Here is a 72089-nt window from a genome sequence, read left to right on the forward strand (position 1 = left end):
TTAACTGATGAGGCAAAACTTGTCTACAGACAATCAGAACAGCACGATTTTTTGTCGGGCTTGATTTAATCAGGCAAAACACAAAAACAGCCCGTGAATTTCATATAATAATAAGCAAATCAACAACATATTAAAATGCTTGAGAAACTCATTTCACTTTTGGTTCATGTTCTTTTGGTTCATTGGTTGCATCTGTTACAGTTTTATTCTCTTGTGTCATTCCCTCAGTGTATTTACGTAAAAACCGCGATCCCCATTCTAATATCAGCGGTTTGTAATTTGTGGACGTCGTGGGATTTGGGCTTGCATTTTGAAACGCATTTTGTCTGTGGGACGGACTGAGCCTGCCGCACTGATCACTCCTCTCCAGATCTTGTTCCTTCCTGTGGGCCTCAGATGGTGAAACAGCAAGAAAGCGCCATGGTGTCAAGGTTTCGACAGAGCTCCACATATGCCCTCGAACCTCCGCCAAGGGATTTTTTAGTAAACTGATTGCTGTGACGCTGCAAACGTATGTTCAGCTTCCCGTTAATTAGCGAACGCTGCATGCTACGCAGCCCGGAAAGCCGGACATCCTGACTATTGCAGTGACTTGTGGCAGGGCAGCCAAAGCATGTACAGGAAAAGGGGCTTAAGAGTGTTAGCGCGCTAGAAAACGCTAGCGTACGTTGGATATTTCATCACGAAAGCAGCCATTAGACATAGACTGTCTCTGTAGTTGAGACCTGGGTCAGATACATATTTGAAATCCTTTGACTCTTTATATCATGGGGATCAGAATCCAGTACTGAATTCTAGATTCTAGATTCTGGATTCTGGATTCAGGATCCAGCACTACAACAGTGCCTGTTGGTTTTTGGTGAATTTCAGCACCAGGGATTCACGTAAGTTTTTGAATGGCTGAGGAAATCCATACACCCTGTTATAAAGGCCGTATTTGGCTGGGGATCGAAAAGCAGCTGCGATGACCTGCAGACACTGCGGCCCACCTGGACTTCAGTCCCACCCCTGGTTTGTCCTGGTAAAGTGTGAAAACAGCCCTGTGGATCCCGAGGGGTTTTTATCATGTCACGAAGTAAAGATTCACAATCGTGTGAAAGAAGAATTTTGCTCTGAATCGTTTGAAAATCACCGTTTCTTCTTAAAATGTTTAATAATCTGCCGGAAGGTGTTTTAACCTGTTTGAAATATTTGTCCCAGGTCTGGTGCACTCACCTCTGATTGGTCTAGAAAACTGTAACATGCATGTCTGGACCAATCAAAGACAAGGATTTATGTGGAAAAAAAACAAATTCAGCCCACCCATAGTGTTACAGGCAATGAATTATGGCTTTCCAAGTTTTATCTGAAAATAATTTAGGATGGGGTTAAATAACATAGACAACAGAATGTGATATGGGAAATATATTATTGAGGTGCAACAAAATTTGACATAATTTCACAAAATAAATTAATAAAATAAATACATAAATTAATAAGCATAAAGTGGTAATACCACTTTTGTAGGTGGGGCTCCAAAAATAATTGGCTTTAGCCCCCATGCGTTAAAGTCATCCATCAGACTCAATGATCTATTTACAGAGTCATTCAGTGACACATATCTGTGAGAGTTCACACTGACATCTGTTGAGCTGACCTGACCTGCCGTCTGATAGGCCCAGTCATGGATCACATGAACACAAACAGGTGCAGATCTGCGCCAGCATGTTCACCTGTTCTCACACCCTGAGGGTTCCCGACCCCTACAGCAGTCTCCCCCACGGCCCAGCGGACCGCGTCCCTCCCTCTCTCTGCACGGCTCAGCCTGGGTTGGTTATCTTCTGTCCTTTCCTTCAGGTTGACCGCGTTGTGGGGGCGGGCCCGACACGGGGAGAGGGTGGATCGCGGGAGGTCAGAGGTCAGAGGGGGCGGAGCCTGTGCGCGCGACCCCGAGTTCGTTGCCGGCGCGTCGCTAGGTCCGCACCCAGCCGACGGGGACCCAGAAGGCCTCCCGGTCCAGACGGCCCAGAATGCACTGCAGCTCCGCGCTCGCGCTGGCTGTATCCCCCTTCACCAGGACTCGGTCCACCAGGTGACCGTACTCTTGGTCGATTTGCAGCGCCGACTGCCGTATCTCTTCCATCTCTTCGTCCTGATTGGCAGAGGCAGAGAAAGAGAGGGAGTCGCCGTGGTTACAGGGTCTCAGGGCTGTTTTCAGTCAGCGGATGGCTGTCAAGTACATGATGGGAGATGAAGTTCAGAGCTTCAGCTTGTATTGTGGAGTGCTTTTAGTGTGCTTGGAGTGCTTTTAGTGTGCCTCTCTTCCTCTAAAACCCAACTTAAAACTTGTTCAGTTCAGTTAAGAATTTAGATCACATATTTGGGTTAATTTACCTTCCACAAAGATTTTCTGTTTTATTCCAAAAGCAGATTTCGTGAAATTGATGGTTGTTGTTTTCATCAGCAGCAATCTGGACTCAACAAACCAGGTGAGGTGAGATAACTGAGCGATCAGCTAGTTCGAGTCCTTTAAGTGCTGGGTTACTCCTGTACTAGATAGAACCTGGTCTCATCAGGTGTGTCCACAGTGTTCACTTTATAACAGACCAACACGCATCACATTTTAAACCTGAGCTGAAGTCTCCGACTTGCCAAAGCATCTTTAAATCACGAAACGGAGGTTAGGTTAGTGGACGGAGTGTAGCACAGTGGGTAAGGAACTGGGCTTGTAACCGAAAGGTCGCAGGTTCGATTCCCGGGTAAAGACACTGCCGTTGTACTCTTGAGCAAGGTACTTAACCGAAATTGCTTCAGTATATATCCAGCTGTCTAAATGGATACAATGTAAAAATGCTATGTAAAAGTTGTGTAAGTCGCTCTGGATAAGAGCGTCTGCTAAATGCCTGTAATGTAATAATGTAGTTTTGAAACGGACAGGAGTCTCACCGTGAGCCGCCCTTGCTCGCCCCCTCCTGGCGAGGCGGCGCCACTGCGGTGCCGTCGGGCTTCGGGGATTCGCGGCCTCACAAAGATCACGTAGGGCTTGAACTCCGCCGTCCGCAGCGTCTTCAACGCCTGAGAGAGGAGGAGAAAGATGGACAGAACCCCTTACTATCTTGGTCAATGTAGGTCAGTGGTGTCAAACTCGTGCCATGGAGGGCCGTGTGTATGCAGGTTTTCATTCCAGCCTCAAATCTTGATTATATAATTAGTTAAATTATTTGCTGAATTAGGGATGCAGGTTTGTGCACAATGGTGACCCGACGTCTATGGTGACCCGCATTGTCTAAATAAAAATTTTCTTATATTCTGTGCTTCAATGCAGTTAAACGCATATGGCTGAATGAGTAATTGGACTCAATTAAGGCAGCATTAATTGGTTGGAATGAAAACCTGCATACACACGGCCCTCCATGGCACGAGTTTGACACCACTGATGTAGGTCAAACCATTAATACATTTGCCTCGGCAACACACTGCCTTTTTCTCCGTTTTGTGTTTCTATGACATGCTTTGTTTCCTTAGAAAGTCCACTCCCCTAGCTTAGTTTGGGCTTACCACTGCAGTAAGGACAACAGAAACCATACCCACCTTCCAATCCAGACTAAAAAAAGTACCTTTTCAGATTCTATCATGGCTCCCCTTTACATATCTTTGTGTTCTTCTCTTTCTTTGAATTACATTTTGGATAATGATAATGTAGGTATGGCCATGTAAAGGGTTTGTGTCTAGTTGTACCTTCTTTTGTTGCAATTGATAGTAAAGTGATTGTACTTTACGGTCTTGATTTATTGGAGAAATCGTTATGCTCCTCACCTCTGGATGCACGTCCACCAGGCATATCTTATTCTTGCTCTGCACAGAGCGGATGGCCTCCACGCTGGTCCCATACTGGTTCTCCTTATACTCTCCATGCTCAATGAACCTGGAGCAAGACAGTACCATTCAGCACAGTTCAACACAGCACTGACCAACACTAGCTTAACCAAACACAGCACTGACCAACATCAGCATAACCCAACAGAGCACTGACCAACATCAGCATAGCCCAACAGAGCACTGACCAACAGCAGAGTAACCCAACACAGTACTGACCAACAGCAGCATAACCCAACACAGCACTGACCAACACTAGCTTAACCAAACACAGCACTGACCAACATCAGCATAACACAACAGAGCACTGACCAACATCAGCATAACACAACAGAGCACTGACCAACATCAGCATAGCCCAACAGAGCACTGACCAACAGCAGAGTAACCCAACAGAGCACTGACCAACAGCAGCATAACCCAACACAGCACTGACCAAAACTCACATAACCCAACATAGCACTGACTAACACCAGCATAACCCAACACAGCACTGACCAACATCAGCATAACCAACACAACACTGACAAACACAGGCATAATCAAACACAGCATGGAATTTTGGCATGTTGACATTTAAGCCAACTGCTATCTCAGCATTAAAATAGTACATAGACAGGAATTCTCCAGCACATGCTGTACATTCAAACCATGTGGTGAAGTACGTATCATATGATCATTTGGGAGGAAATGCCAACATTTTCCAGGAATGAACTGTTGAATTTTGCAGTATTCATTCACACAACGGGTCTGTAAAAGTGTAGAGAGCTCACTTGTTGTTCTGTACGTCTGCATCGAATGCCTGTTTGGAGACGAAGTGGTACTCCACGCCTTCTTTCTCATGGCTCTTCTTGGGCCTGGTGGTGTCTGGTGATAAAACGATTGAGCACAAGCCTTTATCAGCGCCATTAGACTCCATTCAAATCCCTACGTGGAGCTTGCTTGCTTGCAGCTACTGGGCACCCAACAGAGCTAGCCAAATGCACATAGGGCCATCAAGAGAGAAATGAATAATAAACACGTTGGAACAAAGCTTTCAAAATGGCTTAGAATGACTTGCTCCTGATGTCGGCAATTTAAGAGCACAAAAAGACGAGAGCGAAAAGATGACCTGAATGTGCGGCTGATGTCACGCAGCAGGAAGTCGGTCCCCATTGGCTAGATTCCTCCCCTGCAGGTGGGTTAATGAGTGTGCCGGCTCTGTCTAAACGTGAGCGTGCTCATAATGTTCTGATCCAAAGCTATACCGCTCATTTGAGGCACAGCAGGGGGGGGGGGGTGCTCTGAAATGAGGAATGTGGTCTTCAGCGTCGCAGAGCGAGCGCTAGAGTAATGTTCTGAATGAAAGTCCCGCCGCAGGGGATTCTGGGAAACGGTGGAACGGTACTCACGTGGTACCGCCACGCCGTAGCGGTGGGGGTTCTCCGCGATCACCTTCCGCTTGAGCTCGTTGATCCGGGCGCCCAGTGAGCCTGTAGCGCGGAGGACACCCGCAACCAATCACAGAGGGCCACACACAGGAGCCATGACTGAGAGAATCGCTGCTGAATAAAACTAAAGGCCCATCAATCAATGTATCTCAGCTGAGACAGAGACTGGTGGAATACCATGTATATTAATCCATTATACATATATTGTGTGTGTGTGTGAGTCTGTGTGTGTAAGAGCCTCTAAAATACCTAAATTATTTATTCATTTCCTGGGAAATGTATCGCACATACAAGCCATATTCCAGTCTTTTATCTCGTTAACTCATAATGTCTGGCTCACACAAAGCAAACTGCACTAAATGTAGTACATGTAATACTTTGAGCACTTCCTCTAGGGAATTACTGTCACATACACGGAACAGATGTAAAGATATAAAGCTGGTGTCCCTGCGTGGGGTACAAGTACCCCCGACAATTATATACCGTTGAAACGGCACGGCTTTTCGTAAATAAAAAAACTGGCCAATAGGATCACACGAGCTATGCTTTAAGAGAAACCCTTCACGTATAATCACCAAACATTGTGGATCTGCTTCGGTTTAGACATAAAACATGTTGGTAGTTATGTACAGGATGATTGTAGATATGTACAGGGTAGCATGTTGGAAGATATGTTTAAGGTAGTATGTTGGTAGGTATGCAAAAGGAATGTATATGGCAGCATGTTGGTATATTTATACAGGGCAGTATTTCAGTAGAAATGTATTGGGCAGCAAGCTAGTAAATAGTTGAAAGCGGAGGCCAAGCCGTCATACCGATCAGCACCACTAGGCGGGGCCTTTCGCTGGGCCTGTGCTGGTAGTGCGTCACTTCCTCGTACGTCCGGAACTGCGGCTCGCCGGACTCCTGGGGTCGAGGGTCACCCGGGGACCCCTGCCGGGCCTTTCGGCTCAGACGGAAACTTCTCCTGAGGCCAGCTGCACACACACACACACACACACACACACACACACACACACAGATCCACAGACAGACAGACAGATGCACAGACAGACAGACAGACACACACACACACACAGATGCACAGACACAGTCAGACAGACAGACAGATGCACAGACAGACAGACAGACACACACACACACACACGCACACACACACACACAGATGCACAGACAGACAGACAGATGCACAGACAGACAGACAGACACACACACACACACACACACACACACACACACACACAGACAGATTCACAGACACAGTCAGACAGACAGACAGATGCACAGACAGTCAGACAGACAGACAGATGCACAGACAGACAGACAGACACACACACACACACAGATGCACAGACACAGTCAGACAGACAGACAGATGCACAGACAGACAGACAGACAGACACACACACACACACACAGATGCACAGACACAGTCAGACAGACAGACAGATGCACAGACACAGTCAGTCAGACAGACAGACAGACAGACAGACAGACGCACAGACAGAAAAATACAGACTCACAGTAGACGCACAGACAGACACACAGACAGAAAAACACACAGACAGGCAGACACAAGATTGGCAGCTAACAGAGTTTAGTTGAACTAGCAGACTCCCATTCCAAAACAAAACAAAACATTTCCATGGCAGCTGTTGCCTTCGATTTCAGTTTTCCTATGTAGAACATCAGATGTATAAATGTTGTTCATTAACCTAATTTTTACACTAATTGAGATCAAAGCGAAGTGCAGGGTCATGCTTAAAAAAAAAAGACCAAATCCTGCAAGAGTTTAGAGATAAGATGTCATCTAAAAACAGCATTTCACAAAACACTAAACAGTGTTGGACTGCTGAGCGTGGCCTTCTTTATCTGTATGGAATTTCAGCTGCTAGGCCCCAGAAAATATTATTAAAATACTGTAAGTTCAAATAACCATAAATATCAAGCATGCCCAGCTTACATTCCCCAAGGAACCGCAACCCACTTCAGCCATAGCAGCTAAAAAGTATTTTACGTTACAAATATCTTTGTCAGCCACCCTGAGTAAATGAATTTAACTGCTGCTCTAACAGATAAGCATGAATGACTCCTTCAGCCAGGCATGAGCAAAAGGAACGGTTTTAACGTCTGAATCACTTTTTGCATCACCACCATTTTGATTGTAGTTTGCAGATACATTAGGAAGAATGTTGGGTGTTGTAACAAAATTTTAGTGTATCTTTTGCCCAAAATACGCTGACACTAACCACTTCTAAGAAGTTGAAGTCTGCAGTCATTGATGACCAATGGCATGTTCCTCCCTCCCTCCCTCCCTCCCCCCCTTGCCATTTGATCCCTCCAACCCAAGCCCTCCCCCGACCTCACCCCTTTCAGCCAATGGCACCCTCAGCACACCATGACAGCGTACAGTGGCTCTGACGAAGCCCAGCTTTGATTAGAGAGAAAGCTAAAAAAAGGCATGCATGGTCTCACCTATGTACTGTCCACTGATAAAGCCCTCACAGTCACAGTCCTCTGTGGGAAAAGCAAGCAGGGAGAAGGGTGGATAAACAGGGGGCGCGGGACCTGGAGGACACCGCCACGGGGGGGGGGGGGGGGGCGATGCTCAGTGGGCGGAGCCAGGCGGGTGGGAGGGGTCGCGGGAGTTGACTGGCGGCAGGAGAGGGAATTCAGGAAGGCCACAGAGGACGCCCACAGGTCTCTGTGATGCCCATGGTAAAGAACTCAACCCCTAAAGACAACGGGACAACCTGGACACATTCTACTGCATCTATTCTATCACCAATGCCTGGCCGGTCATCGCTATTAGAATGTTTTGAGATGGGGAGGAGGGGACGGGACACATTCCATATGTAGAATCATGAACACTCTTAAAGTTTCCCTGAGAAGTAAATGGACTGCATTTATAGAGCGCTTTTATCCAAAGCGCTTTACAATTGATGCTTCTCATTCACCCATTCACACACCAACGGTGAAAGGCTGCCATGCAAGGTACCAATCAGCTCGTTGGGAGCAAATAGGGGTTAGGTGTCTTGCTCAGGGACACTTCGACACACCCAGGACAGGGGATCGAACCAGCAACCCTCCGACTGCCAGACAACCGCTCTTACCTCCTGAGCTATGTTGCCCTGCCTGAGAAACACAAGATAGATTTGGATGCCACACTTTGCAGTAATATGCACTGCAGTTCAGGCATTTACTTAACTTAGCTGGCATTTGTTCCATAAAACAGATTAAATGTTTTAATAATCACCTTTTAAAACGTATTTGCCTTTTAACGGCTTTTCACAAAATGCTATTTAAATGGTCAGAGACTGAAGAAAGTCTAGGATCAATGGTAAATATTTTTGTCCATGTCTGGAATTCAGAAATGCAAGGGAGTATTCATAAACTAGTTTAAAAAAAGAAATTCTGCCATTCTAGTATGTTCAAATCCATTGCTGACTGTTTGGCCTATGTGGGCAGATATGATAATGCCCTAATTGCTCTAAAATTATAAAATTAGTCAGCCTACCAGTACAAATGTCCAGAATCCAGCACGATGTAATGGAGACGTTTTATAAACAGCCACGGAGGCAGCTCTTCAACTCCTAGTTTTTCAAAATCCCACCGTAAACAGTATCAAAACCGTATAAAGCATCTTTGTGACGGTCCCTGTAAAAAGCACTACTCAAAATAAATTGAAATGAATTGTAAATTATCAATCTGAGGTAAAAGGAGTCACGGTGTGTCTTGCAATGCCAACAGTCGTTGGGACTTCATCACACTGAGGAATGCTACAGTCTAGTCCTGTATTTAGGGACAGTCATCAAGCACAGATTTTTTTTAAAAACTTTGAGAATCTCAAATCTGAGAGAGATTTTAAAGACCGTAGTGAAATACACTGGTTTTCCTGCGCAGCTGGCAGCCCAGAGTCGCTGAAACAAACAGCACAGGACACCCTCCCAAGATAAACAGGACATCAGTGTACTAAGAACAACTCTCTTTCAGTAAACTCGACAGTGGTTTTCTTGTGTTTCATAAATGCTGGTTTTCTCTTCGCATGATCTTGTTAACATATCACGATCTATACAGTTTCGTAAGCTGAAGAGAGTGTCGAGAAGAAGAGGGGAAGAGGGAAGAAGAAAAAGACAGAGGCTGTCCAAACTTTATACTCGTGTTCTATCGAGAGCGCATAGCAGGTGCGGACGTAAAACGGTCACGTGATCAAGTGTGTCCCAAACTCAAGAACGCAACAAGGCAACAATGTTCTTGGGACGACTAAGAAACAAAGTGCACTTTGCAGCAGGCTGTTCCATGCTTTCCCATGCTATGTATTTTTGGGCGAATAAGAACTTTTTACTCTGCCAAGAAAATTGACGACCAAAGGTAGGAGGATTTTGTGTATGTAAGTGTAAGTATATTTTATTTACGGATTTTTGCAGTGTCAATGCGTTTCTTGCGGAGGTTAAAGGTCAGCAGTGACGCCGTCAAAGTAGAAGTTCATTTAAATTTGACGAAATTTTAAGCGTTCTTACGTTCGGCAAGTTTAGCATTGTATGTGTACCTGGAGGCGTGTTCTCACAGGAACAGAACACAAGTATACAAGCATACAGTATGTAGTATACAGTAAACAGTATACAATTTGGAACACAGCCGAGGATAAGGAGGAGAAGTGAGGAGGAAGGTAAAGAGGCAGTGACTGTTGGTTCCTGACAATACCCACCCCACCCCCACCCCCACCCCCTTTTCAAGCCAAACGCCATCCATTATACGCCAATCCCAACCGCCGTCTGGTAAACCGACAGCTGGCGGGATTACGGCTTGGAGCCTAGAGGGGACCCCCCATGGAGACTGATCCGCCCTCGTGAGAGGAACTCGGGCCTCCCTCCCTTCCAGACCGCTCTGCCGTAAAGCCTTCGACATCCAGGCATCGCCCCCCCAAACACACAGAGGGTCGCACGTGCACGTAGCCTAGCCGGCTACGATTTGATTCACTACGGTAAACACCGAAGTGTCGTGTCGCGATGAAATTGAAAAAGAGCTGTTGGGTATTAGGTCGCGTAGCCGCAAGGAAAAATAACTCGGGATTGGCTTGGAGCATATGGGGGCTAAGTGTGCTTAGAGGTATGACATATGGTGCTTCTTAATGCTCCTTCACAGGAATACTGCCAGAGCTAAGAAAAGGGGCGGGCCGAGCAATTGTCCAATGAGAAGCGTGCATTCTGCGTGATGAAGTCACCCACCTTGGTCACAGCCTTGGTCATCTGGTGTTAGCAGTGAGGAGAGAAAGCACACAGATGGGGTTGTGGACATAGGACAAAAAAAAACGAAAAAGAAACTACAGCACGTCTAACACCCTACCCCAAGGGTCTAATTATCCGTTTGCTTAGTTATACCGCACACATATAATGATCACATTTCCTGCGCGCTTCGGTTCGACGTTGCAGAGCACTACATTACCCAAGGGGCAGCGGTACGAATCTGTACACCCTAAACTAAAACGCATTACCAGCAACACACGACAGCCCCACCTTTTTCTCTTGGGTCTGGGAAAGAGGGAGACGTTATGAGCATAAGAAATAACAATGTATTGTAATTGCCCGGTGCCGTGACATCGCGGGGGCCGGGTTCAAGCTGTGGAAGAAGGCCGGCGTTCGACAGAAGGAGGGGATTACCCGCGGGCTGCAGGGCCGCATGGCATCAGCAGGCTGGCTGACATACCGCTAAACCCTTTTTTGTCTCCGTCCGTTCGGCTCAGCGTAATCGGATCACGTCCAGATTAAGCGCGATAGAGCGCCACCGCAGCATTAAATACTCGCCCAACCTTTTCGCCAGCATGGCGTCCATTAAAAAAAAAAAAAAACATTCAAAAGCCAGCTGGCTTTACTGTGTCTTTGTAGACCTGGGCCTCATTTTAACCAATCCCAGTTTTTCATTTTTGTGTTACATGCTTTGCCTTACTGACCATACAAATGACAGGTGAAAAAAGTAGATTTCTTTCTGTGCCCCTCCCCCCCCTTTTAAAAAAAATATAGCAACAAAGTTTGGCAATTCTAATGCCGCCAGTTTACTAATGAGAAAATACTGGAGTAAGGAGGTCACAGGAGTAAATAGTTGAATAGTGCAAGTCAAAACTCAGGACCAATTATTAAAGCAGGAATATTCAAAAATAGTACTAAACCATACTATTAACATCAACATTTCTCTCCTTCATAAAACCAATAAACCAAATATTTATGCCATTAAGATAGATGATACGATACTGCTCAAATAAAAACAGAAAAAAATGGCTTTATAATTCCAAATACAGAAATATAAACTTACAAAAGTGTTTTTTGGGGGACTTGGGAGGTTGAAGTGTTCCCATTTTCATCCTGTGGGCCAACCGTCTGTGAAAACAAGCACGTATCAGCCACCAGCTTATATAAACTAATTAAAAGACATTAAAATCCAGGCAATAACTCTATGAGCGATCGTAATTGTGACATTGGTTGCATAGCAGCGATAGCTCCACCCACGTTAAGGAAAGTGAGGCCTGGCTCTCCCATCCCTGACCGAATCTTTACCATAAAGTCAGAAAGCAGTGTTTCCATGGTTACTTGCTATAATATAATTGCATTAAATTGCATTCATTTATCTGTGAGATTCCAGAGCACATCACAATGTAAGCGACCAGAACGAGCAGCCACGCAACATCGCTAACGTGCTAACGTTGGTACTACCAGGACCACAGCAATGATGCAGGCGGGCCTACCTTTCCTGGAACTGTTTGGAGGGCACCAGCCCCGCCCGCAGGTTACTGTCCCCCACCCTCTTGGCCTGCCACCAGGTGGGGTCGTCCTGACTCACCACCTGCAGGACGTCGCCACGGGCGAAAGGAAGCCCCGCCTCCTGGCAGGGCGTGGCCTTGTCCTCCGTGGGCACGTAGTCGAACAGGGCTCTCATGTACACCTGGAGAGAGAGGTCTGTCAAAGTGCGTATTCACGCTTACGTAGTGCTATAGGATGTTCACATTGCCGACATCACACTCACACACACACGCACAAACACACACACAGACACACACATGGAGACGCACATATATGCACATTTACAAACATATAGACACACACATACATACACACACACACACACACACACACACAAATACACGCACAGACACATGCATGAACACACATACGTATGCACATTTACAAACATATGCATGCATACACACACACACACACAAATGCATACACAAGCACACATACACACACACGCATGTATACAGATGCATGTGCCCAGTCATAAACACACACGTGCGGGCACACACACACACACACACACACGCATGCACGCATGCACGCACGCACACGCGCACGCGCACGTGCACGCTCACGCACACGCACACGCATACGCACACACACACACGCACAAAACACTCTGTTTCCCACCTTGCTTTCCCTCAGGCTGTCCTCTTCTTTGATTGCTGGGATGATCTTGAGAGAAATAGAACCCTGAGACTGTGACTAGAACATAAAGAAGAGGCAGTGGATGTAGCTACATACATTATTACATATTGCATTCAGACCCTTAACATTACACCAGTTCATTATTTATTTACTATCCTCATGGTCCCAGATGGAAGAAATATCTATCTAAGTTCACCTTTATATCGAATCCATCATGAATGTCACTCAGTGATAAAAAAAACAGTGATAGTGGATGGTAGAATTGAATGTTAAAATGTTCCAATGTGAACATGTTTCATATTTTCATAACAATTAAGAACTGCTTTGGGGGCTGCTGGGTAATTCCTCCTGTTTTAGTGCATGCATGCGCCCCATAGTCTGGTCTGGAATCTGGAGTGTGCCATTGCCGACTGTGGCCGGCAGTCCTAGCTGGTGCTAACACAGGAATGGGATGATTTCAGTCATGACAGCATCTCAGCGCGCGCTAGCGACCCCTGCTGGTCCGTCAGGCACCTGCAGTCTGCCTGTTGAGCTCTGACTCACGGCTGCGCACGCCCGAGCTGCAGACTGCAGTGTGATAAGCAGCGGCAGCCGCCATCGCATGCTTGAGAGGAGAGCACTCGCTTATCTGCCCCCTCTCCTGAATCGATAGCGGAGGTCGCTGCAGTGAATGCTGATAATGAATGCAACAGGGCGTTCCAGGCAGGAAGATCAGTGAAAGCCATTAAAGAAACGGCTTAAGATACGAATCGTCAAGATGAAATTTCCCCGTGCTTATTCATTCTTATCAGAACTACTCTATGGTACGCTAATGTGGAAAACATCCAGAACTTGTATATAGAAGAGGTATGTCTGAATTATACGCACACACCCAGCTTATGAACAGTGATTTCTCAGCTCTAATAACAAGCTTGTTCTTCATACCAAAAGCTGGCTGATTTCGTCCGGTCTCTTGTGGACGACGGAGATGCCGTTGACTTCGCGGAGTTCGTCACCCACGTGCACCAGACCTGGGGGGGGGGGGGGCCGGGAGGGGTAGAGGGAATGTGACCTTGATTGTTATTTTTTCCAACATGTGATAATTACACATGCAAATTATAAAAATAATCGCACCAATAAGATGATAGGGCAAAAAGGCAACCCATTCGTTTCAAATCACATTTTGTTTTCATGTAAAAATTGTAGTTCGTGTGAAAAAGACAATCACATGCAAATTTGCACGTGAAATTTCACATGGCTTCATGGATCTGTCTGCTTTTCAAATGTAAAAATTTTCATTCACATGTGAAAAAAAACAATCCCATGGGGAAATGTCCAGTTCACATGTGATAATTTTAATTCATATATGAATATGTTAAATTCACATGTGAAATTGTGATTTTCACATGTGAAAGAGCAAAATTCACATGTGAGTTCTTTCACAAGGGCCGTGTCGCTCTTGTATCCTGCTGGGTGACTAAACAGGGGGCGTGGCTAAACGGGGGCGGGGGCTAAACGAGAGCGCTACCTTGTTCTCGCTAGCGCTGAGGCTTAGCCTGGTCACCTGACCTCTCCTAACCACCCGTGGCCTCCCTGACCCAGAGGTTCATCCCCGGGCTGGCCGGGTCACCTAATCACTGCTGAGATTAGGGCTCCGGGCTCTCCTGGTTAAAGCGATCCTTTCTGGATGTGTCGGACTGCGCGGACCTGGATGTGTTGGACTGCGCGGACCTGGATGTGTGGGACTGGGCGGACCTGGATGTGCGTCAGTCAGGGTGGGAGTGGTCAGGCATGGACCTGGATGTGTTATTCTGGGTGAGCGTAGTCAGTACATAGAGGTGGTTGCCTGGGCTAGATCTGGCAGTTAGTACAGCTGGATGTGTTAGTTTGGGCTGGAGTGGTCAGTACAGCTGGATGTGTTAGTTTGGGCTGGAGTGGTCAGTACAGCTGGATGTGTTAGTTTGGGCTGGAGTGGTCAGTACAGCTGGATGTGTTAGTTTGGGCTGGAGTGGTCAGTACAGCTGGATGTGTTAGTTTGGGCTGGAGTGGTCAGTACAGCTGGATGTGTTAGTTTGGGCTGGAGTGGTCAGTACAGCTGAATGTGTTAGTCTGAATGTGTTGGTCTGGGCTGGAGTGGTCAGTACAGCTGGATGTGTTAGTCTGGGCTGGAGTGGTCAGTACAGCTGGTTGTGTTAGTTTGGGCTGGAGTGGTCAGTACAGCTGGATGTGTTAGTTTGGGCTGGAGTGGTCAGTACAGCTGGATGTGTTAGTTTGGGCTGGAGTGGTCAGTACAGCTGGATGTGTTAGACTGTGCTGGAGTGGTCAGTACAGCTGGATGTGTTAGTTTGGGCTGGAGTGGTCAGTACAGCTGGATGTGTTAGACTGTGCTGGAGTGGTCAGTACAGCTGGATGTGTTAGTCTGGATGTGTTGGTCTGGGCTGAAGTGGTCAGTACAGCTATGTGCCTGTAACTGTGATACAATATATACTGCAGATAGTGCATGAGTATTACTTTCCATGCAGTGTACACAACAGTAAAAACAGCCTGAAGTCATTGGAAAATCAATATATCATATGATCTAATCCCTTTTAATATTACTGTAGTGGAGAGGAGCAAGGAACCTGGTGTGGGCAAATCTTTACACAATACATACACACACACACACACACACACGCAATGCCCATTCCCTGTGCATAGGCAGTATTTCCATGGCAACAGCCAGCCTGTCACTCTCGTCTCTGTAATGGAATCACTGTGGAATATGATGAAATCCCTCAATACTGCTGTTCTGTTGGCAGGTATATGCTTTTTGTACAGAGTTACATTAAAGCAATTTGGCAAAAGAACTCATGGTATATCATGAATATTGGTACAAATAGCGGGTGTTGTTTGGCAAACCTCCTCATGTTCCCAATATTCATGATATACCACGGGTTCGAGTGCCATATCTCTGTTTCATCAAAGTGCAGTCTACTGCTCATTTTCAGCAAGCCAATGGATGCGTTAACATTAATGATATTAAAACGAGGTTCAAACACACTATTAACCCATGGTTAATTGGGGATCATTGCCATGGCTGGAATGCTAATTGACCAAAAGGAAGATCAGACTGGATCTACCCTTTTTAAAATCGGATATTACTCATGTTGAACTTCATATTCTAAATGTAAATTAGTCATTCGAAACTTGAGGTCAATGGGCTAGCTATGGAATGGGATTGAGCTCCCAGACTGGCCTACTCCCACTGAGACCCAGTTGCCTGCGTCAGACCTTATATTTCGCTCTGATTGGCTCTGATCCACACCGTTTCCTGGGCGACTCACCGCTCCGGTCGGCAGCCCCACCCCTCATGATGCGGGCCACGATCACAGCGCCCGTGGCCTCGTCCCGGCGGATGGTCGCCCCCTAGTGGAGACGTACGAGGAATGAGTGATTGAGACTCCTACTCATCATGTCTACGTACTACACTGCCTCTCATTACATTACATTACATTATAGGCATTTAGCTGACGCTCTTATCCAGAGCGACTTACAACAGTGTAACCAAACTCAGGATCAAGTCCACTTAAGTCCATTGAATAAAATGTAGATAAAAAGCCTTTACTATAGTAGCATACAGTAAGGAGAAACAAGATAGTCTGAACCAAAAAATTTTTTTTTTTTTTTTTTTTTTTTAATAGTTATGGGAGAGGGTTTAGGGAAGAGGAGAGAGGTATACAGAGAAGAGGTGCGTCTTGAGTTTCCGTTTGAAGGTGCTCAGACACTCTGCTGTTCTGACCTCCACTGGAAGATCGTTCCACCATCGTGGGGCCAGAACTGCAAAGAGTCGAGACCTTGTTGCTGCTCGTGTAGGGGGAGGAATCAGCCGCCCTGTAGTAGCCGATCGGAGCGATCTGGCCGGCTTGTAGGGTCTGATCATCTTCTGCAGATAACCAGGAGCTGACCCCTTGACTGCTTGGAAAGCAAGCACCAGTGTCTTAAACCGGATGCGAGCTTGCACTGGTAGCCAGTGGAGGGAGATGAGGAGGGGAGTGACGTGGGAGTCACGAGGGAGGTTGTAAACCAGACGTGCTGCTGCATTCTGGATGAGCATATATGAGCCCGCCATATCCCTGTAGTATGCTGTTGTTGTATCCCTGTACGGCACTGTTATTCACCATACCCCAGTACAACACTGTCACTCCCTGCATCCCTATACAACATTGTTTTGCAATATACCCCAGTACAACACTGTCACTCACTGCATCCCTATACAACATTGTTATGCAATATACCCCAGTACAACATTGTCACTCACTGCATCCCTATACAACATTGTTATGCAATATACCCCAGTACAACACTGTCACTCACTGCATCCCTATACAACATTGTTATGCAATATACCCCAGTACAACACTGTCACTCACTGCATCCCTATACAACATTGTTATGCAATATACCCCAGTACTACACTGTTAGTCACCATATCCCTGTAGTAGACTGTTACTACATGCCTGTACTAATAACTACTACAGTTTGTATAGAGTTGTGGTGAGTGTTACTCACCATATCTCTATATACACGGTTACTGACCATACTGCTGTATTATACTGTTCCAAAGCTGTTACTCACCAGGGGCTCCTTGTTCTTCACCAGTCTCACGATCTTCACAGACTCCTCCTCCAGGTCATCCTCCAGGTCATCTGGCAGCGGAGGCAAGGTGGGGTCAAAGTTCTTCTGAGCCACTGTGTCGTGCACGCTGAAGACAGCCTGGCAGGACGGAGAGAGGGAGAGAGGGAGAAAGGGAGAGAGAGAGAGAGAGAGACTCAAAGTCATTTTTCTGTAAGTAAGTCTTGGAATAAAACATATTTCAGAGCTCATGAAATTCCATTGTTCTTGTGGCACAGGGCCCACGGGCTAGTGATCACACTGGGACAAACCAATTAAAGTGGGATTCGCTTCATTTAATGGCATCACAGTCAAATTAATTTCTACAACTCAGCAGGATGTTACAGAACAAAAACAAAGCTTTGAGGAAATTAAAATGCAGATTGACATTGCAGGATTACGGAGTGATTTAGAATAATATTAACCCAGACTTCTGGCCCATCCTTTTATTGCCCAGAACCATGTTTCTCTGAGTATCTGAAAGGAGGTATGTGTGGAAGAATGTGTGTGAATATGTTTGATGCATGCATGTGTATGTGTGTGTATGTATCGTGCTTTTGTACATGTGTATGCATGCACGTGTGTACATATATGTGTGTGTGTATAAGCACACGCATGTGTGCAGGTCCGTATGTTTGCTCATCATTACCTTTACATGAGGTGATGTCAGCAGTTGCAGAAGTTCCTTCTCCTCGCTGCTCATTGGTCCGTTCTGCAGCTCCTCTGCCACCTGTCAATCAAAGCACTGTCAGAGGAGGTGGAACTAGGAACAGACGCCCCTTTTGCATATTCACACCATCGAAAAGAACGGAATAATTCCCTAACCCGTCATAAGCTCAGTGAGGCGGTCGCAGTCCAGAGTGCTGAAGGCCTCCCGGACAGCAGGTGGCAGCAGAGCATGCAGTTAAAAAGGGCTGCTCCTCCACCTCACTATTTGGCAGTATATACGCAAGCTCTAGACCCCGTTTCACAAAGCAGGATTACTGAGCTTGCTGATAACCACACTCAGTAAAACCCAGAACCCTGCAGATCTGGAACACGGACTGAAGTAAAAAGAGCTGTTCCGGGTTTTACTCAGTGCAGTTATCCAGCTGACTCAGCAATCCTGCTACTGTGTTCTGAGGAAGTGCATACCAAGACTCTGCAATTAAAGACTGTATGAATATTTAATGGGGCTTTGGCTGCACAGAATAGGTGTGGGGTGAACAAAGACACAAAGCAAATCCATGTAAGGTTTTCACTCCAACCCTAACAAAGCACACATCATTCAACAGCAAGAGATGACACTGCGCTGCTAGTAAGCAGAATCAGGTGTACCAAATTAGGGTTGTAGTGAAAACCTACAGGATGGTAGAGCCCCAGGATCAAGGTTGGGGAGCCCTGCTCTAGATTGACAATCCTAGTCCACCAGCAGCCATTTAACATAGAGCTAGATGGAGGTGGTATGAAAGTTGGAAAATACAGTCACGACAGAAAATAAATGACTCAGAAAATAACTTTTCTCCAAGCGTGAATATGGCAAACCGGAACAGGGAGATCAATTACAAAGCTTCTCTTGAAATTTATGCTAATAGAAAAAAAAGTAATTGTTCTTGCGCAGGGTGACTCCTGAAAACTGCCTATGATGCAGACAGTCTGCCATAGAGATGAAGAAAGAATGTGGCTCCAGTGCATTTTTTCCCCTCAATAATTTAGGATGTAGCTCAGGATGAATGAAGTAGCATACAGAGCAGTTCCTTGAATGCTAGGATGGTACACTGTCTTCCATAATCCCTGGGTCAGCAGAATATGTGTATGTGTGTGTGTGACATTATGGAATGCACCCGTGTGTGAAACTAGCTGCTTTATCTCCAGAGTGACTCTGTCCCTGCTCCCGGAGGCTGTCCCTCGCGTCGGCGCTCTGATCTGCCCTCCGCTGACATCGCCGGAGGGGCGTGTCCTGTCTCACGACTCACGACTCAGACAGACCCAGGGCGGAGTCAAAAATAAAATATTCACCATTCTGCCTCCAAGCAACTCCACAGACCTGTCTAACTGTGCAGATGCAACCCCCTTTTACCCACAGTTCCACTGGCTTTAGATTACATAAGCCTGTAGGGATGGGCTAAAACACCTCAAAATACAAAATACCTCCCAAATAAATGTATCTTAAATCAAAATGATAGAGGCCTAGTCTGCGTTGTAACTGGCATAGCTGAGTGATTCCAGCCTCATTATTTGTCATTATTTACTGTGGCCCTGTTGCCTAATTTTAGCCCCTATTTATGACTTCAGGCCTTTATGAGATCAAAGCTGCAGACGGCCAAGGCGCTGTACTAACATCCTCCGCCAGAGAGGAGGCGCTGTGCAGGATGGGCGATGGGCTCTGTCGCTCATACTGTCGCAGCTTTTCATGGATCTGTAACACACAGGTAAGTACAAAATAAGTCAGTGCCCTCTACAGGAAAGGAGAATCACCACATATCCGGCAAAAAGAGCTCTGAGGAAGACCAGAGACTATCTTCAGAGCCAATAAAGGACGGGCGTCCAATCAGAATGCTGACCCCAGCATTCTCTGCACAGGTACTGCGGAGAACTCCTCTGACTCAAATGCTAACCAAGATTAGAAATTCTTTCGACGCCAGAAAATGCTTTTCACAAATCCTTCAAAATTTTCAAAGAAACATTATTCCCAAGATGTACTGTAGAATGGAAAAATAATTTTGAAACCATTTGAAATAAATTAAATGCTTTAGATACCAGTAAAACTCCAGCAGATTGCTTATATTTTAATGACGATATGACCCAGGTGTGGTGAAGTGTCCTACCTTCATCAGGTAGCCCAGGCTCTTCTCGCTGAAGACCTCCTTCAGGAAGACCATGTCCTCCCTGTGGTTGGCATCAGGGTGGAGCTGTGATGTCAGGAGGGCTAGCGTTTCGTGCAGACCTGTGGGCCACAGATGATAGCTCAACGCTAGCTGTGTCGTCATCTTAGCGTTAAAGGCCAGATCAACAAGCCATCGGTTTACAAGATGTTCTTTAAAACATTTTCAGAAGAAAAGTTTCGGCAGAGGTTTTATCATTTCCGCTGATGGCTATATTCCAGAGTTAAAGCCAAGATGGATCTCCTCAGCTGCCTCATAATGTTGTGTAATTTTATTTTATTTGTGTAACTCTCATTTTAATGTGGAATGTGTTGTCTAATAAGTATGCCATAAAATTCTCACCAGAATCTCATTACCACTATGGTTTTGGTCTGAGGTGACTACTTGGCAGAGCTGACAGACTTTATGTGTTTGCTTTTGAATACATCCACTTTGCTTTGTTTATATGAAGCAATACAACTGCTACTCATAAGCATTTATTTATTGTTATTTTTCATATTGATATTTGTAGGCATTCTGCTCATAGACCTACAGATGGTATGAGGTCAGGGTGGCACAAAAAGACACATTTCATTAATTGAACCCGAAGTAAGCACCCACAAGCCATTACTCATTTCCAGAGATTCCTGGATCACCTTCATGTGCTACGCTAGCGCAGCTATGTGAAAAATAGCTTGCATTTTGGCACCATAAGCCTATGCATATGGCACCATGCAGACCGTGCCAGCACTCGGGTGACAGTGCTGTAATGGAGGGCGCCGAGCTGAAGAATGACTGTAGCAGATGTTCAGAATATCTTGAGAATTCAAATTTGAAGCATGGTAGGTGAGTCAGGGAAAACAGCAACGCGTCACATCCACCTCTGAGGTGTCTGTCAGTGCTGACAGCAGCCGCTGTTCTAGGCTGGCACCCTCCCTGCAGGCGCATCCGAATGACCAATCGCAGCCATGGCCACGTCCTGGCCCACATTACCTACGGTGTCATCAGTGATGTCAGAGATCTCACCTGCACCTGCGGAGAGGACCGGCATGGCTTCTTTCCTCAATTACCCGGGAGAGGCTACCTAGAAAACAAACCAGACACAGAAAGGAAAATAAGAAAAATGTATAAACACTTATACACCCCTTGTCTTATCTCTCTTACGCACAAACACACACTCACATACACAGTCTCTCTCTCTCACATGCACACACACCCACACACACACACACTTATACACAAACTCACATACACACACAAACACACACTCACACTCTCACATACACACACACACACAAACACACACACGCACACGCACCTGGCACCACACGCATGCACGCACACAGAGATTCAGCTGTTGCTAGCGGTGAGCTAACACACTGGCCCTCATCTACACTGTAATGACCCTCACAGTGGGCCTGGCAGATCATCTGGGGACTGGGAGTGATACACAGCCTTCATTAGAGGGGTCCGGCGTACAGCAGTGTAAGAATAATTGCCCGATAAAGCCTTTTATTGCCCCTTTGATTGGGAGTGTGTGGGCGGGCATTGTGAATGCTGCCTCGCTGCAGGCCTAATTTATGACCAGCATCTAACCCAGTCCAAGCCCTGGCAGAGAGGTAGCCCTGCAGAATAGTGCCTGTCCTCCATCAGCACACAGTGAGCAACAACGAAGTGCTACATCAGGCCTGCTGCTTTTCTCTCGGCCTGCAGAGAGGACATGCAGGGCTTCTTCAAAAACTAACCCAGCATGCCAGAGACACTGGCGAAGAAGAAGAAGAAGAAGAAGAAGAACAGCAACAACAACAACAACAACAACAATTATAGGGCACCAAAATGCTAAGTAGTAGCAGTGTATTGTTTCAATTGAACTGAAAAGACAGAACCTCAGCAAGGCCAGTAGGTTGTAAGGCAGAGACGGTTCGATACAGAGAGTGTTTTCAGATACAGCGCAATAACATGCAGCACACATGAGCCAATCAGATCGGTTCGGGTTGTGAAAACAGAAATGCCCTGGTAACCTGCAGGAACAGGGAAAGGTTAATATAAGAGACATGGGGGGCATGGGGGTCTGCTAAGGGCCTCAGCCCAGAAGATTAACGTAACAGAACAGTGTGGGTCAATTGCAGCGTGCTTACCTCAGGTTTAACCCTCTGTACCACAGACCTGTATTACACCTGGAACAGCTAATCCTCATTTCAGAGATTTGGATAGCTACTCCAGTTGTAATGCAGTTCTGTGGTCTAGGGGTCTAAACTCCATCTAAGCATGCTGCAATTAACCCAGTGTGTTTGACCAGGCCTCTGGTGCAATCTAATATACGGAATTAGCGGTGGAAGAACCCAGCAAGCAAGCTAGCTCTTATTATACTGCTGCAGTTAGCAGCTGCCAGCCCACCAGCGCTTAGCATCAGCGCTGCCCTGGCCTGATATCCGTGGGACCGTTAGTCGTTTTGCAGTCGTTTATTAGCCCTCTCTTATCTCCCCCTCACATTTTCTCCCCACTAGCGGACCTCGATGGCGGTAAATCGCAGAACGCTGGCAGGGCCACAGCTGTGCTGACGACAGGGCACTTTTACGCCCTGCGTATCCGCCGACTGACCGGAATTGCGGTCTCGAAACCGAAATGACTAGAATCCACTAAATAAACTGATTGTCTGAGAAGAGTCTTGGCACTGTGATTATCGTGGGCTCGACCGTCGCCGTTTCATTTGGCTCAAAATAACCCCTGTGTGTGAGGAAATGGGTGAGTAGTGAGGAATAATGAGAAGTGGGACAGGATCAGTCTTTGAGGAACTTCAACTATAGGCTTGACTTAAAAAAATGGAATAGGGAAAATACATAACGAAAGCTGATTGGTTGCTTGCTAATGTGTAATCATGACATGGGGCTATAATCAAGTTTGTGTGGTGTTTCATAAGTCACAGGAGTGCCTTTGATCTTGCCACAGTTGCAACACACCAAAAATAACCAGCGACAATATGGATAAATGACCAATCATGAAGATGAATCAGTTCTTCTGTAAATTTAGAGTCTTTAGCTTGAGACATAATCACCCCTAAGATTCCAAAAATATTATCCAAGTAGGTAGGTGCATCTAGGCAGATCAGTCCAGAACTGGTAAATTTTGAAATTTTAATTAATAGTGTTCTCCGGGAAACGCTTCACGTACTGTACACCACGTAAGTGTACTCCAGTTTAAAATGCACTATACAGAGAAGGTCCCTTTGTTAATTCTGACATGGAGACTGCAGGGTTTTCCCCACGGGTCTGGGGGTAGGCGACCCTCGGAGCGTGTTTGGGATCAGCAGTGGGATTAGGGCTAGCCGTGAATACAGACGGTTCATGAATAATTCAGAAGGGCAGGCTAGGCATCCCCGCCCCAAGCAGCTGTTTTTAAGGGCAGCAAGGAGACAAAACCGAGCTCTTCTTTATTCTCACGTTTAACCTGGGGTCAGTCAGACCAGGCAGGCGGCCGTGACGGTAATAATGGCACTTCGCGGTTAGAGCCCGACTGAACCACGCAGCGGTGTTAAGCGGCACAGTGAGTCCGGTGGTCTGAACTCAGAGCCTCCCATTCCTGAGCGCCACCCAGTGTGCTTTATTTTACACCTGGGTTTGACACTACACTGCTACTGCAGTACGCCACTGACACTTTACACCAGGGCTGCCAAACCCTGTTCGCGGAGATCCGCCAACCCGCAGGCTTTCACTCCGATCCTTGCAAAACACACCTCATCTGAAAGGTCCTCCTCTGACTCCACACTATGCAACCGTAGCCTGCAGTATGGAAAGAAGTGGGCTGGCAGCACCACGTTTCAGAGGTCAACCGCAGCGCGCTTAGCTAGAATTTAAACCTGTGGTCTAGGTCTAAACCCCTAGACCATAAAACTGTATTACAACTGAAACAGCTAATCCTTATTTCAGAAATTTCGGATTTGACCTTTGATGTCTACACACTCCCGAATCAGTAGTGGGGCTCACGCATGAACGCAGCTGTGGTTGCAGTCGCAGATAATTGGACATTCCAAATTATGGACCGTCGTATTGGATATGTAAAGCCTCGTGTTGGGCACCAAAAGCTTCACATCTAGAAGGATGTCTGCTATCTACATTCTGTCTCGAGCAGGGGTGTCACAATCTAGTCCCAAGGGCCTTAATGCAACATGGCCACAGTTCAGAATGCATCCACAGATCGCCTTATACAGCTCCAACTGCAGGCTCACTGAAGACCAGCCAACAGAACACTCTGTGGACACTATCAGAAGCAGACAAAACAAACTGTAAAGAAGGAGAGTAGGGAAAGGTCATCCAATGTTTGGGCTCATCATAAACCTAGAGATGAAACTAAGAATTATGAAGATTATTTTTTTATCTCTACTGATAAAATATATTAATTCCGTATTTTCATCAGCTTCTAAAATTATAGTCAATCTCAAAAGATAAAACATTTTAAAAATACTTTTAATTAATAAGAAAGAAACACATTCCACGGGACATGATTTTTAAATGCAATCTTCACTTGTTCACGTGTCGTTATTTTATTTCATTTCACCCACTGTGTCCCTTCTAAATCATTGATCTATTTAATTTGAAATCTTTGCAAATTAATAATGATTAATTTTTTTGAAACACAAAGGTTTACCACAAAGGACATAGATCGCAAACTACTAGCTCACATGGAAAGAAAAAATGATCATTTAATTTCATATGAACAATTTAATGTAGTCTATTCAATTTAAATGACATTTGATTGGGTAATTCTGTTTATTTTCTAGCATGATATCATTGTCGCTAATAGCATTGTACACCAGCAGTGTTTGGTGCGGTTTATACGTTGCCATCCGAACATCATGTCCCGGGCTCATGGTGGTAACCTCACGGTAACCTTAAAATTGGCTCCACCTCAGGGCACATTGCAATCCTCCATATGCTGTGCATTCACAGCCTTTTAAACAGAACTGAGGGCAGAACATAATATTAGTGCCAGCAATGATTCTCTCCAAAAAGAAACTGTGATCAAGCAAGGACCAATCAGCTCTTCTTGGCTCAGAAATCAGAACTGCCTTCCCTGCACACTGATCCTCAATATAAGACAACCAGACATGAATGCATGCATGATTTACAGGATTTACAGTACCACCAATCTGATGTGTGCGTCTGTCAAATAACTATTTCCTGAAATGATGATATGGACATCCAGGTTGAGGTATCAGAGCTTCCTTGTTTCCTTTTGGTAAACATTTTCCTCACCCCTTTCAACTTCCTGTCATTCGATGAATTATCTGTTTGGTACCACTGGCTCTCCCTGTATCTGTCAGACATATTTAATCTCTATTGACCATGAGTGCGAAGTTTCAGAAAATAGAGGCATTTATGTGAAAGCATCTACAACCAGAGGTGTTCTATGTGCCAATAGTCATGTCAAATAGACCCAAAGCCTTTACATATGGCATTTGTACAGTAAGTGCAAGTATACATTGCAAAGTGTTTTTTTTATGAACTTCTAATTATGCAAGAGCATGGTTTCAGGAAGCTCATAATGGGTTAGGCTACAGCGAGCTGTCATTCATTGCCTCGTTTCAACCAATCAAAGAGTCTGCAGCAAAATTCAATGATTTGCTCGACTCAGCGAGTCAGTGAGAGTATATTTTGCTCAGCCCAGTTTTTGATTTCACATAACCTTATTTTTCCATAACTGCATGAATTTACTGAAACAAACTTAGGAGAGGCCACTAAAGTGTATATATAACTATGCATATGGCATTTGTGGGGATGTAAACCATATATTGTACATGTATAAAGATGGTAGTAATCGACAAGGCAATGGATATTTCTTGGTTTGGTATTTATCACCTGGTTATTTTTGCATGTCTCAGATCTGCATGATGCCTGTTATGTATCTGTTGAGTCCCGAATCATAACCATTCAAATTTAAAACAAGTTTAGTATACCCCTTTAATATATTCCAGTTTACTTCTTTCATTATGTACTGAATCAGTCGATGCGGAACGGAAAGACAGCTTTTATAATGCGTTTATCTGTGATGAGCCTGACCCTGATGAAGATAAAGTGAGATATTTCAGAGATATTTGTGGAGACCACAGCAGGAGACAGACAGACAGACAGACAGAAAGACAGGCTTGGTCACAATGATGTGCATACATGTGCATGCGCCAGCAAACACGCAGACACACACACCCACACACACACACTCACACAAACACGCACTCACACACACACCCACACACACACACACATACACACACACACCCCCACACACATACACACACACGCATGCGCACACATACACACACTCACACACACACACACACGCATGAATAAAGGGATAAACAGGCGCGGCAGGGTTGTGTGTGTGAGCAAGGCCTGGTCGCTGTCATTAGGGCTGTGTGCAGACTCAGCCCACTCAGCACAGCGGGTGGTGGCGGCTCATTTCTGACCCCTCGCTGCTTTTTAATAAAAGCCCGTCCCCCATGCCGCGGGCATTAAACATTCTCCAAGACTCTCAGAGTCACACAACGAACGCCTGCGTCTTGCCCTCTTCTTCGTCCTCATCCTGCTCCTCGTCATCTTTATCATCGTCATCAAACACCCTCATCATGATCATCATCATCAACATCATCATTACTGTCATCGTCACTATCATCATCAGAGTAGCTACCACTAACAGTGCCCACTTGCCTAACCACTGCATACAGAACACTAGCTAGGGAACCGACCTTCTGATTTACAAGTTGCAGGTTCCATTTCCAGGAAGAGAAATGCAATTGTTCCTTGCCAATGCACTTATAACCCAAAATTGCTTCTCTAAATATCAAAAAAAAAAAAAAGAACTAGGTAAGCTGTGTGTCTGCTAAATGCCTAAACATAACATGACTTGGACTGATACTGAGGTTCCTGCCCAGAGCTGTGCTGCCTAGGCTGACTGCTCACAGCGTTATAATAAAGCCGTTGTGCTCGCATATTCACACAGGATAACCGCGTAGCAGGGCCCATGAATATAATCGCTAATGTGTAGCATGCAATGTAGGTTAGCAGGGTGGCCATATCCTCCAGAAATAGCCTCTTAAATCCATGGCATAAGCCTCTTTGACTCAGCTACAGCCGCTGAAACATGTTCTTCCTGTCTGCTTTGATGTTATACACAATATCAAACCGGACTTTTAATCTCTAATCAGAAGGTCCTAAAAAGTCGGGGACCTTTATTTTGACAGCCATTCCCCAGGTGACCCAGCGCAGCACTTGGAGGCGGGGTCACAGGACGGGTCTCGCGGCGGGGGTGCTGGACAGGCCACGCCCCGGCTGAGGATGGCAAGCGGGGGGGCCGGGACGGCAGCCATTTCAGCCGGGAGAGGGATTAAAATCTCCGCTCAGCCGCAGGAAGTCGGGGGGGGGGGGGAGGGGCGGCCCGCTGCACGTCACCCACCGCCCAGCCCGTTAAACGCCACGGACGCCGGCGGCCCTGACCCCTGACCCCGTGCGCTCGGTTCACCCGTCTCCATAATGGAACGCTCTCATCCCCCCCCCTCCTCCTCTGCCCTCACCGCTTTTTAATCAGATGTACGCATTTCCGCCGGTCCTCTTAATGGGGCTCCAAGCGAAGATAAGCGCCATGTTTTCCTGCAATGCCACCGCTGCCCCAGCCGCTCCGCTTCTCGAAGGTAGTCTACACAGGAGGTGGGCGACATCGCCAGGTTTTTCAGGGAGTGACTGAAAGTCTCCGATTGCCTGGTCGTGTATCGGCTGGTACGGGGATCGATGCTTGTCCTCGGATTCTATTCTGTAGCCGAGCCTGAAAGCTATTTGTCCTTGTTCAGTCCAGACGTGTTTCGGGCATTACGGTCTGTCTGCAGTTTGTCTCCGTGAAAAGCGGAGACAGGCTATTCTTTAACCCTTTGGTTCTCAGGTTTGGTCCTGGGGACCCCTCTGTATGCTCATTTCCGTTCCAACCAATATCTTACTCGCTGGAGGTTGTTGAACACAAACGTTTAAGTTCTTTAATAAGCTTTTCCTGAAACTTGTTGACACAATGCAGGTTTGGCTCGTTGCCATTTGCTTTGTCTTTAAATTCTCCATGATTGGTTAGTTACAGTGGCCACGTGTCCACACTTTCACCAATTAGGAGCCTGTTGATTCGCCTCAGTCTCTAATCTGATCCCTTCAAAAACAAATTTTACCTCTCTTTATGAAATCGTTTGCAATATAGCACAATGTGAATATGACTTTCATTCTTCAGTCTTTCACAGCTATTTCTGACATAATGTGGCAACGGGGGTAAATACTCCCTCAGAACTGGAAAAGAGTAATAAAGAAAAACTAACACCTTGTTAAAACTCTGTGACTGCAATTGTGGTTCTAATAAAAAAAACAGCATGCACAGAGAGTCCCCTAGGACCGAACTTGAGAACCGCTGCTTTAACCCAAGTTGACCCATCGTGGTTTTAAAAAACCTCTTTTCTCCTCAAGCCAGAGCAGTGGAACAATATGACAAACCTCATGAATTCATTTAAATCGTTCTTTAACATAAAATTCTTTTAATAAAAACCCATTAACTAAATGAACCCGCATAGCTTATATCTATAAGCACGTTTTAATACGATACGTCCCGAAGCACCGTCGAAACACCATCGTTTGAACCTACCGCAGAACAAGAGCGGTCTGGATTTCGCGTACCTCCAGCCCCCGAGCAGATCTTCGAGCCCCAGAGCTAAACCTGAACTCCCACGCAGGTCTGCAGGAGTCTGCTCCGGTGGATGGGCATGACCTCTCGTTCACGGGTGAGCAGGAGATGAATGGTTTTTGGACGCGCTAATGCTCCTAAAGGCTTAAAGGTCGCAGCTCGCCCCCCCCCCCCCGGCCCACGGTGCACACGAATGTCAGCTTTAAAGCCTGGCCCACATGTCTGAGGAGAATCTAATCCCTGATCCCAGTCTCTCCGGGTTAAATCTGTGATTCAGACCTCCGCCTCCCCGGCGCTGACCCGCGCCAGAGCTCGGATTCCCCGCCGCCTCACGCTCATCTCCGAGAGCTGAGCCCCGCTGCCGCCTGATCTGTCTCTGCACTACGACGCGACGCGTACGGGCGCGCTGGCAAACTCGAACCTCAGGGCCAGCGCCGCTGCTGGTTTTAATTCTCCCTCTCTTACCAGGGGACTGATTAGAACCCGTGAGTTTGATGAGACTTTAACCTTTGAGTTAATCACCCATTTAACCCATGGGGCGACATAGCTCAGGAGGTAAGACCGATTGTCTAGTAGTCGGAGGGTTGCCGGTTCAAACCCCGCCCTGGGCATGTCGAAGTGTCCTTGAGCAAGACGCCTAACCCCTAACTGCTCTGGCGAATGAGAGGCATCAATTGTAAAGCGCTTTGGATAAAAGCGCTATATAAATGCAGTCCATTTACCATTTAACCATCTAGAAATTAAAGGCAGCGGCACTACTGGCTTCCGTGGGCAGATCTGAGTGTCCCTGCTGTAGAAGCTTTGACAACAGGTGCACCTTATTTCCAGGTGGACACGGGTTCTGTGCCACTGTGTCCTTATGATACACATCTCACAGCTCTTACGACCTGCCTGTGAGGTCACGTTTTAAATAAAATCCACCAGGTAGCGGGACGTCCCAGGATTGGACAGGCTTTTGGGCTGAGGCTAGCTCAGGTTACATCAGCAATACCTCATTTGGACCAATCAGCCAGCTAGGACCCCAGCATGGCTCTGAGCACCAGGCATAACAATGTGTCTCGCTGCAGTCGGACCACGTCATAAGAAATGAGAAGGCCTGTGGAAGAAGACTGTGCTAACTGCACAGGACGCCTCCACTAATTAAGAGAATAAACTTTAAAGGAAGAAAATATCTATCTTGCAAAGGCCTTTAAAGGGTACCCGTATTAGCGTACGTGTACAGAAGCGTTGTCTGCACGGTATCCTTCTTTTTAGGCTACCGCGCCAGTTGAGTGAGACTCCGGAGTGAACCAGACCACCGCTCTCTACCCATCATGCCCCAGGCCCGCTGCCCCAGAGGCAGTTCCGCAGCAGCTGACCACGTAGGGCAGAAGCACACGAGGCCCAGAGACAGAGACGGCGCAGGCGAAAAGAGACGCTGTGTGGCGTCGTTAAGAAAACGCGATTAAGATTTTAACAGGTCACTTGGAGTCCCTGAGCCTGTGTTTAAATGACAATGTCAATACTCATTTTTTAAAAACATGTGTCGTATGCATGTCTTTACTCAGTTTACACAGTATATATTTCATATATACATTTGTTGTGAGAAAGGCTTTGCGGTACCATGCAAAAAAAAATAATTAATTATTAGCAGCTTAAAAAGAACAAAAAAAACATATGAAAGTAGTTCTGGGTAAGAACAGCTGCTAAACGCCTATATGCAATCACTATTAAAGTCAATAAAAAGTTTTTTTCTTTTATGGATTATGCTGATGTGTACATGATATATTACAATTGAGTTATAAAAAATAGAGTTCTGACATTTTAATGAATCAGTGTTGCCCCACACTTTCTTTTATGCCACCCAGGGCAGGTTAAAACAAAACAAATCCTCTCTCTCATCTCACCCACCTACCTCATCCCACCTCCCCCCCCCCCCCCCCCCCCCCGACCCCCACCCCCCTTACACGTGTCACAGACCACAAATCCACACTTCAAATCACACTACATTACCAGCAGCAGTTCACCTCGACCAGGACCCAAATCCGCAAAGACTCACCTGCCAGCGACGCTAAAATAATCAGCCTTACTTCCTGACAGCCGAACGTACAGTGGAGCTCTTCATCATTTTTCAGGAGCCTGCATTGCATCCTTCCACCAGTCTAATATCTCTCTCTTTCTCTCTCTCTCTCTCTCTCACTCCCTCTCGTTCTCTCACTCTCTCTCCCTCCCTCTCTCCCTCTCTCTCCCTGCGGTACAGTGGTTTGTTGGCATACAGCACTGAGCAGTGTACACAGAAAGGCTGCTTCCCCCTGCTTCCCTCCTTCGCCGGTGGCGCTGGGCTCCAGGAGGAAGCCGCAAGCGCGGAGGCGGGCGAGCGTCCCTTACCGTTAAAACGTCCCCGTACCGCCGCAGAACCGCTCCACCGCGCCGCTAACCTCCCTGCGTGTCTGAGTGCGGCTACTCCACTCTCCGCTCCCCCCTGCCTCTCTCTCTCTCTCTCTCTCTCTGTTTCTCTCTCTCTCCTTGCCCCTCCCCTCTCTCCTCTCTTCCCCTCCCCTTTCTTTCGCTCCCTCTCTCTCTCTCTCTCTCTCTCTCTCATCGCTGATTGAGACGGGACGCTAACGCCTCGTACTTCCTGGAAGCCCCGTGTCAGGGGTGTGTAGCGCACAAAGGCATGATGTCACTTCGGCTGACCCCGCCCCCTCCTCTCCACGACCCCCCCCAACCCCACCCCCACCCATTAGCATTCATCCACCCTTCCCAAAGGGTAATAAAACATCCTCCCCCCTCAGCTCCACCTTTCCTCCTCCCTCCGTGGAAGCTGCTGTTGTCCTCTCTCCTCTTTTGTCTGAAACGTGCAGCAGGGTCGGGAGCCCGCAGAGATGGTCAGATGGAGAGAGAGAGAGAGAGAGAGAGACAGAGAGAGAGAGAGAGAGAGAGAGAGAGAGTGAGAGAGGTTGGGGAGACAGAGGGAGGGAGAGAGAGGGAGAGAGAGAGAGAGAGAGAGAGAGAGAGAGAGTCTTTGTGCTCAGCACGGTATCCCCTGGGGACCCGCGGCTAACAAGTGGGCCGCGCACAGACAGCCGCACGTACAGCTATACACAGGGGAGCTATGAGGGAGAGTGTGTGCACGCGCGTGTGTGTGTGCCTGTGTGCACGCGTGCGCGCGCGTGTGTGTGTGTACGCGTGTGTGTGTGCCTGTGTGCACACGTGTGTGTGTGTGTGTGTGTGTGTATGCCTGTTTGTGTGTGTGTGCACGTGTGTCCATACTTGCATTGTGTGTAAGCAGGTGAGTGTATGCTTGTGTGTGTGTGTGGGTGTCCATACTTGCATTGTGTGTGAGCGGGTGTGTGTATGCCTGTGTGTGTGTGTGTGTGCGTGTGTCCATACTTGCATTGTGTGTGAGCGGGTGTGTGTATGTGCGCCCGTGCCTGCTGTGTGTGCGGGCACATGTACAGCGCAGTTCGTAAGTATTTGGACACAAGTTCTGTTGTTTCGGCTCTGTACTCCAGCACATTGGATTTGAAGCCAAACAATGAATACGAGGTAAAAATGTGGAAGGTCAGCTTTAAGTACCTACATCCAAATCAAGTGATCTGTGTAGAAATTACAGCCCTTTTTATACATAGTCCCCCCCCCCCCCCCCATTTTAGGAGACCAAATGTAATTGGACAATTGACTGATGAGCTGTTTCCTGGCCAGCTGCAAGTCATTGTTGCATTAGTTCATGCAACAAAAAGAGCTAACAAAAGGTCAAGAGTTGATTCCCGGTTGATTTTAAACATCAGGCCCGAACAACTGTCAATTCCAGTAAAGCAGGACATCATGAGGCTGAAAAATCTGACTGAATAGATCAAACACATGCATTGGGTGCATCAAAATCAACAGTTTGGTACATTGTTTAGAAGCAAGAACGCACTGGTCAGCGCAGCAATAGCAAAACTGGTAGAGCACAGAAGACCACTGTTGTAGATGAATGCCTTCACTTGTGAAGAAAAACCCCCTTTCAGCTGTGGAACAGATCAGGAATACACGCCAGTATGTAGGCACAGATGTTTCAAAGACTGCCATAAAAAGAAGACTACCCCAGCAAAACCTAAGAGGGTTCACCACAAGATGAAAACCACTCTAATCAATCTCAAGAACCAAACAGCCTGGTTATAATTCATTTAAAACAACTAGAGTTATAGAGCTAGAAGTCTTATGGACAGATGAGACAAGAATTAACCTGTACCAAAGTTATTGGAAGAGGAAAGTTGGGAGAAAGAAACAGATCATGATCCAAAGCATGGCACCTCATCTGTGAAATAAGGAAAGACTCAGGGACATCTATTAAAACTTTACAGTTGGGATCATGGTCTATATGCATCACTGTAATTTCCTTTGTTTTAAATCCAGCCACTGGGAGATGTGTGGCAGGTTTTATCCTTATTAAATAAAACACAATAATGAAAGAATGGATTGAATGCCCTATTGTAAACATTTCTCAGCAATGACATAATGCCAATCTCACAAAGCGTGTGAAATGTCAGAGGCAAATGTCACAAAAATTCATCAAACGGGCCGCGCGTTGAAACGTGGGTTTCGATTGGTCCCGGAGAAGGAGCGCCCCCGTGGTTAAACAGCTCTGCGTCGCGTCTCTTAAAAAAAGAGGGCCTTTGTGCGTTGCCTGTGACCCAGAATTCCCAGCAGGCACCGCCGCCAGCGCCGTCTGCCACCGCGTGATTTATTCAGACCGAGCGGAAGATCAATAGAGGCGATCGATCGCCGCGAGAACAGACGCGTGCCGGGGCTCTAGGCTGCCTCAGACTCCGCGCTTCGGTTTTAGCCGACGCCGCTTGTACCGCCGCGCGTAGCCTAGCTCTCCGTCGGCGCGGCGTAGCGACGAAACCTTTTCTGCAAACGTGGGTTTTCCGTAAAACATACCTTCAAGAAATGCATTGCATTACGTTCATTCAGTAGATGCTGTTAGCCATAGCATTCATTACATTACATTACATTACAGGCATTTAGCAGACGCTCTTATCTAGAGCGACTTACACAACTTTTACATAGCATTTACATTGTATCCATTTATACAGCTGGATATATACCGAAGCAATTCCGGTTAAGTACCTTGCTCAAGGGTACAACGGCAGCGTCCTTACCCGGGAATCGAACCGGCGACCTTTCGGTTACAAGCCCAGTTCCTTACCCACTGTGCTACACTCCGTCCTCCGTTCATTTGATTTATGAGCAAAACAGCAAAACAGCTATACCTGGCTAACGTTTACTATTACAAGGGATTTTGTATTTTGTAGCGCAATAAATTGAAAGCATTTTTTCCAGCGCACTCATCGAGTTGTAGGGCACAACTCTCGAGAGGCCCGACTGACCGTTCCAAATAGCGCAGGAAAAAGAGGGAGGCGTTCAAACAAGGTATTTAAAGCCCGAAAGCGGTTCCTCGTTTCGGGCCGTAGTCTTAAGTGGGTCAGGGTTTGGGACGGGACAGGCGTCTCCCTCCCCCCGCGGCCCGTTTTCCCTTTTCCGAGCACTGCGTCATCCGCTGTCCAATCGGGACACGCGCGCTCTCCAGAAACGATGTTTTTTGCGTTGAGGCCGGTGAGTGACAGCACGCCGCCAGCTCGCGTGTGATTGGCACAGGGCCGCAGCCGCTGCGTCTGCCTGTGATCTCATTCCTGGGGCATGATGGGAGAAAGGTGGCGACAATGCATCCCTGTGGAGCGCCGCTTCCTCTAATTCTGATGATGTCACTTGGTTAGGCATCGCCTCTGCCTGGCCCCTGTGTTGATCCAATTAATGCTTGTTTCTGGGCTCTGAGTCCTTGCAGGGGATAGAAAGCAGACGTTTCTGTCAACGCACCATGAGTATTAACAGAACCTCTGACAACTTTGTAGGTTCTGTTTTGCATTCAATATGTCTAAGCATAAGAGATGGAATTTTGGAGATTTTTAAATACAATATAAAGCACAAAGCAAATAAATTTTCTCCAAAGTAGCGATCAAATTTAAGAAAGAATTACTGTTTTCTCCAATATAAGCCTGATGTTGACGGCTTACTCAAAGTTTCAACGGGACTTGTATCGATATGATTGCCTATTCTGGAATGAATTAGGACTCAGGGAAAAAGGCCGAGAGGGACACTGTAGACGGATGGAAACAATTATAAATATGAGATAAGTCATCTTGATTCAACAACCTCGATGAACTACATTAATGAAAATGGGTTTGAAGACATTAAGATGAAACATCTATTTCAGTGGAAAACAATAAACTTACATCTAAAAAGTATATTGAAAAAATCCCAAAATTTAATAAAAAACATTTTTCATTAATGAAATAGTGTTTGACTTCATTTATAATTAAAAATGTATTATTCTGTCAATAAAAACTTAAATCTATGTAGTATATTTTTTCCTATGTATATGGGTGAAAAAAATCTTTATTCATCATCCATGGTAACATGAATGATCGAAAATAAATTTATGATAAAAAAATCCATTCTTACACATAAAAAGTGAAAAAAAAAGTAAAAATCCTAAATGTGTGGCTTTTCCTTTCAGATGGGTGAGAAATATTTATTCAACAACCATGGAATTAATGAGATTAAATACGTATGTAAACAGGTCATTAATAGACTGGAAAGTCTCCAGTCATCACCCAAGGAACTTTAATACTGTGTAGAGGCAGGGCGTAAATTCTGTGTGATAAGCTGGGTTATGGTTGGTTTCCAGGACTTTTGTGATGTATTATCAGGGTTTTTCCTGCATTGAAATGTCTTAGACAGGCCACCTAAGTATTTTTTTCAAGCTGCCTAAGCCGCCTATAGGAGAAATCCCGCAAAATAAAAAATAACAAAAAACATCCACAAAACACTCCAAACTTTCAGGTGAAATTAGTTTTGCTAACGTTGCTGATGTGACGTTACCAATGTCAGCCAAGTGATTGACTGGGAGTGCCGTTGCCTGGCAACAGCGGAAAAGACGCCTCCAGTTCTTCTTACAGGGTAGGCTCCATAAAATCGAGATCGGCAGTGTGCCTAGCGTTTTCAAGCCTGCAAAGTGCATCCAGCGTCATTACAGCCTAAGACCAATGTTTGGTCAAACTAGCTCTATAATCATAGCTATCATTAGCAAGTGTTTCTTGGGCTACTTGCCCTTGGTTGCTAGCTAGCTCTGCTAGCCACAGCTACATACTGTATTGTCTTTGAAAGATGTTAAATGGGGTGACTAACGGTATCTTTTTAAAAATATTTTATCTTTGGGCCAGTGTTCTGCGCTGATTTCGGCCCAGCAGTGCTGACTTTGGGCCAGAATAGGCACAAATTATTCCAACTATTATTCAGCAATTCCAACTACAATTCAGTAGCTAATGGCTAATTATCTTTGCCAGCACTTTATCAAAGGTAGGCCAAATGATAGGCTTCCTTCCCTAACCCTGTGGATGCAAGGTGTAAGATTGCCACACCAGTAAAGAAACTTAATCCTGTTGAAAAGGTGCATAATCATTTTTCAATATTTCCACACTTTGTAAATAATGTACAAATAGGAAAAACATCAATCGTATCAAGTCCTTCCAAAAAATCTCTCATTTCTTACAGAAATTCATTCAAGCGGATGCTGCCAGCTGACTCCATCTTTAATTTGTCATACATAGCAACAGTAGCTAAGGGCAAAATTCGGGTAGGATTTGACATGCCAAATTTATTTTTAAAAATAAATAAAACTTTAGTCTCACATTTCTGCTCACATTTGGAGAGAAAAGAAAGCCTGCAGCATTCCAAATGATTAACATGTTTCTCCGATATTGCTTTGTAAAGATAGCTGCTTAATTAAATACCTAATTAATTAAACTCTAAAAAAGTGATTAGGAAGCAAGCATTTAATTACAAGTGTATCTGAGCTAATATAGTTGTCCCCTTTTATATTTATTTTATTCTTATGTGTGAAAGTGTAGGGGAGGGAGAGAGAGGGAGTGAGAGAGAGAGCTGTGGAGAGAGAGAGAGAGATGTGGAGAGAGAGAAGCAGAAATGAAAGAGAAGACTGGAGGAAGTGAGTGAAAAGAGAAGCAGAACAGGGAGTAGTGAAGAGAGGAGAGGGAATTGGACAAGTGTAGAGAGGAGGTATGTTACAAGTTTTAAAGCAGCCATGTGTAGCCTTGCATTCAAAATAGGTGCCGTGTGAAAGGAAATGTTATGATGATGCTTTAGCTTACACTTACTGTAAACCTGACCCACTTGGTTCATCCATTTTATGGTCATACCATACGTAGTGACTAACCCCTTCATGTGGACAAGAAAATGGACACATTATGAACTAACCCGGCCTACTGAAGATGTTGCATTCACAATTATTACAAAAGTAAACCTACTCAAGACTTTATTTATCCAAAACGCGCTGACATGTAAAATGAACAGAAGCAAATGACGGTAGTTTATGGTACTTTACATTTTATATTTTGAATATGGAAACAAGAATTATTAACACAAATCTTTGAAATATAAGTCTGCCTGTGTTCAAAATTAAGTGTCAAATAGACAAATTATTTCTGATCCCAGTAATCACAGCAAGCAAAATATTTTCTATCATATCTCCTGCTGTCAGAGCCCCATGCAGTGTAACAAGCCGAATCCACAATAGCTGCGACTGCACACGCGCATGCATCCATGTGTGCATGCATCCACGCACACACCCTCACACGAACACGTGACCACTTCTTTGTCTCATGACCAACCTTTTCACAAAATCTTGTGCAAATCTGTGAATCCATTCGGGAGTGATGCGCCTTTTTGTGATAGGCCAGCTGTACCTTCTGGTCTTGACCAACGTCCATGCCAAATTTCAGCCTCCTGGGGCGAAAACTGTGGCCGCTACGGGGTGGGACACTTTTGTGGACCAACCAACCGACCGACAGACAGAGCTATAGAGCTGCGGTCGCAGCTAACAAAAATACATACTTCAAGATATATATGCTAAAATATAAAAAAGTAACTGCTGCTGATGTCTGTGAAATTCTCACTTTAAAAAAGGCAAAGAAGGCTTTTTTAAAATCCTGACTTTCCATTCTCTGTCACTTGAATCTGTGTACCACTTCTAGACAGAGCCCTTGTTCACCATGGGTTTTGTACAAAATCACCTCAAACACTGTTACAAGATTTTTGCTTCTCTTCTCAGATATAACCCACTCCCATCAGAACCCCAAGACAGTTCTCTATGAATCTGCACACGGTTTACATTCTGATGCTGGCTAACGCTTTTGGTTTCCTGTCAGGCTTTTCCTATGGAGAGGCCTTCCCACCTGCTTCCTCTCGTATACACATCACAAGCGAGCAAACGCCAGGACGTCATTAAGATATCATTAAAGCTCCATCTGCCGAAACACCGCAGGCACAATCGTGGGAAATAGACGTTCCGTCTCACCGTCGCGACGGCAAATGCCCGCTGTGCGTCTCTGGAGAAACTGCTAAACGGGCAGCGGAATATCAAAAGGAAATATCAAAAGGAATATTTAAAAAAACACGATGGAGGGAGAGCATGTAATAGCGTTTGCTCTCGTGTGATTTGCGTCTTGCGGTCCTGATGGGAAGCCGGTTGACGCTAACAGTATCTCAGTAAGCCTGAAAAGATCAAAGGGGGAAAAAATGCAGAAATCAAAAGCCAGGCTTTAGCTTGTAGTAATTCAGATACCTCCCATTAAGAAGAAGAACAATCACAAGAAGAAGAAAAAGAGGAAGAAGAAGAACCATTGTGTTTTTATCGATCTCATTCAAATTTGTAGTCATACAAAGGCATCTGAATATTAACCAATCATAGCATGCATTACCGCACGTGTCGTTCGAGTGCCGTCTTTCCATTTTTCATTAAATTGTGATTTATCGGGATTCTTTCATTTCGAGAAGCTTTGCTGAAGGCATTTTTTTTTAACAATGCTAAAATATTTCAAAGCACGCAAAAGAAGAATAATGGGCTTGCCTCAAAAGGCAGCATCACACTTCACTATGAATGTAATGCTATAATTGAGCCACAGTCATTCTGCATATATTGACTCACTCAGAGCGCACGACTCAGATGGAAAGGCGTTATGATTTTTAGCTTTTTAATTTTATGAGTCCCATTCACTTGAATTTCTCAGTAAACCTACATTCAGTTTTTTATGCTTATTTAGTTTATGTAAAAAGAGCGTGATTCTGTCATTTGAAGTGGGCCAGAAAACATGAACTTGAATATGAAGGTCAGGGGAATCCAGCTGAAGTTTATTAAATAATCTACAACCTACCCCACCGACCTTAAGCATGATTTGATTTGGGGCCCCTCCAACCCAGAATGTAAAATATCATATGTATATATATTTGAGATTAATTAGGGCGCCCCCTGGTGGTCAAGGGGCCCCTAAGCAGTCGTTTATGATGCTTATGGGGCCCAGCCGGCTCAGCCTGTGGGTCTTTTGTGCACTCTGCGTGTTTGTATCCTCTTTGGTGACGCAAAAGAACACCCTTCAAACGCTGACAACGAAAATGAATTCACGCAAGGCCAAGCAGAGAGCTCGGTGATATCAAAGTATAAGTCCAGCTGTAATCGTCGAATATCGTTTCGCTGAGAGCGTGGAGTAAGAGAACACTGCTCAGTAATTGCACGTCTGTGATAACGAAGTTCTTTTTGACGGGTTAACGATATTATCAGAATCTGACTCAGTACGGGGTTCATTCATTTGAGTCCCCATTGTTACACACCCAATTGTTCGCACCAGAAGCTCCAGATGCCAGTGCCGTCAAATGGTTATTGTGGATTGTTATGAATTTTTCAGGTTGTGCGTCATATAATTCATTACAGAATGTCATAATGTACCTTAATTGTTCTCAGGTTTGGCTTTAAAGGCTTTTGAAGTTGTTTTTAAGAAATTTTATCAAAGGGGCAGCTCACCCAAAAATGTTTCCACGTACCCAGAGTGCTGTGCTTCCGTCCAGATTTCTGGGGACGCAGTGTCAACACCGTTTTAAAACATATTTTGAACATTGACACTGTGCCCCAGAACACTTGCGTCCTTTGGCTGAGACTTTATGAGGATATACACAGCTAGCGTACTTCTGTGGAAAGTAGTTTTCGATGAAACTGCACAAAATGGTCTGTGGACGTTAGTGAGTAACCGTAGCATTGTTAGGAAAGAGATGTTCCGTTTGAGTTCTTTTTAATGTAAATTGTTGGTGCTTTGAGCCACAAAAACGTTGTCCCGTTGAGGTCCGTTGGGTCAGGGTAAGCTGCTGCGGATATTTCTAAAAATTTGTAGAATCTCACAAAACTATCTGGATGGATAACCGCATGTTGAGTAAGTAGAAACATAGCATAATATAGTTTTTGGGTGAACTGCCCCTTTAAGCCCTGTTTCTGTTTTACAGGTTGCAGTCCCTGACCATGGATTCCAGCCTCATGCCCTTATAAGAGAAAGAAGAAGAATGTCCTCACCAGAACAAGCATTTCCTCAGACAAACAAGCACGTCCTCACCAGAACAAGCATTTCCTCACAAGAACACGCATTTGCTCGCACAAACAAGCATGTCCTCACAAGAACAAGCATGTGCTCACACAAACAAGCATGTCCTCACCAGAACAAGCATTTCCTCAGACAAACAAGCATGTCCTCACAAGAACAAGCATGTGCTCACGCAAACAAGCATGTCGTCACAAGAACAAGCATGTGCTCACGCAAACAAGCATGTTCTCACAAGAACAAACATGTCCTCACACAAACACACAACACCTCTACACAGCGTTTCACATGAACCACCAGGGAGGCACGAGGTCAGCGAGGCCCCTGCAGGCAGCCCAGCGGCTGCTGACGCCGCCAGATTTTTTGGCCACACCAGAAAGCACTCCCGTGAGAGCGGAGGCTGCATCCACAGGGGGGCGGGAATGATTCGGCCATCGTTTGGAACAGCTCAAACAGACCTCTTCACCTCAGCACAAACCACCCGTTGCCGTAGGCCGTTATGGCTGTTGTAAACAAAAGTTCACTGTGTTTTAGCTAACTGACTGGAACATTCTAAATCAATTACACAAATATGTTTATATAAAATAGGTTGACTGTTTTCCATATTTATAATGCAAAATTTATTTTACAGAATGTTACCTCCAGACGCCTGTATATCCTGTGTACCATCATTGTTTTTTGTCATTAATATTCCAAAGTAGCGTTTGTTTAAAGATAGAGATATACTTTATTGAACTCCGTGGGGAAATTTGTCCTCTGCATTTTGACCCATCCTAGTTACTTAGGAGCAGTGGGCAGCCACAGTGCAGCGCCCGGGGACCAACTCCAGTTCTGAGGCCAGTGCCTTGGTCGAGGGCACCTGCAGGAGCGCACCTAACATGCATCTTTCTGAGTGTGGGAGGAAACCAGAGTACCTGGAGTAAACCCACGCGAACACGGGGAGAACGTGCAAACTCTGCACAGAAAGGCCCCAAGCCGAGATTCGAACCCACAACCTTCTGGTTCAATAAAGTGAGGCGACAGTGCTTACCACTGTGCCACCGTGTCCGCCCAGCAGTCTAGAGCAAAGCCAGAGAAGACATGGGGCCACGCGCAATGCAGAAATTGCGATTCATCAGACCAGGCAACGTTTTTTCCAATATTCTGTCATCCGGGTTTGGCGTTCACGTGCCCACTGTAGCCTCCTCTTCCTGTTCTTAGCTGGCAGGAGAGAAACCCGACACGGCTCTCTGCTGCTGGAGCCCATCCACGTCAAGGTTCGACCTTTTGTGTGTTCAAAGATGCCCTTCTGCACACCACTGCTGTTAAGCAGCTGTTATTTGAGAATGTGTGGCCTTTGTTGGCTAGGACAAGTATGTCCATTCTCCTCAGACCGTTCTTATTAACAAGGAGTTTTCAGACACAACTGCCGCTCACAAGATCTTTTTTGTTTATCACACCCTTTCCCAGTAAACTATAGAGACTGTAGCGCATGGAAATCCCAGGATACTGGAACCACCACGCCTGGCACCAACAAACATACCACGTCAAAGTCACTCAGATCACACGTCTTGCCCGTTATGTTACCTCTTCGGCATGTCTGCATATTAAGCTGCAGTCACATGATCCAGTGATTGGAAGAAAAGGCTGTTTGTTAACAAGCAGGTGCACCCAATAAAATGGCTGGTGAGTGTATATATATATAACAACAAAATGGCAGTAGGTAGGTGTGGAGTGCCGCTGCTCCAAATGTCACACAGAGCTGAATTAATTAGCGAGGACTGAATTATGGCACTTGCATCACAAACACAAAACGAGAAAATAATTTAAATAAAAGCTCTCCGTTAAGAGGCTAACGGAATGAAGGCTGACTACCTGCTGGGCTCCTAAGCAGCTTACCAGCATAAACAAATGGGGGGGGGATGTAAAACATTTAGGCAAGGCTCACTCAGACTACAGGAAAACAGGCAAAGACCACATTCCAACAGCAAGGTTCCCAGAAGAGTCCATTTCCAAGGAGATCACAACAGTTTTCCCACACAGGCTTACAAAGAATCTCAAACAGAAAACGTCCCCCTAAAAAAGCACCCTCCTCTTTACTAGGCTGAGGAGGCTTAGACAGGTTTCCTAATCGCTCATTTCCATCACTCTGCCTGGCAGCCCGTAGTGGGAAACTACCTCTGATGTCCAGCAGAGGTCGCCGGTTTTCAGCTGCATATCGCAGATACATGACTAACATATGCAGGTTTGTGTGTGTGTGTGTCTTTTCACACCCATGTTAGTGCATGTGTCTATGCGCATGCATGCATGCACACACGGTCGTCTTCTACATGCATGTACGTGTGTGTGCATGCAATTCAACTGCTATAGGTTCACAGCCCAATGATAAACAGCACATCATTGAGCACCATAGCAGACACCTTGGGTTGAGATGTTAAACTGGGGCCATGGCTCAGTGGGAATTTCCAAAAACATAAGGATGCCAACATATCCCGGTCAAATCCCTACCAAGCTGGCTCCATGTCTGGTCACTGCCTTTCATCTGATTGGCCAGACACTTGCATTCCCAATCCCTTCCCACTTAATATGACCAAACACATGCATCTCAGCTTAGGACCAAAGCACTGGCCTCAGAACTGGAGTTGGTCCCCGGGTGGAGCACTGTGGCTACCCACTGCTCCTCAGTAACTAGGGTGGGTTAAATGCAGAGATAATTACACCACGAGGTTCAATAAAATTATATCTTAAATCTTAAATTGTATATCCCTGGTTTATCACTGCAAAAAATAATTCAGTTCTCAGTTGAATTATTTTGTCAAATAAAATTAACAATCAAAAAATGAAATAAAAATGGAGAAACTCAAGCTGAATGTAATAACTCCAGCGTTGCGTTTGCCCGTCCTTCCTGCGCTGCACCAGTCTCTCCACTAGGTGGCAGCAGCAACCCGTCATCCAGCCCACCGGCGCCCGGGTCTCTCACAGCCGCCGTCAATTACACACCTTCCAGCCGCCGAACGTCAGGAAGAGGGGGAAACGAAGAGAAAGCGTCTGGGGGAAAGTAAACTCGGCGTGTTTTCTTTGGCTTTAAATTTCCAGTAAATCCGAGCGGCGGAACGGCAGTTGATTCCCAATCGCTCGGTTTGGGTGTTTCACGCGTCGCCGGGCGGGACGAAAAGATTTCCAGAGCGGTGTGGCGGCAGGATTTCGTAACGTGACCTACATTCACATCCTCATTCTTTCGTTTTTCGTTTTTTTTTTTTTTTTTTTTTTTTGGATCGGCTTCTCGCAGCACGGGTTTGCTCTGCAGTTCAGCCGTACAGTGCCGGTATCTCACAAGGCTGGCCAACATTTGGGGACCTTTTTTTTTTTTAAACTTGTGAGACAACCACTTTTTGTAACAGCTGTGATCCACCGTGTAAATCCTACATACCCCTTACATACTCCTTCATAGATAAACCACTGACATGCCTTTGCTTCGGTCTTAAAATTTCACCTTCGGTTGCATGCATAAATGCATACAGCGAGCTCTATAACGTTTGGGACAAAGACACAAAGACACACCCACACACACACATATATATATATATTCATTCAAATATACATATATATATGCATCCACACACACTATAGGTATGCATATATGTGTGTGTGTGTGTATGTATATATATATATATATATACACCCATATGTAAGTATGCATATATATATATATATATATATATATATATATATATATATATAGTGTGTGTGTATATGTATATATAGTGTGTGTGGATGCACTGATTGCACTGCATATGTGTGTACATGTGCTGGCTGGAGAGCTTGTGCTGCAGGTGTGTGTGCATGTACATGAAGGTGCAGTATATTTCCATGGAGCCATGTCATCTACGTGCCGAAAATCTGGGATGATAATGTTGTGAAATAGTACCTTATGTATGTGTATGCATTGTGGCAAGCTGTCAGTTATGCTGAGGTTAGAGAGAGCTGAGAGACTGCATTCAGGAAATCTCTTCCCCTGATAAGGTTCAAAATGCAATCCATCTGCCTGTTCCCTATCTCATCAACGCCAGCAGCAGAATCCTCAAATAGTTTCTTCTGAGTGAGAGAGAGAGAGAGAGAGAGAGAGAGCAAGGGAGAGTGAGTGAGTGAGTGAGAGAGAGAGAGAGAGAGAGAGAGGGCAAGGGAGAGTGAGAGTGAGAGAGAGAGAGAGAGAAGGGGAGCGAGAGAATGAGTAAGTCAGTGAGTGAGAGAGAGGGGGGGGTGTGAGTGAGAGAGGGGGGGGGGGGAGAGAGAGAGAGAAATGTATGTGTCCTGCTGGGTCCTCTCATTCCTTACAAAAATACAGGAAAATTTGAATTTTTAAAAAAGTGGGAGTGCCTTTATTCTGGTGCAAAAACCGGACCCCGCCCCCTTCTCCCTCTCCCTGTCCCTGCAGCATAGATTGAAGAATGTTATATAACTGACACCGTTCTTTTGAATCCATTTGCTGCTGCTGAAAACCCGCCCCCTTGCACTCATGCACGTTTTTTATTGGCTGAATTCATCTCCTCAAGGTTTTGAATGGCACATTTTTTCATGCCTTTTAAAAATTCCGTTGTTGTCTTCTAGGTGTGTCTGCACTGGACATGAAACTGAATTACATTTTTTTTTAATTTATATTCTAAAGAGTATTTTACTTTAGCTTGTTCTGAGAGGGAGCGGGTTGTCTTTTTAAACCATGAGCAGTCTTTAATCGCATTCATTTTGTTGTGCACCTCATATAGAAACACAAGTCATATTTCTAGCTATCTAGAAAGCACATATTATTAACACCCAAAAGGATAGCACAGTATCTCTGAACAGTTTTATCTGTAGGCTCTGCTTTTTCATGTGTGCGCATGTGTATGTGAACGTGTGTGCATCCATGTGTGCATGTGTCTGTCTGTGTGTGAGTACGTATGTGTGTGTGTTTGTATGCATGTGTGCGTGCGTATGTATGTGTGTATGCATGTGTGTGTGCATGCATTTGTGTGTATGCATGTGTGTGTGGGTGTGTGTATGCGTGTGTGTGTGTGTGTATATGCGTGTCTGTGTGTGTATGCATGTGTGTGTGTGTGTGTGTGTGTGTGTGTGTATGCGCGCGTGTGTGTGTGTGTATGCGTGTGTGTGTATTTGTGTTTATGTACTCAGTCTCTGAGTGCCAGCCAGTTCTCAGACAGGCACCGGTAACTGCTGGGCTCACACCCAAACCTCCAGTTCCCCCTCTCCCACACTTCAGGGGCGGGCGAAGGAGAGGGACCCGGAGAAGCGGAATGTCGCGGTGATCCCACGGCTCCTCCTCCTCCTCGCTCGCCGCGGCGCTCCGGCTGGCTTGCCCGTCGTAGCGCCGGTAGCCGGGGCTGCACGTTTCGTTCGCTCGCGTTCGCCGCCAGCCGGCGCGCCGAGCAGATATTTCTTAGTCAAATTGCTGAAGTTCGAGGGCGCGTGCAAAAAAAACACGACACGGCCAGAACAGGTTATTCCGCTGCAGGCGTCTCGTTTCTGTTCACTGCCCTTTTTTAAAAACAAAAAAAAAACCTGTTGTGCATTAAGAGATCACAACCCTGAAAGCCATTCCAGTGACACCAGCCCATTTTACTCTTACTGTGCAGTGACACTGTTCATTTCAGTCTGCAGACAAAAGGACAGACAGACAGACAGACATCACAATATTAAGTCATATTTTTATTTTTTATGGGCAATTACAAAACATTAAAAACGCGTACCACACGACAGCACGTAAGAATGCCCGGTTGAAATTAGAAGAGCAGCTTTTCCCCCCAAATCCCCAAGCCCTTCATCCCTGACCGGAGAGGATCTCCGGATCTTTATCTGGCGAAATTATTCTTTCTCCAAAAATATGACTTCCTTAATGTAAGAATGCAACCGTGTGTGCAGATGGGAGGGGAGTTAGACTGAACTGGGGCCCTTTTATGGTCATCTTTAAATGAAGATGTGACTCCTGTGAAACAGGGAGCATTTTTCTCCTCCGTGTCTAGTCTTGTCATGTTTCGGGGGAGAGGGGGGAGGCGGGGGGTGTCTGTTTTTCTCCCCCCCCCCCCCCCCCCCGACGGCAGGCAGACCCGGTGTAACAGCCGCATGCGTATCTTCCCTCTTCCCTCAGCAGCAGGGAGAGCCGCATGAGAGGCCACGCCCACCCACCACCGAGCAGACGTCGGCAGCCAATCGGGGGCCTTCTGCCTTATAAGGGCATCCACGGCTCCCGCGCTGCTCAGGCAAGGAGGGGAGGGGGAATGAAAGAAAGACGAGAGAAATGGAGAAGCAGTTTCTGTTCTGGAGGTGGGCAGGAACATACAGGCACAGATACGAGGTGCTGTTTTTGCATGTATCAAAATGGAGGGAGAGAGAGAGGGAGGGAGAGGGGGAGGGGGGTTTACATAACAGGGCTGCGTGTCTGTATGTGCCCCTGGTTCAGAAAGAGGAATCACAGGAATCAAGGTGCCCTAACAACAGTGCACACAGCCTGACAGGAAACACGAGACACAAGTTCTGCATTATCGCCATTATTATTTTGTGCCGCGCAGTCATTTGACGGCCCTCTGTAGACCCGCCGGCTTCCCAGCATCAGCGTAAAGTGTCATTTCTTGAGCCAGCAGCGCCGTCTGCCACCCCCACCACACCCTGGCGCTGCATTTGATTGTGTCAGCGGCAAACCAGAAAATGCAACAACAAAAAAAAAATCAAAAAAAAAAAAATAGAAGTCTTGCAGGCCCACCCAATGTTTCGGTAAACCCCAATCCCATAAACCCTCCGCTGAACGCCGTTCTTAATTTGACGTCACGCACATCAGAAGTGGAAACTGTGACTGCGCTGGATGAGATCTCCATATATGCAAACTGCAATATACAATATATATATATATATGTAAATTCACGGGAACAAATTGGTAATGGAGTCCCAAAGCGTCGTGTTTTGTGTCTCGAATTCAGCGAAGGACATCGCGATATCCCTCGTAACTGCAATGCGATCTTCCTCTAACGTCGGCCGCGTCATGCGTCGCGAACGACGGCGTTTCCAGCAAACAGCCGGGCTAAAATAAGCCGTCTCGACCCGTTTCTGGTTGCTTTTCGCTTTTACCTTGAAATGGACAGGAAGTCACAGCGCTCGCTTCCTTTTTTGCGGGCGACGCGCCGCCTCGTCAGTTTTTTAACTGCAGGCCTCCCTTTTACCGGCAGACGGGTTGGGTCGCGCGCGTGCGAGCGAGCGAGAAACGGAATGTTCCACTCGAGGCAGCGGTTAATAAGCGGTTAGCGGTTTGTAACCCGTCTGAAGCGCTCCCCTAAAAAAATGGCGGCTCGACGGTTTGCGTCTCTTCCGTTTTTCAACTGAAGTCTTTTTTTCCGAGTCTGCGCAGTTCGAATGCCGGCCGTACTTTTTGGGGTGTCCAGAAGAGGGGCAAAAAGTGCTTGAAAACCATTCAAAAAATTTAAAAAAAGCCAGCAAGACAGAAGCAGAAAAGCCTGTTTTCAGCCACACTCCCCCACCCACAGAGCTACTGGTTAATGTTAATCTGAAGATATGCTGGCTCCGCCCACAACAGGTTTCAACCACACCCCCCCACCCAGTTCGTGCTCGCTCGGGTACGCTTCCAGGAAGCGCTTGCCAAGCCTGGTCCCTCCTGTCCCCGAGGTAGCGGAGCCTGACCCCAGGGCGGGGTCAGTCACGTGACCCTCGAACGAACGGCGTTACATCACAGGTCTTATTTTTAGCGGCCGTATATAAAGGGGCCAGGCGCTCTCGCTGCCGTTCCAGTGCTCGGAACAGGGCCGTGACATTCACTTCCTGTTTGAGGTACTGCACGCCGCCGGCAGGGCACCTCCACCCCCTCAGACACTCCCACAAACATGTGAACTCTACCCTTCGGAGAAGCTTCGAAGCACCAGGCACGGCAGTTAAGTGTCTGAGACGACCTGATTGGTTATCTCTCTCAGATGTCAGGCATCCAACCGCCCGCATTCTTGGGTGTTGAAACGAGGAAAGAAAACAGAACTGCCAGGCATGGTGCGCATACAGAAGAGTTCAGTGGAAAGCTACCAAAGAAATTATTTGTTTTTTTTTGCGGAAGGCAGCTAAAACCAACTCAGTTTCCCTTTCAGGAGTCAGTCCAGCCCCCCCCTAACCCCACACCCCCCACCCCCCACCCCTTCCTTCCCCTCCCCCCAGGAGTTTTGTAATAAAAAGCAACCAAAAAAAGAAAGTGACAGAACTTGACGGTGTTTGAAGGTCTTGCGTGAATGAAAGTGATATTTTAGGAGGGTTTCGAGTGCGGCCCATAGGCAAGCCGGAAATCCACGTAATTTTTAAAGGTCACAGTTATTCATCGCGATCTTAGCATTGTATGTTCATTTGTGAAGCGGGGGGGGTTGGCGATCTGGGTACTTTCCATGGAAACGGTGTGAGTCCGAAACTAGAGTGTTGATATGGGTATGAGTGTTGATATTGCGGTCAATGTCAGATCGGCCACCGGCAGTCCCCCCCCTCACCCCCCAGAAGAAAGGGTTCCATAGAAGAACTCTAACTAGCGCAAGGAGTCTTTGTCGGACAAAATGGTTTCCGTTGGGGAGCCGTCGCAGTTTTAACACTTACAGGTTTCATAAAGAACCAGGGAAAGGGTTCTCCGTGGAGACGAGCCAAAGAACACTTTTTCTGTGAGCGCACTTCCAGACTCAGAGTTACACCCGACTCAGAGCTGGATAAGAGCGTCTGCCAAATGGCTGTAATGTAATGTAATGTAATGCAACGTAAACCCGGTCTTTTGGGCTCACTGGTTTGGGTCTTTAGAGTGCACTATAGCTGTCCTGCCTCCACCTGCGGAGAGTAGAAGCGTATAACATACACACATGCTAGACCTCGACCTACATTTCCGGACATTTCCGGGGGGGGGGGGGGGGGGGGGACCAAGACGAGGGGGGGGGAGCCCCACTCGATTCGATGTGCATCTAAGGAGAATAACGTTATTTCCGTATTTACGTCATTCATTCACCCCGTATCGCGGAACTAGCGGTATAAGTTGAAAATGGAACGGCAGACTTGTTTAGGGCCACCAAAAACCTCAGGGCCTTAAGGGCCCTGCCACAGCTGGCAGCGCACTGCGCCCGATCCGCCTCTGGGAATGGTTCCGTCGCAGGATCGTCTGTATTTGAAGGCGGTCGTGGGACGGGAGCGGCTCCAACCAATCGCATTCGGCCCTGGTTCAGGGTTAGGCCCGATTAGCTTATAGGTCTCTTTGGGTCCAGAGATTGTTGCACATAAGCGATCACATTGCACCCATTTACACAGCTGGATACGTACTTAAGTACCTTGCTCAAGGGTATGATGGCAGTGTCCTACCCGGGAATCGAACCTGTGACCTCCAGGTTACAAGCCGCCCACTGAATGAATGTGTCAACGTGTGATTCTGACGCGTTGACTGCAATGCAGCCGTTTACAGCGCGAATAGCCACTAAACCAAAAACGCCCTGACAAAGAAGTCTGCGGGGACGGCTGAGCGATTCCTCAGAACAGACATTTTGTGGTCAAGGTCGCTATACAAAGAAAGGGGGAAGCGGTTCTCCAGCGTGCTTCCTGAAACCGTTGCTGAGGGCCCTGCAGTTCCTCTCTCTGCGAGCCGAGTATCACAGCCAGCTGCGGGGAGGGGGAGGGGCCAGCCACGTCACGTGACCGAGGGGATGCGACTGGACGGCGGTGATGAGAGAGCTTCCTCCCGGCCATGTTGCGGCTCCAGGAATGTTTTTTTTTTTTAATATAATCAATGCGGGTTCTGCACGGGTTGAATAACTGCGACGAGCTGGGCAGCGCGTTAAGGTTTTATAGATGTGAAATATCCCAGCCCCCGTCTCGCAAGCCGATCCGTGTTCAGTTTGTGGTGTTCGGTGGGGTAGAAACGCGTGTGGATCAATGTCTGCACTGAAGTAAATTCTTGTATTACCGCTAGGGGGCAATCTTCCACCACTTTCTTAGGTGCAAGTTCCTTTGCACGCCTATCTATCTATTGTCCATGTACTCATTCAAGGCAGAGCTATTGTCAGGCCTGCCTATATCCAAGTGCAGCTGCAGTGTTTGTTCTACTTGAAACAAATCAACTGTTTCAGCATCATTAGACAATCAAACCCATTCAATATAAATAAACACATGATAGTGATGTCCACACTCAGTTGTATACCGGAACTATACTATGACTGATACTTGAATGAATGAATGAATGAAGGAACGAATGAATCATTGCATTTATATACCTAGCACTTTTCCAGACACTCAAAGCGCTACAGTGATGAGGAGGAAACTCACCTCACCCACCATCAATGTGTAGCACCCACCCAGGTGATGCACGGCAGCCATTTTGTGCCAGGACGCCCACCACACATCAGCAGAGGTGGAGACGTGTGACCTTCCTTATACGTTTTTTAAAAAATTTTACTCGCAACACTTAAAAGAAGAATAAATACTAAATTAGTGCTACATTTGGTTTTAAGGAAAATAGTCAACTCATACTCAAGATGCTTAAATGTGGATGCGTGACATCTGAGTGTGAAAAGTTAAAGGAAAGTACACTCGCATAGATTCCAGTGCATCTGTGAGCAGGTGCCCCTAGGATTACCCCACAGCTGCTCCTGCTCGCCACTTGTCATATGCTGGTGGCATGAATATTGATGAGCTCCTTTAAATATTTATCCATACAGAATTAAGCCAGAGGTTACCAGGCAACACTCTGCAGTGGGCTTAAAAGGGTCCTGAGTGGTCACAATGGACACTTACGGGCTGTATGGCCTCCCCAGGGGGTGGAGTCTTCCTCGGGGGAAGGGGGGGGGGTGGAGGGAGGGGGAGGGTATCTCCATAAGGGACTGTTTAATGGGAACCGTCTTTTCAGGCTATGTAGAGTTTTTTCTTTTTTTGCCCAAAGCTAGCAAAGTCGCTAACCTGGTGTGTTGTTAAAATGAAGGCTTTGGGCATATGCTGTACAATGTGACAAAACAAGTACTGTTGTGCAAATACAGTACTTGCTGGTGTCAGTTTTTTCTTTCGATGGAAAGCCTTTTCTCCATATGCTGCGCACTCGTTTCCCTGCAAAGCCGGCCTCCTTAGCCGTCCCTTTGACCAAGGAAATGCAGAGTGTTCGCTGTCATGGCAACGGCTGGAGGGGGGCGTGGTCCCTCCCTAGCGTGGCGGAGGCTCCGGTTTCAGCTTTTCTTCGACCGTTTTAGTCTGTCCGAACTGAGCCGGGATTCGCTTTCCCAATCGGGGGGGGGGGGGCTCATCCCGTCGAAAACCGCTAGCTTCGCGCCGGAATCCGCGGGGTCGGGATTAAAAGCGCGTAGCGTGTCGCTAGCCAGACGCCGTCGGCCAAACGCGGGCCGACGTGACTGAAATTGAGCGCGAAGGCAAATTCCGTTCCTAGGCAACAAGGCAGTCACCGATTCTCGCCCCGAGGACTGAATTCAGCTCAGACTGGAAAATTGCCCGTGATGTCACTGCAGCGGCCGGCCTGCAAAGAGGTATTCTGCGACTGGCGGTTCGTGAAAAACAGCTTATGCAACTGAACAATTTGAATCCTTTACAATATATCGCAAGCCCTTTGTAGTCCACCTCTTAAAACTGATGAAAATGAAACAAACCTTCCAAGTCTTCCAAGATTGACATTGCAAGGTTCAGGTTTATTCTGCTTGTAGCACCAGTCTACTGTTTCTCACACATATTTGTGGATGTGTGAGCGTATGCATCCCATGTATCCTCATGCAGTCGTCCTTACTGAAAAGAATATTGCAGTTTAGTAGTTGTGGGCCAGGTGCCCGCGTCTGTGCCCGCGAGGTCCCTCCCCCCTCCCCACTGGAGATGTGTGGGAAGTGTCACGTGACACACGGGGGGGGGGGGGGGGGGGGGCGGGGCCCAAAGCGGGAACGCGATCCACCCGGGGAAGGGGGGGGAGGTCACCCATGGAGCACGTCGCTCGTTAGGCAGGGGCGGAGAGCTTTTTTCGGAGATGCGCCCCTGCATTATTTAGGCCCTTCCCCCCCCCCAGTAATGGACGCCTGGACGGTGAAGACCGAAGTGCCGGTGGTGCTTCCTCCTTTCCTCTCACCCGCCTCCCCGGCGCGCAATGAGCCATCTGGGCCCGTTAGCAGCTAAAACGTCACCTCCCATTAAAGCCTGTCGTCGCCGAAATGGATTCCATAAACGGGGTGCTCTCATAAGAAATGAACGTAAGATTTATTATTATAACGCGGTAAACCGTTAGCAACGATCCGCGCCGATGAAACAGTTCAGCTTGCCGCAGGACTCCTTTTTGGGGCGAGCTCTGAACCGGAACAGGAAGTAACCTCCGAGTCTTCCTGCTTCTCGGACAGGGGGGCAAGCACGGCAGGAGGAAGGTGAAGAGGCCTCGCTTCCTGTTTTCTCTGGATACGACACACCGCCTCAAGCAGCCGGCAAGGATGAAGGCACAATAGGCGGGAGATTGCATTTCTGCGTCTTCTTCGCAAACGGCGCCGTTCAACCTTTTGCCTGTGGGAGGCAGCGGTGAGCGTGTTATCCTTCAATTCTCTTTGAGATTCGAAACATTTAGTCAACAGTTATTTCGCAGGAATGTTGACAGTTGTTGACGGCAGAGGGAGGAGGGCAAATTGCTCCGTGACTGCGTTAGTATCGGATTTTCCTCCAGTCAAATGGGTTTACCATTTCAACAGAGGCTGTTACCTTCTATCTCTCTGACCTTTCCCTCCCATCCGCCTGAGCTTCAGACAGCCTCCACAGACAGGGCCAGGAGTGCGTTGGGGGAGCCAATCAGAAAGCCCAAATTTGCCACAATTCTTTTTTTTGTATTCAAATGATCATTTCATCCCCGATTTTTCCCACCCCGGACTCAACCGAACTCAACGATTTCCCCTCTGTGACCCTTCTCCTGCAGACTTCAGAAGAAGAGGGCGCACGCTCGACTCCTCCCATTCGCCCGACGCCTATTCCCGCCTCTTTTTCCACACCGCAGACGTACCGCCAATCACATACCGCCGTTGTCGTCAGGGGATAACGAAGTCGGCAATTATCCTGGTTCGCGAGGTCGCGGGCGCGTGGACTGGCCGCTGGAAAGTGACCAGACCGACGGAACTAGCCGGCTTACGCCCCTATCCTTCCCCGGCGAGGCTGGGCTAGCTTGCCTTGCGAATGTAGACCTCCGGCCAGAAATGGCGCTACTGAGTAGCAGGGCCTACGTGCTTTCAGAAGGAACACCTTCACAGCGTGAGCCAGCCAGAGGCCCCCTCACAATCCTCTCATTAATTTACTTGGTATACGATCATATACAAGTGGTTTATCAACCTAATGTGGTGATATACGTTACATGCATACCACAGGATAGCTGGGATTATAGTAAATAGCCATTAAATCAAATAATACAATGGTGGTAATGATCTCTGAACAGTCCTTCATCAGAGCTGTATAATGGTTCATAAACACTACATAGACATTCATAACTGCTTATGAGGATAATAACTAAAAGGTATATGGTGTGTGTCACCATGACATGCAAAGTGAGTGACCACACAGTATGTGATGACATAAGCATTTAAGAATGTTTAGTGAAGAAGATTCTATGTATTGATTATGAATGAGTTAAATCGTTCTTACGAAGGATCGTGCAATACAAAGTGTTATATGAGCAATCGCATAGCAATCATTCTTAGCAATGACCTTCTGCACAGTACTCTAGGCTGAGATTAGTGTTGTCACCATTGCCTCTACGCGGCTGTGATTCGGTGGAATAGTACCAGGAAATCTGAAGCTGACTAACAGGGAGAGCAAGCTTTTTCTAATTCACCGGAGAATGTTTAGGAAATAGGGGTCATTTTCTATGATGGATGCAATGCCCCGTTTTTGCCAGTACCTGTTTATCGCAAAGCAGATGTTTCAGGGTCTGCGACGCTTCAGTGTTTGGACTTATTTCATCCTCGATATACTAATTATACCGTCAAAGTACACATCCTGTCATATTGTGACTGCTTAAATGAACGGTCTTGGGTTCTGCTTTAAATTCTTTCGTGTAAACGCCGTCTCCGTGCGAGAGAGGCCATACACATGGAACCGGTTTCTTTATGTAAGCAACGACAATGCCGACGTCCGCTCAGTCCCCTCAGATTTCACAACCGCGTCCCTAACCGATTCCGCAAATACCTGCATGTGCCACTTAAAAGACATGCGATACCAACCTGTGTGTTTTAAACAGCTAAACAGAGCCCTTCCTGTTGTGTGCACCACAAGAGATGTTTGATATTTATATTTTGTAACACAACGGTTTCTACAGAGCCCTTGAGTTGCTCCTTGGTTTTGGGTACTTCCGCTTGTTATAAGTCAACAACGCAGAACACCACAAACACATACACTGGGAAAGCTCCAGAGTTCAGTTCGATCAAATGGTTTGTGAAAATATTTAAACTATTGCCTTGGAATATTTGAATAGGACAAATGAATCAGTTCAGGTATTCACTTGTCTTCAACCTTCAAGTTAATGTTAGACTCTTTTTACTGGAGATATAAATATTTATTCCATTTAGTAAGCTGCCATTTACATTGGACAGTACTGTCCTCCTTGATAGAGTCCTACTCCTATTGGTGTTCTGACCCTAAAAGCAGCCCTCACTAAAAACAACCCAGGAACAAAACGCTTCTTATTGAAATGCCTATCCTGGGAGGCTCCCCAGTGCATTTGAGAATGTGCTGAATTGGTTGTGATCCACAGTATCTGCATGACGAATTCAGTAAAGCAAGGTTCACTGTGGTCTGGAAAAGGGCCTGTGTGCCAACCCACGATGTGCGTGCTCTGCAAAACGGTAGAGGTGAAAGGTCGCAGAAGAGATGCTAAATCTATCTGAGAACCGCTGATATCTGCCACAGAACTTCCTGTGGGGTTACCGGGGGGGATCTGGGGCCACGTATACAAATCGACTTAATTACCCTGTTGTTGCTGAGTTTGTCATCCTTTTGCTGCACAGATATGAACTTGGCAAGGTGCCACCCCCCCTGTGATATCTGGTTTCTGTCTATACCGTAGCTCTGCCACTGAAATGGAAAAGTACTACGTAACCACTGCTGACACTGCCTTTCTGTTATCTGCCCTGCCTTTGTGCTGGAATAAATTGCACCATCTTGGATTTCAGTGCATCTCTCTCCAGCCAGGTAATTTCCCCCGGTTACACACTGCAGGCACTTCCCATTGTGCGAGAATGCATGGGGACGTACGCGGCAGCACAATCTGTTGCATTATTATTGACCGGTCGCAACCCTGCGGTCTATTGAAAAACCATTAACTCGTTTCCCCGCCCATCTCTGTCCTCATAGACCAATACATCACCTGACTTAATTTCCTTTGCAACAATTATGTGCCCAATTCATCTGAACGTAAAAACAAATATAAAACAGTCATGGTCATATATATTTAGTATTATGTCATTTAAACAAATATACTCTGAGGGTGATACAAAAGATACAGAATTTTATAGTTATCAAGTATAAGTCAAAAGACCTTTTATTCAGTACTGAGAGAGGTCGGATGTTTATGTTAGCGCCGTTGCTATCGGATACTTCTTCCTGCAGCAGGGCCAGCGGACTTGACGCTTCACAGCGAGCTCAACCCGCGGGTAACCTCGGACGCCGAAGGCTGCAGAGAGCGGGCCTTTCCTGGGCTCGCCGCGGGTGGACCCCAGCCAGCGCCCCAGTCTCCCATATGTTCCGTAATCTTCGGCAGAGCGTCCCGCTGGGGTCTCTCCGGCGAAGGCGGCCGCGGTCGGCCGGGCACAGCTCGAGCTCGCCCCAGGCACCTGGCAGCCACGGCGGCCATCTTAGCAGCGTCGGGTCCGTCGGTCTGAAGCGCTGAGCACGTTCAGTCCAAAGCGCTGAACAGTCAGAATCTTGCTTTTGCTCGTTACCAAAATGCTAATGGATGCTCATGTTTGTATATGAACCCAGGATAAAAAATAGTGTCTCTTTTTATCAGAATGTGGATAAAATTGCGGTAACTTCCTGTTCACGCTACTTTCGAGTCGTTTGTTTTCGCCGTATTTGCGTTCGTCGGACAGGCCGCAGAGCTGAGTCCCGCTGCTTCACCTCTCCCTCCAGTCCCATTAACCCCCTGCAACACACCAGGCCTCCCCATAAACTACAACCTCTTACCCAGGACTTCAGCTAGGTCAAGCAAGCCTCACGCAGTCCACCAGGAACTTAAGCCCTCACTGAAAACAGCCCAGCTCCAGGGCTTAGAGCACAGGGGTAAGGTACAGCACTGATTCTGATGAAAAAATATCCTATAACTTGATAGCCTACACAGAGCTTAGGTAAAATTAACATTTTATTTATATGGGGAAGTTGTCAGCTATGGCAATTTCCCAGGTCTTCTATACATAAACAATAGAAGGAAAAGATGTCCACCATGGTTCTGGTGTGTTAAAAATAGCTTCACTGTACTTTGCAATTGTTTATAATTCTCCAGAGCATCTACCTTTATAATAATGCTCATCATCATCAGTGGACCAATGGTCTGGCTGAACAAGGCAAACAAGGACAGAGAAATGGCTGACTCACACAGACCTGCTCTTGCGTGTTCAACCCGCCCCTCCCCCCTGCTTGTGATGTCACCCATTGAGCGGCGCTGCCGTGTCTCTGTGTGATGATGTCACAGAGGGAGGGGCTCTGCATCAGACCACTGGTGAAGAAACGGAGGGGCGCTGACTGCTCTTCTTTGTTGTCCTGCTTGCTGACCGCAGCGCCTGCAGCACTTACACGTCAGGAACACGTACCACTGTCTGACACCTTCTGAATGAGTCATTTCCAAAAATGAAGGTGGCACTTCAGCCTGTCCCTCCTACATATTGAGATCACTCTTCAAACATCCCCTGACACGTAGTTACCAGTATGCCCTCCCACAAAAATATCAGCAGCTCTATAAATCAGTCACAGACTGAGTTTTTAGGAGTGAGTAAACGTGTGGTCAAGTCTCTACTTTTGTTGTGTGCACTTGGTGTCATCCCTCAGGCTGGCTGTAGGGGGCGCTGTGTGCGCCTGGCTTGGCTGCACAAGGCTGAGCTCCCCCTCCCTCAGAGCGTGGCCTCGGCTGCAGAGAGAAAGCCCCCGCGCCGGTGCCAGCTGATAGCGTCCGCGCCTGCCAGCAGCTCCGCAGCATGGCCCCCTCGGCTGGCAGCAGGCCCGCGGGGGGGCTGGGGGGGACCGGCGGGACGGGAGGGCATGGTGGTGGTGGGGTAGAGCGTAGCCTGGACTCTGACCAGGGCCTGGGGCATTGCAAATAACTGGGGAGTGGGAGTGTGGCCGACCAGTGACACCTTAAATCTGTGTGTGTGTGTGTTTAAGGTGATGACACACACACACGCACACACACACACAGAGGTAAACCCCTGGGCCACCCCAGCAGAATGACACTGCTGCTACTGGGTCAGAGGACACAGGGGAACTGACTGAGCTGCTCAGAGGACACAGGGGAACTGAGTGAGCCGCTCAGAGGACACAGAGAACCTGACTGAGCTGCTCAGAGGACACAGGGGAACTGACTGAGCTGCTCAGAGGACACAGAGGACCTGACTGAGCTGATCAGAGGACACAGGGGAACTGACTGAGCTGCTCAGAGGACACAGAGGACCTGACTGAGCTGATCAGAGGACACAGGGGAACTGACTAAGCTGCTCAGAGGACACAGGGGAACTGACTGAGCTGCTCAGAGGACACAGGGGACCTGACTAAGCTGCTCAGAGGACACAGGGGACCTGACTGAGCTGCTCAGAGGACACAGAGGACCTGACTGAGCTGCTCAGAGGACACCGAGGACCTGACTGAGCTGCTCAGAGGACACAGAGGACCTGACTGAGCTGCTCAGAGGACACATGCACATGGGTCTCCATTCAGCAGCAGCGGACCGAATAGCAGAGGCAAACATCTAAGGTGAAATCTCAGCTTTTACGGGGCTCACTGAAGTCCTTCAGAACTGCTCCACCCGCCCTAGCTCAATACGGTGCTTTATACAGCGTATGAATGAAGCAAAGCCTTAATCATTTATTTATTTAAGATAAAAAACACAAAACTGTCATGGGCTTTCAAAAAAAAAAGTGTGCTTACTGTTCCTTTTCATATGTAAAGAACGCGATTGTTTGCTTACTGTGTAGAGTCAACCAGACAGTGGGGCAATCCTGATGCAATACAAGGATATGACACAATACATTTCATCAATGCTATTTACTAAAATATGAATATAATCTGATGTTAAAGGCTGATATTTAGGGCGAAAAAGCCAATTTTTTGGAGCCGCCTGATTCGGTGCCTCTGTCGCTATGGTAACTGCAGTACAGGCCTGGTCAGCGCTTCAGAGCGCGCGGCAGCTGGCGGAGGGGTCGGGCGGTGTCACGTGCTGATTGACAAGGTCGGGACAAGGTCGCGGGCCCCTCCAGCGGCTGCGCTGGTAGAACGCCCCGGCAACAGTGCTCGGGAGGACCCGTAGCGGTGCAGCTACCGGCCTACTCTCCCGGCTGCACCCCAAAGTGTGAAATATGCGGCGGACAGGGAGCTGAAGATGTGAAATCAGACTGACTGGAAATAATTTGGTCGCAAATTATATTATTATGAAGCCCTAGATTGAATATCTGGTCATAATTGTATTTATCCATCTCCATCTCCATCTCCATCTATTCAATTCTCCACCTATGCAGTTATGTAAGTCCACATCTATACATGATAAAATCTCAAGTGCACTGGTTGTAAAAACTAGGTCTTAGGGCTACATGCCTAAAATGATCCTGTGTATTTGACTGTGTTTAATATAAGAAGCAATAATGAACCTCATGATTAATAGCATCCGATTAGCTGGACCTTGCAGGCTCCAATTAAGTCACAGATTGATTAATAACTACTGCTGCAGGTGCCGTCCACCCACTCAAGTGATTACAGTTCCATAACACACCTTCGAACACTAACATATCTACGCTAATGCCAGCGCTCACCAAGAAGTCTTAATGGATGAGCACTTGGCCCAAAGCTTCCAAATGATTCTCCTATTAGTAGTCTATTTGCTTTATAGACATCCTTACCCAAGTTGACTTAATTTTCATCTCTCTCTATCATGGGTTAGTAGCAGAAGGCTTGTCTTGTCTCCCAAATGATTAAAATTGTGACAGGTTCAGGCCGAGATTCAATAAACATCTGTCCATAACTTTGATTTACAAGTGTTATCTTCTCCATTCCAAAAACATTTTTTAGCCCATTAATTTCAGTCTGCCGGATCCCGAAACCCAGCAAACCGAATTTGTGAAGGCGAAACACAATTAATGGCGAGTCGAACGTTGACTGAATCCAGGCCACGGTTTACTGTACTATCTCTGGCTTAATCCGACCACCCGTGAAAACTGGGGGTCGTGGGTTCCGGGCCCATCGATGCTAAGCCGTGACCTATAGCGGCCGGCCCGCGGTCCTGGTTGAGTCTGGAGAAGCTCCCCTAACTCAATCAGAGGCCACCGGTGCCCCTGGAGCTAGATGACCACGGCAGTCGCAGGCAGCCATGTGCTTTTAGATAGGTCTGTGTGTAGCCGGCAGATGCATCGCAACAAAGAACATACTGCAGTTTTATTGATCCCCCCTAGGCTGTCGCCCGCATTGCAGATAATATCTTCGGTAGTCCTTCCACTTTCTTCTCCCATTACATGCATTTTCATCAAGTTATATTATCCAAAGTTGAGATAAAAAGAAACAGACGCAGTGCCTCGTGCACAGGCCCCCACAATATCGTCTCAAACTAGCCAAGCCAAGGCTACATGGCTCAGTCCGAGCTTGCAGCGAGCGGGAACCGGGAATGTGTTTTACGGTTCTGGGTCGGCACAGGCTAACTCACATTAAGTGTTCTATTGATTTTGCGCTTGCTCTCGCTGGTCTGGGAATGTTGCTGACATCGCTCCTGGATGCACTTATGCTCTCTATCGTTGTTCTCTTTCGTTGTGAATTATTCTAAATGAATGTAACGCGATGTTCTATAGGCAGTCTCAGCTTTTAGACGCGACGTCACATCGGCGATAATTAACGATAGCCGAGAGCGATGACAAAATGGTTCCTTTGTAGGGCACGCGACACTTGAGATTCAGACAGGAATCTGTTGCCAGCGTGAAGACAGAAAAGTGATAACAAACTCTAATAAGAACTCCAGGTCTTCCCAGAATTTTAACCCTGTGCTGCCTCTTGAAGTCAAGCAGTTCAGAACGATTGCTGTTGCGGAATGCAGTCTCCTGACTTTGAAACAAAAACAGGACAGATCTTAATGTGAAATCCTGGTAAAATAAATACGGGTCTAGCCCTGTGCTGGACCTGGTAGAGTTACTGAAGCGGCCTAGCTGAGCACGGACGCACTTCACTGTAGCCACCAAGAGACATGTGACCAGTTACGAGCCGTCAGTGGTTTTGAACAGTGCATTGCCTCTCAAGAGGCCAGGAATAAGAGGAGTTCTGTAAGCCACACCACAGTGTATCATGAACTGCTACTGAACAACAAGGCCCACTGTGTCCCTGGGAAGCAGGGAACTCCAGCAGTTGGCTCTAAAAGAGGAAGGAAGAGTTACAAAAAGCCGCCTGTCCTCTCTTAACGATATAGTTTAAACAGCTTCAGCATCCACTGGGTGCGTCTGAAAGGCTATTTGTACGTGGAAAGAAAAGAACGCATTAATCGCAGACAAAAATATCACAGGGTAATTCCCAGCAGCTATAGGGCAGTGGGCAGGGATGAGACTGGGGAGCTAGGTTTAGATTGTCGGGTTATATTTGCTTCAGCTGCAAAGGGATTTCCAGCAGGGTCAACTCTATTCAGCTCATTCGTAGTGAATAAAATAATAAACTGACTGCGATTTGCCTAGACTGTTTTTTTTTTGTTTTTAACCAGTGATGATTTTTTATAAAACTTCTGAGGGAAACAACAGGGATTCCTACAGTGAATTGTCAGCAAGTTCGAGATAGATGACTCGTTAATTATATTACAGGCATACAGCAGACGCTCTTATCCAGAGCGACTTACACAACTTTTACACAGCGTTTACATCGCATCCATTTATACAGCTGGATATAAATGACTCTGCCCGGGTGCTGCCGGTTGTTACATTCTTACGGACGCAAGATTATTGTCAGAACAAAAGGAGGACAGAGGCACTGCTCCCGTTCCAGGACACCACTGCACTGAGATCAGCATCTTGAAAAGTCTCAAGGACCATATCTGGGCCAAACATTGAGTCACCGGCTCTGGACAAAGTTTGGTTCTGGGACATTTCCTCGCAAAGTGGAGAAGGAGATCGTGAAGTCGAGGTTTGCCGGAGGTGTGAGTGTGTGTGTGTGTGTGTGTGTGTGTTCCTGTTCTCTACACCACAGTGCATCTTCCCTGTGGAACTCTGCAGACACTGTAACCTTCAAAACTCTGTCTCCCAACTGCTCTAGTCTGCTCCTTTTCCATTAAACTGCCCAGAAGCACTTTAGCTATTCTTGGAGACCCAACAGAAGAGCTGAAATACTTTACTGATTAGGCTAAAAGACCTTGATGAAATGTCTACAAAAATGTGGCATTTCCTATAGTTCCCAAGCATCTCTTGAGATCTCCCTTTCGTAAATGTATTTATCCATCTTAGCAGACCGGTATTTTAATCTCTGGTTTTTCCAGTATGAAAGCATCCTCTTCCTCCTCTGAGGATAGACAAGCCCTGTGCAGGGGAAGCGTCACAGTAGCGAGAAAGCATATTAAAAACGACCCGCCCCTAGCCATGTGACCCACTGAGACCCTTTGTCCCGGCTCTTCTGTTCTCGGAGGGCTCTGTAATTCGAACCGTGTCGGTACCGCTAACGCGTGAATCCCCATTCCGCACTTAGGCCTCCTCCTGGGGTTCAGAGGTCAACCCGTGACAGCTGCGGCAATCAATGAGGCTGCTGAATTAAGGAGGAACATAGGGGCTTTATTATGACATCTGAAGACACAATGGAGAATCTTCCTGCAAAGCCTGATGGGACACAAACATCTCAGAAGGAGGCCCCTTCCACCAATATCCTATTATTAGACATTGTCTTTCTTTTTTTTTCTTCTTTCTTTTCAATATTTCATAGATTGTGTCAGTCCTTGTTACACACCACTTAACTGTGGGTCCAGCCCGACACAGTCAAATCCCAAACGCTACATATTTAATGTAAGACAAAGAAAGAGCACAATACGACTTCAATAAAAACCTCTTTACAGTGATTTTAAATAAAGAAAGATGTCGAGCTTATTTTCTTTTGTCATTTCACAAATGCCCAGTGAGTTTCACTGTTTGATCAGTAACAGGAGATTCATTTTTAGAATCTATTGTTGTTAGTCCTTATCTTTCTTAAAGCCATATTTTTATCTTGGGCGATTTTGAGGACAACATTAAGTTCAAAATACTGAAACAAATAAAATTCTCAGACCATTAATGGTTGTTGTGACCTTCAAAGCCCAACAAGACAAGATAATAAAATAACATTCTGAGTTATTATAAATAGCTTTTAGAATGACCAGCTTTGTGCACTAATAAAATGCTATCCAAATTGATTCAGCAGGCTAATCCAATATTCCTCATCCTCCTTGGTTTGTCTACAGCTTCCTAGCTGGTCTGCACATTAGCATACTTGTCCACGTTTCCTTTTCCCCTCTCAATTTCTAGAATCAATATTTTATTTTTTTCTCTTAAAAGCACACGGTGATGGACTCTGATCGTTAAATGCGCAGCAGGCCTGAAGAGCGAGGCGTTCTGGAAGCATTCTTGCAGTCTATTTTTTCCCATCCCCTGTCCTTTGTTGACTCAGACATATTTGACTTGAGCACTGCCAGCTTCCCCTTTGAATTGCACCAGTGCACTGTGGTTACCAGCATGCATGCAAGAGAATAAATCTGAAGAGACACATCAAGTAAAAGAAAATATTTGCATATACCTCTCTGACTTTCAGTCAGACCCTCGCTCACTCACTCTCACTCTCACTCTCTCTCTCTCACACACACACGTGCGTGCGTGCGCGCGCGCATACACACACATATATGTTTAAGGGGCTAAAATTAGGCTCACAAGGCTTTCCTTTGTTTTATTACAAGAAGATGTGTTCTGCATGATCTTTTACTTCCCGCTACCACTGCAGCTTTAAGCACTCGTGCTAGTGGGGTGAAAGGTGGTTACGATACTAGGGGCCCCCCGCTCGAGGAGGAGGAGGAGGATGGGGGGGCACAGCTAACAAAAGCGTTTTTTAATAAATATTCTTTCAGTGGGCCGAGAATTCCTAACTACAGCCCTGCCCACTGGCAACCACACACACAAACGCGTTTCAGCAGTTTTTAAACCGGAAATAACGCCGTACTGATTAAATCTGATATTAGAAACAAGGAAACGCGGTGGGATTGAATTGGATATGTGCAGGCATTATAAACCGGAGTGTTTGCACAAATACATTATTACAATTTGCCTGTATTGTGTTCCTTTTCAACCATTCAATTTGACGCCCATGAGACATCCTGAAAACCTCACTCGTAGTCCGATCAGACAATGCCTAGGGGAGAGCGGAAATAGGCCTAGTAGCATTCATTCACTCAGTCATTCATTCATTCACAAACACGGAGTCTCCGTACGTTGTGAACGGCAATGGGCTGGAAGACGAATATTCCAGTGGAGTGTCGACCACTGGGACTGAGCTGCAATTAACCTTGCTGACATTTTCTCAGCCTGTTTTTGTAAACAGGCCAAAATGGATTACAGTCTCTCGGGCGCTGGTGTATTGCATTAGCTTATCTCCGTCTCCGAGGAGAAATGAAGGCGCGGCTGTTCAGTGGGGAGGCGGGACGGGTGAGCACGAAGCTGTCGGAAGCTTGCTTTCATTCACTTGGATCCGCTAGTAGCAGGAGTTCCGTCTAATAGTTCCGCTAGCTAACGTTATAGCACAATCTATCATCGCAAAATGGAGTTGGCAAGCTTGTCCAATGTCACATCTTCCGGTATCAAGTCGCCGTGTTAGACTGAATTAAATGCACAGGAAGAGCAGCAACTGTGTGCGTCTCCTTGTGGCATATTCCAGGGATTTAACTGTTGAAAGATAGTTACAAAATCCATGGCAGCTCTCGATGCGGCTCTCTTGATGAAATGTTTTTGGAATGTTGGAACCAATGCGTTTTAAAATATAGGCCATATATGTCACATTTATTTCTCCTCAGTAGCTAATGTTTGGTTTTTACTTCAGCGACGATAAACACGTTAAACAAAGCCTGCTCTCTCTCTCTGCTATAAATCAGCAGTCAGAATATCACAATGTAAACTAGTGCCCCGTAATAACGAAACGGCACAAAGGCCTCCTTCATGGAAGCACCAATGCGCCATTGCATGATTGGTGTTCACGAGCTATTTGCGTTTTGAGGAGGAAAATTATGCGCTTGCGCACTGTGAGGATTGGGTTTCAATATAAACTTTCAGAAACGTATACTGTACAACTATAATGCTTTAGTGCCGGTCATTTGGCACAGCCTAAACCGCAGGCCCGCGAAGGGATAGACTGCTAAAGTCCCTGCAGATACTGTACATTCACACTGGAGCAAAAACAAAGATGTATAAGTCAAATAGGTTAGATTCACTATATGTCTCAAACTGCTGTGTGTTTGTGTGCCACATAGCAACTGGGGAGTGTGTGGGCTTCAAATGAGTTTTCCTCTATAATAAATAAAGAACAGTTTCCCACTTTGTTGTCAAAAAAGCAAAAAACACACAGACAGCTTTCATACGCAAACTTTATTTGACGTTGGATTTTAAGTTATACAAATGGCACATAAGAAAAAATTTACGAACATTATCAAAATGATAAAAAATAAAAAAAAGATTTGCCTTTCCGAAATCAACAAATGGAATGAATGCTTTGGATGACCACTACTCTGACCACTATCATTCCTTTTGCCTCACGAATATTCCATAAACATCCCCAGCCTGTAACCGTACTCCGTCCTTTGCCATCTGAACTGAAAATTGTTACTTTATTGTAATGGAACTGGTAAAAGCAGGCACCGGTCCAAAAGATAACTTTCCTGGATGACTTGTATGAAGTCCAAGGCCAAAGGCAACATTTGGCACAGTAGTAATCTGCACCGTTACTTCGTTTGGTGACACTGGAGAGCAAGACACTTTCAAGGTAGCACTGGGCATTTTCTATTTTTCTTGCTACACAATCTGCACTTGGTGCTTATTGCTGTAGATGTCCCATGTGATACTGCAGTACCAATCATTAATGTGTGCGCGTTGTGTGCAAAGAGAAAATGTCCTGTGATTCGTTCAGAGATTGTACTGATAAAGACGCGTGCTTTTGAACGTGACGAAAGCATCCATCTCCCTCTAAGGAACTTTCCTGCATTTTACTAAAAGCCGTTTGTCTAGAACCGGCACAGAGTGGTGTTTATATGATTTGCGGAATATGACTGAAATGCATTACGCCGCCATTTCAAGAGCATTAAACTCAAGTTATTCTGCCCGGCGATACGACCCTAGTTTATTGTGCTGCGCGTCTAAATACTTTTCATCATAACAAATATACACAAGATCATTCCTACGTTTCCCCTGTTTGTCTGTTGCACTGTCTCACTCGTTCTTTAGCTGACGGCTCATCAAGCTAACATCACGCTAGCTGAAAACAGTCGCCGAACTTCATGGTGGTCGACTCGTTAATATAAAACATCTCTCCGCTATGAAATTAGCGCCCTGCGGCCGGTTACACAGCCTCAAAACTAGGGGCGTGCTCAATCGCTACCCTGCTCACGGACACAACATGCAACGCAGTTCGGTTACTTTTTCCAGTTAGAGGATTTGCATTCCTGACAAATGCATTTCTTTGACACTCGTGACCCTGCATATCAGCTGCAATAACCCCCAAGTAATCATGTGTGTGAAAGACAGACTTTTTAAAAAATGCACTGGTTTAAACATGTTGAACCTGCAACAATAACTTATAACCTGCAGTCAATACAAATGTCAGATACAGAACCACACAGTACAGGCAATATCCATGGAATCACATGTCAGCCGCAAAGAGCATTTTCCATTTAAAGTAAATTACACTGTTTCATATCTTCACATTGCTTGGTGTTTGCTTTTCTGTCAGGCTGTGAATCAGGTCTTTAGCAGTTGCTTAGCAACACAACTGAGATGGGTTACATTTTTTGCATGTTCTTCCTAAGCCAAAAACAGAATTCATTTCCAGTTTCCAATTTTCTCCATCTGAGCAATTGAAATACATTTTTATACCACAGACAGAGACTCCAGTCAAGATACACAAGTTGGCATAACATCACAAACATCCCATAGATGAATAGCTAAGGACACAAAGACAGTGTTGTATGGCATGGCAATACTGGTGTTTGGGGCATTTCCTTAAGTACCAGACCAATTATACGGTGAGAAATGAAAGTCATGTGATAAATGTAAAACACAGCAAACATACCATTGAATACTGCCATTGACTGGTCTGTACAATTCAAACACTTAGCATTAGCATCAAATACACTGTGCAGATTTTTTTCAGGGAGAGCATAACGCTTGGGGTAATGGGTTCTATGGGTGTGTAGATGTCACATGTCTGTGAAAGTGTGCTTGTCGAAGAGGGGCTGGCAAAAAGCGGACAGACACGGGAGCTAGTCTCACTCCGAAATTCAGCGACCCTGTGAGAATGCTCTTCTTCGCCTTTGCCAGAAATGAGCATGGTGTAAGAGAAATGATATAGCAACAAAAAAAATGCAGTGGTGTAAAATCCAGGTTCAGAAATGAAATGTCCTCCCCAGTATTTTTTTCCAATCAACTGGATTTGCTAATTAGCATAATTCTTCAGCCAGGAGGTAGAAGTAATTAGTCAAATGAGCTGATGGGAGTTGATGGGTGAAGAACCACAAGGCATGACTTTCATTTTCTGACCCTTGGATATTCCACCTCTGATAATATGGAGGGATCAGATGCCCTGGAGCAGCTTGTGGTGTATGAGCGACCTTTTACGAGGGGGCTGGCCAGAGACGCTGAACCCCCAGCTTTAAAACCCTCCCTTCAAGGCCCCCCCATGGACGGCGTGCGTCCCTTTCAACCGTCCGAACCCCACGCATGCATGCAAAACCACAGATTTTTTGTTAAAAAAAGGAAAACTGTTGGCGGGACTCAGTCCAGTGGAGGGGTCAGCATATGGCCACGACCAGTAGGTTGAGGGGGCACACACACCTTTAAGCCCTGGGCTAATCTGCCAACGCAACCCAGGTGCGTGTGCCCGGTCAACCAGCGGGCACGGCCCCGGACTCCCCCCAACCGAGACCCAGCCCCGCCAACAAAAAAAAAAAAACCCCAAACCTGACCTGAAAAGGTGAAATAAAGCGGGAAGCCACGGCGGTTAGCTAAAGTGCGTCTAGTACTCCCACATGGTGGAGCTGTCGATGGCGTCGGCGGTGGCCCGCAGCACGCCGGCGTGGTCCCCACGGAGGTACTTGCCCTCGGAGGACTTGATGGCCACCTTATTGTAGTCGCAGAACTCCAGCAGGAACTCCACGGGCGCGTCGCTGCTGCTGACCACCGAGGACTCGTTCCCCACCATCCAGTACTTCCCGGTGGAATCTGACAGGGGAAGGACGGGGGTCAGGGGTCAGGGGTCGCGTGGAGTTTAGCGGTAGAGCTGAACGGTCATTAGGCGCTAGCAGATGTTAGCTGAGCTATGCACACGGTGGTGGAGGTGTGACTGCCTTCAAACATGGTTCTTTTGAAAAAGCTGAATTGCATGTACTTATATCTAGCTGGTCTATCTGTGCTGCTGCTACTCAAATCATGATCTTCCAGACGATATGGCCAATCAGCAGCAATCAGTAGCGCTAAATGTTCAGTTAATTAGCCGGGAGAAAAGTAAACCAAGGCATTGAATTGGTTTCATGGGTTTGGATACAAGGGACTGCTATGCATATTGAGGTATGGTGTGAAAATTAGTGGGGCAGTGGAAAACTAATAACAAAGTGATCATATCTACTGATGACATCACTTTCACACAAGCCATCACCACTGTCTATATTAATGATGATGAGGCACGGGACTTTACCTTCTATAAAGTACCATGATCCTGAACCAGCTATTTGTAATTCCGTTATAGAGACAGAGGTTCTCATGATAAACTGGAGGTGACTATTGACAGCAGCGGGTTTACGAAAGGGTGTGCAATGGAAACACGTGCAGACGAACGGGCATCGTGACGCCAGGCCCCCCCGCCGCGAGCCCGAACCCCGCCCCAGGGACCCACCTCTGAGGCTGTAGGCCCCGTTGTGGAACTCCAGCTGGAAGAGGTCGTAGGAGGAGCGGTTGCAGTCCAGGGTCCCGGTCACCCTTCGGCACCCGATGAAGCCGTGCTCGCCACGCAGCACGATGATGGGCCTGTTGATCAGCTTCATCAGGAACTCCTCGGTGTCGCCTGGAAGGGCGCACGGAGGGAGCGGTCACATTAAGGCAGAGGCCCTCAATCTTATCCAGAAAGGGCCGGTGTGGGTGCCGGCTTTTGTTCCAGCCAAGCAGCGACACACCTCATTCTACTAATCAAGGTCCTTAGGAAAGACTCTACTCTAGTGGTTGATTATAGTAGAATCAGGTGTGTAACTGCTCAGCTGGAACAAAAGCCTGCCCCCACACCGGCCCTATCTGGATAAGATTGAGGACCCCTGCGTTAAGGCCTAAAGTGTCGGGTTCGTTCCGTGAGCTCTCCAAAAGAGCGAAAACCAAACCCCGTCTTTGCGGTCACTAATCTGGTACACTGCAAAACGCTCAGTGCTGATTTAACTCTTAAGAGAGTTCATATAAGTTCAAGAGGGAACAAATACACTCCTTCAGAGTACAATTTACTTAAAGTTGATTTAACGTGATACATTTTAACTGTATGGACGTGCTGCGTGATGATTTAGGTAGTAGATATTTTCATCACATTAAAAAACATACAGTTTTGGTCTGATAAAACTGGACAAAGACACAGCACACAAAATACAAAATTCATAAAATACTTCAAAAATACTCCATAAGCCTTGGTTGCACCAAAGGAACAGAGAAAACGTCCAGGAACTGTTCCCAAAGGGAACTATGCTACAAAAAGTCAGACGCAATCGCAGCACTTCATCTCAAGCGAAAGAGAAACAAACAGGCGCTCGCTCGTCGTAGTGACAGAGACCGGGAGATGCCCGGCCATTTTGTCACCGGAAATCTCCCGCAGGCGGCGAAGCAGCCGACGCGTGCTCCGACACTCACCTGCCGCGTCGATCGTGGCGGCAAGCTGGCCGTTCTTTTTGGCCGCCACGTACTTCCCGTTGGTGGCCCTCAGAGTGATCTTCTTCTCGCGCCACTCAATGTCAAAGTAGCAGTTGGCAGTTCTGTCCCCGCAAAGGAAGGAAGGAGTTATTTCTAACAAGAAAGCCAGTTAAATGAACTGGACTCAACTGAGTACAGAATAAATAACCTTTTTTTGGCTAAATAACTGGAGACAAAACAAATACTTTCACGCTTCAGATTTTGAAACATTGGATAATAATTAACAGACAGAACAAGTCAGCAGGGTAGTAATTTGTGTCTTTGGTTTGAAAAACAACACATGTTATCAATTATAGCCAAACACAAACAACCCAATCCTCAAATCAAGCCTTTCCGGATTGCCAGAGTTTTCATGAAATGAAGATTTAGGCTGTGTGTCATACTCAATGCACAAGGCACAATAATGCCCAATGGTATCTTTTTTAGGTCATTCAGCAAAGGGGGAGAGATGAAGGGTGCGTATACTCCATCAGACCTGACCTGAGCTCACAATACCACTGATCCATGCCTGGTCAACCTGCACAACCACCAGGTCTTTGGCATCCAGGCAACAGAACCATTCCTGGTCCCCAAAAGAACCAGAACCATTCCTGGTCCCCAATAGAACCAGAACCATTCCTGGTCTCCAATAGAACCAGAACCATTCCTGGTCCCCAATAGAACCAAAACCATTCCTGGTCCCCAATAGAACCAGAACCATTCCTGGTCCCCAACCCACAGAACCATTCCTGGTCCCCAAAAGAACCAGAACCATTCCTGGACCCCAATAGAAACAGAACCATTCCTGGTCCCTAACCCACAGAACCATTCCTGGTCCCCAATAGAAACAGAACCATTCCTGGTCCCTAACCCACAGAACCATTCCTGGTCCCCAATAGAAACAGAACCATTCCTGGTCCCTAACCCACAGAACCATCCCTGGTCCCCAATAGAAACAGAACCATTCCTGGTCCCTAACCCACAGAACCATTCCTGGTCCCCAATAGAAACAGAACCATTCCTGGTCCCCAACCCACTTAATGAGCAAATTTTTTTTTTTTCTGTGATCAAACATTTAAAATGTAGACTTATGTTGATTTTTTTCACACATATCTCAAACCAAATCCATGCACACTGTAACTAGTGCAAAGCAGTTAACTAGGAGGCTGTTCAGTTTCACTGATGTGAATGCATAAAATGTACAGGGAGTTGTTTTGTCATGTGTGAGCCGAGTCTTGCAATCAACCTCAACCCCTCCTGTGACCCACCAGTGTATCCAAACCAAGTTAGGGAATTACTGTGCCACTGAGTGCTTTCAAGCTGGCCATGTGATGAAATTTATGCACATAAAGTTTTTTCCCAGTAATATTTAGCTTAGTTTAATGATTTAATCAAGAATGATTAGTCATTTTAATTTTAGATCATAGGCTACCTTCAGGCTTACATTTGTAAAATACAGTTCTAAGCAGGAACAATTGTATGGTTATGAATACACAGAATCTGCTCATATTCTTTCTTAATCTTCAGAGCTCAGCATTCATAAAATGTAATTAAAAGTTTTTAATTCAGCTTCTGTAGTATAACTAAATTGATTTATACAGCAGACTGCTCGATTGCCCTAATTGCTTAAAAGGCCTTTTGTACCTTGAAATGAATGAGTGCCTTCCCTCTCAGCTTGATTGGCATGAGCTCATATTACATCAACAGCATGGGCCAATCAGAAGCCTCCATTTTCTGAGCTCATGGGATTGGGGGGGGGAGGGGGGGATAGGGGGATTGGGGGTTGAGGGCTGGTGCATCTGCAGTGCTGTATCCGTGCCAGGGGACACATTGTTTAGATGGAATTTATGGCAATCATGCTAAGCTGATCTCAGCATGTCAGATGGCTGCTGATGCTCTCTAATGACACGGGGAATTTAACCTCGTTCTCTGGCCCGAAGGCGGGCGGCGGGCTGGTGAAGCCGCAGCAGCCCCCATTCTCACAGACCCCGGAGCCTGAGTACGGGTGGTTTTTTTGGGGTGGGGGGTGTGATGCGTTTCGGGAGGGGGGGGTGGGGGTCACACTCACTTGGTGGAGGCAGTGCACTGCAGTCCTCCGTTGGCAGTGAGGGTCCAGTATTTCCCAGTGCAGGTCCTAAACGAGCACTTCTTGGTGTCCTTGCTGATCTCCACCTGGAATGTTTCCTGGTCGCTCTCCTCATCCTGATTGGCAGACAGGTCCATGCCTTGATAAGCCAGGGGAAGAGTGACATGACAGTCAGTATAGCATCAACATGGAAACAAACAGACAGCCAAGACAGTCCTAATCATCTGAACCAGCATCTGACCAAGCGAAAATCAGCATTAAAGAGCAACAGAGAAGCAAGCTCAGAGATTTCAGGAGATTATCTGC

General features: G+C 46.5%; 2 protein-coding genes across 4 annotated transcripts in view; both read right to left on the minus strand.

Moving 5' to 3' along the window:
• Positions 1-1128: 1128 nt before the first annotated feature.
• LOC118217309 (MAGUK p55 subfamily member 3-like) lies at positions 1129-31399 on the minus strand. Of its 3 annotated transcripts, none has more exons than XM_035399208.1 (19): positions 31261-31399; positions 21220-21277; positions 20158-20276; positions 19671-19748; positions 18000-18080; positions 17315-17452; positions 16024-16105; positions 13646-13731; positions 12704-12748; positions 12025-12221; positions 11595-11659; positions 10514-10534; positions 7761-7802; positions 6101-6262; positions 5247-5327; positions 4629-4722; positions 3796-3904; positions 2926-3054; positions 1129-2131 (listed from the first exon to the last, which is right to left on the minus strand). In XM_035399208.1, the coding sequence occupies exons 2-19, from the start codon at positions 21242-21244 to the stop codon at positions 1952-1954; spliced, it is 1734 nt and encodes a 577-aa protein (XP_035255099.1). In that variant the 5' UTR covers positions 21245-21277; positions 31261-31399; the 3' UTR covers positions 1129-1951. The 3 variants fall into 3 exon arrangements, with proteins under 3 accessions (XP_035255099.1, XP_035255097.1, XP_035255098.1); XM_035399206.1 differs by having other exon boundaries at positions 12704-12778; positions 31261-31397; XM_035399207.1 differs by lacking the exon at positions 31261-31399 and adding an exon at positions 30932-31084 and having other exon boundaries at positions 12704-12778.
• A 36294-nt stretch (positions 31400-67693) lies between these two features.
• Positions 67694-72089, minus strand: part of LOC118217330 (fascin-like) — a 10409-nt gene continuing 6013 nt past the window's right edge. Inside the window, exons 2-5 of the mRNA XM_035399241.1 lie at positions 71766-71922; positions 69659-69780; positions 68670-68837; positions 67694-67999 (exon numbers count right to left, since the gene is read on the minus strand). Of these exons, the coding sequence (XP_035255132.1) occupies positions 67794-67999; positions 68670-68837; positions 69659-69780; positions 71766-71922 (653 nt within the window). The 3' untranslated portion in view covers positions 67694-67793. The remainder of the gene's footprint in view (positions 68000-68669; positions 68838-69658; positions 69781-71765; positions 71923-72089) is intronic.

This window comes from Anguilla anguilla, chromosome 17 (assembly GCF_013347855.1).
Source record: "Anguilla anguilla isolate fAngAng1 chromosome 17, fAngAng1.pri, whole genome shotgun sequence".
NCBI classification, from domain to species: domain Eukaryota; kingdom Metazoa; phylum Chordata; class Actinopteri; order Anguilliformes; family Anguillidae; genus Anguilla; species Anguilla anguilla.

What these genes read in the sequence shown, in the direction of transcription:
- LOC118217309 (XM_035399206.1), bottom strand. Translation starts at nt 21,244, where the DNA reads ATGCCGGTCCTCTCCGCAGGTGCAG. An exon ending in GCCTGGGCTACCTGATGAAG is followed by an intron (nt 19,749 to 20,157) that starts GTAGGACACTTC and finishes TGTGTGTTACAG; the next exon opens with ATCCATGAAAAGCTGCGACA. An exon ending in TGAAGAACAAGGAGCCCCTG is followed by an intron (nt 16,106 to 17,314) that starts GTGAGTAACAGC and finishes CGTCTCCACTAG; the next exon opens with GGGGCGACCATCCGCCGGGA.